The following is a 56,462-nucleotide window of genomic DNA, read 5'->3' on the forward strand; positions in this document are numbered from 1 at the left end:
GTTGGTAAGTTTCTCTAAAATGAACCATCTCACATTAAACTACTATGAAAGATTTTGTTTGCATCTCAACAAATGAATTCTACAGAAATTTTGAAAAATCAGTGAAATTTCCTTTAATACTTCCAGTGAATCATTTGTGAGAGCCATGTGCAAATTTCCTAAAAGCCTCTTCAGTTTCTTTAAAAATCTCTTCATGATAAAAACATTGTCTATGTGTTTCACTAAGAGTGCAATTTAATCTCAATGTCTATGAAATCCCTTAATTTAACAAGTTCCAACCTACTGATGACCATAATGGAGACGACAATTTAGAGAACAATGGAATTCATTCATTTCTCATCACTTTTCTGACAACCTTCAAGCCGGTGCTACCCCACTGTTGAAAGCTAGAAGTGGTCCAATGACAAGCTGTGGTCCGTGGATTTTTAGATGGAGGACGGGGCTCTGGGACGGTGTTTACTCAGGTTAATAAAGCCTCCCTATAAATGCAAGCTCTGAAGTCAATGGAGTGAGCATTCCTGCACACAAACCTAACTTGAGGGCTTGGCTACACACCCACATCAGGTTCACACACACAGCCAGGGAAAGATTGACACTAGCACTGTTAGTCAGTAGTGAGGTTAGTAATGTGGTGGCGTGTGCCTGGAGCCGGTCGTACTGCCTGCTATCCCGACATCACCCACAGCCTCCAGCTTCATATTCTTCAAGCAGCCAGAGAACATCCTGCATCTCTGTAGAGCTTCCAGAAGATACAGGGGGGCCCAAACTGAATGCCCATCACCTGGCGATCTAAGACTGGACAGGAAACGAGAGGAGGCTGTTCGTCGACCGCTTCAACAGGCTTTGACGCAAGAGACAGAAGAACCCCTTCTGGTGCTTTCTAGGACAGAAGTTGCACCTGCACAGGTGAGGACAAGTAACCACAGATTTCACAGAGATGTGAGCAACATCAGGAGACAGTGCTTAACAACCTTAGCATCCATAGACCTGTTGATGGGTCCAGACTTCTATTTCTTACTTCTGCAATTTAATAATAACATTTCATATTGTTTTCTATGTAGTTACTGTATGAAAGCAAACAAGCCCCATGTGATAAAAATAACTTCCATTGTTAACTTCATGATAATTTTCAATCATTAAAGAGGACAATTGCCATGGGCCTAATAAATGCGGTCTAAAGATTTTACTTAAGTTTAAATATGGTACAAGGAAAATAAACACAGTAGAAATGCCTGGAGTTTAATGGGTAAAAGAGCACTAAGCCAGCCTCTTATCTTTACCAAGCTTTTGTGTTTTCTTTTGATGATTAATAAGTACTGATATGGCATTCAGATCAAGCATTCCTAACACAGGGAGTGCACCTGTTGTGTGACACTTTGGCTCTTTTCCGTGAATTACTAACGCTAGGATCCCAGTGAGTCATTTAAACTTTGTAAAGGTTCTATCTGTTATTTTGTCCTGGCAGCATGCCACATCTCCACCAGTGCAGACCACAACTGTTCCGATCGAGGAAAGCCCAAGTGACTTTGCTTGGCTGCTGTACAGCACTGGCAGATGAACTGAAATTCAAACAGCTGAATTCCCAAAGGAGCGTATAAATTTCAATATCTCAGGCTGAAAAAAGGCTTCAGGCAGGGTTTTTCAGCTCAGGTGAATTCAGGTGAAGTGACTGATGTCCATGTCTGCTTGATGCTCCTGATAATCTGAATCACTTTTAATGTAAGTCAATGGAACCAGACTTTTTTCCAAGTAATTTTGGGTCATTTCTGTTGGTCCATTCATCATGAAATTTACAGACAATGTAAAGGCCAACAGGTATTTTCAAATTATGTAAAAAACTGAAAAACGACAAAAATGGAGATACAAGGTTTTGTCCCAACAGCAGCGATACATTAGAAAGAATTTCTGAATCATGTATAGTACATGGTGTATTTTTAACATATGTTTCATATGTTAAAGGCACCCAAGGAACAGATTTATATATGTTTTGGCCCCTTGAAGCTCATGATGCAGTTTTCAATCATCAGTCATTTATTCAATAACTTCTAGAAATTATTCAGTAACTTTAAATGTATTCATGTAGTTATAAGAATGAGGAATTGAAGTGTGGTCACTGAGTTCAAGAGGTTAAAATATTCACAGTGTAGTGGCAGAGAGCAGCTGCTTGATGCTCCTGATAAGCAGAATCACTTTATTGTGGCAAGTTTGTTACACTAATATTACACTAACAAGGAATTCGTCTTGGTGAGTGCACACATGTATGACAGCTAATATACTAAACTGACCAGACAAGCAGACAGACTCTTAACAAATATTTAGAGGAAATTTAAATAGAAGTGCATTAAATAGAATATAATCATACGGAATAAACAAAAATAAAAAGCTGTGGGTAGAAGCTGAAGCTAATGATCTGTCTATACTTACAAAGGCGCAGTGATGAAGAGCTAAGGACTGACCTAGGGGTATTTGCCTAGATTTCGAATACAAACCAAGGCCCACCCTATTGCTTTAGCACACAAAGTCATACACACTAAATTGTGTGTGAGCCTCACCTAGCTAGCTGCATAACTGTTCAATATTTAACATAATGCTTTACATTGAAAAACACTGGCAGCTGATTTTGCTCAGTTGTTTCGAAATGCTTTCAACATTTTTTATTTTATATTACTATTTGAGCAGACAACAGTTTTTACAAACTCTATTTAGAGGTTCATTTTTAATCATACATTCATTTAAAAAAAAAAAAACTGGACCCTGTTTTAAAATGACTGGACCTGGAGGAAATCAGTTCCACGATCTATAAAGAGATCTTCCTGAAATATAACCTGCTACAGTGTTTTCACACCTGGCGTAGAAGTTGAGCCAAGAACATAAAGAAACGCCAAAAGGTAAACAGAAAGACAAGCAAATGTAAGTTGGAAATACTGTCGTAATTGAACCTGGTGACTGAGCCAATGATTCTTATCAAGGTCATGTCATAAACTGGATGACTTGGTGGGAATGCAAAAATTTGCATGTTAGCATACCATGCAAGTTTTTACGGAAATATTTGGACAGTTTTGTTTGTGATGAAATCATCCGTGAATTGAAAAGCATGTTAACCACTACCAGGAAGAGTATGGTTGTAAAAAGCCATTCACACTTACAAAAAGCCTCAGAGAGAATTGTTCTAGCATTTTTTGATCAGATTTCAGAGTCTTGTTTGAATATTTTTTTTAAGGGGAATTCCACTGAACGTTTCTGCATAATTCAATCATTAAGATGTCAACAAAGTCAATCAGAGTGGTTTAAGGTGAAATGCTCCGTTAGAGAAATGTACAGGGTCCGAATTGTTCACAGTGGTGGTGATAGGAACCAGGTGTCTGAAGAGTTTAATGCCTCTAAAAGCTCCCTTCACAGAAAGGTATTACATGAAATGGTTGCAAATACAGGCCTGATGCCTGAGACATTGTTTTACTACTCCATTCATGCAGAGGTTTGTAAAATACATTACATATTAAACTAACTCTGTACATTTCTCTAGAAAGGAGCATTTGACATCAAACACTCTGAATGATTTTGTTTACATCTCAATGATGCAGAAATTGTGGAAAACCAATGGAATTACCCTTTTAACTATCTGGCTGACGTGCTGAGAGAATTGTCTGCCTAATGAGATACATAGAGTTTTAACTAGGTTTGAAAACAAGTTTGCTAAACTTGCCAAATCTGACAAATTTTCTTTTAGTTGTAATGTAGAAGCTCAGGGGGAATACGGTGTTATCCGGTGTGCTTAGAAAGCACTGTCTTCCAGCACGAGTGACAAACAAGGCATATATGCAAATATATAATTTTGCTGTAATGATATCTTGAAAAGAGGACCAACAGGTTCTATTGGTTATATTGCTAAAGTCTGGCCTTTTATATCCCAGAGTGATGCAGAGAAACGTGTTCATGCATTTCTTATGAGCAGAACTGATTACAATAATGCTCTTTTTACAATCCATCCTCTACAATTGTCCAAAATTCAGCAGCACAGACTCTAACAAAAACAAAACAGAGATCATATCACTCCCACTTAGAAACTGCACCGGCTGCCTGTGTCTTTCAGGATAGTTTTTAAAGTTCTTCTCCTAGTTTTTAAGGCTCTAAATGACCTTAAAGCACCTGCTTACATCACAGACTGTCTGTCTGTTTTGTGATCTTAGATCTGCAGAGTCTGACCTTCTGCAAACACCTTCTGTAAAATACAGAAAACATGGAGAGACTCTATCAGTTATTCTGCTTCTAGACTGTGGAGCTCAGTGCTCACTTTTAAGAAACATTTCAAAACATGTCTCTTTAGTTAATACTGTACGTCTCTTTGGTGTTTAGCGTTTTAATTAGATTATTGTTATTGCATTATTTTATATAACTTAATACTCACAACTTCTATTACTGTTAAGCTTCATCACCTGTCTGTAAAGCACTTTGGCATGAAAAGGGCTCTATAAATAAAGATTATTATTATTATTATTATTATTATTATTATTATTATTATTATTATTAATTACGAATCATTTCGTCCTGGAGTTTTATGAGTATATCCTGACAACAATGAATAAAATATCACTCCATAAATGTTTAAGGAATGGGTTTTATCTTGCCCTCTAGAATTTGTAACTGTTGCTTTAATGATGTAACACTTAAGGCTACAGCATTTAAATGTCCATCAACAAAGAGAAGTTAAAGGGTCCATCTCCTGCGTTTTTATTATATTTTATTTTTTTTTCTTATCCCTGAGATCCAGTTATAATGTTTGTGTGGTTTTATGTATGAAAAGCAATCATATTCATTTTAACATGACCGTTTTCCAACCTCTCTTCATGCCTTATAATTAAACAGGCTGTTTTGTTACTGTGCCTTATATATATATATATATATATATATTATATATATATATATATATGTATATAATTTTAAATCTTTAACTTTAAACTCTTTTAGTTTAAAAAGAAAGGAAAACAGGGTTCCTTTTGGGCCCCTTAAAGAGCAAAGTTCCTCTCTTGGTGTGGGAAATAAGGTGTATATTATTTAATTACCTGCCGGTTAGAAAGGAAAAGCTGCACACTGATAGGTTTGTGGTACACGACTAGAGCAATAAGAGCATCATTAGTTAGGCCACTATAATATTAATTGCTGCAATATTTCTTTGACAGCTCTCACAGCTGACCTTCTCTCAGAAAAAGGTCCTCCTGAATTGTAGTGTTGAACCTTTGTGAGATACAGTCAGATGGCACAAAAGCTCTAATCTTGGGCCTATTGTGTGTAATCATTACAGCGTTTTATGTCCTGCCGATGTGAACAGCTCTCATACTGAACAGCTGTCAGAGGAAACACCGGGTCAGTTCTTCCTGCCTCCTTGAAATGACGTCTTGACGCACAATAAATGTTCAATATGCTTCTCTCAGCAGGGAACACTTATTCAGGGTTAATCTTTACCTATGATAGACATGTCGCTACTTTTACTGCAATGACGTTTAAATGAGCACTACAGACCTGGCCAGTGGAGCACTCTGTGTTGTCGCTGCTTGGTGAATATGAGCTTGCATGCCAATGGGGAAATGTAAAAACTTTAAAGGGGAATTCCATCTGTTTTTCAAAAATGTATGCATGTTGTGGATGTGAACAGTCATTTAGAGCGGTTTGATGTGAAATGTGCTATTGTGGAGAATGCAAGCAAGCAAAGTTTATTTATATAGTGCTTTTTACAACAGGTGTTGTCACAAAGCAGCTTTACAGAAAAAGCAGCTTTACAGAAAAATCAGCATTACAGAAAAAAAAATCCGGGTCCAAGCCCCCATGAGCATCGCCAGTGGCGACAGTGCCAAGGAAAAACTCCCTAAGAGCAGGAGGAAGAAACCTTGAGAAGAACCAAGACTCAGAAGGGGAACCCATCCTCCTCTGGTCGACACCGGATAGCAAACATTGTTAGTGTAAAGTATTACAAAACCGGGAAAACAGGTGAAGCAATGGTTAATTTGATTAGTTTTACTTTATGCAGCAGCAGCATCATCGGGAGGGTCAGTTCATGAGGGTGAGGTTTGCAGTATTGTTTCTAGTGGTGATGATTGGAACCAGACGTCCAAAGTGTTTAATGTCTCTTAAAACTGCCTTGCAGAAAAATAGTACATGGAATGATGATGAAGGCACAGCCTGGTGCCTGAGACATTGCGTTCTGATAGTTTAGGCCTAAAAGGCACATGCAGGGCTTTGAAAGGCAGCATAGTACCCAAGGAAAATACCTTTTTCTGTTTTACCACCATCAACATTACATATAAAAACTCAAATATGGACCATTCTACCAATTAGTTCAATCTGCAGAATCTTGATTTTTGTTTTAAAAATGCTGATAAAGTGTTCACACCTTCTTATGTTCAGATTTATTTAAATCCAAAGCATTAATAGAGATTGTAATAAGCTAAATATAAAGAAAATCATAACTTATAGCATACTTTCTTTTGGGAGGTGGTTGTCCCAAGCCCTAACCCCTAAATTTACACTTGTGAAAATCATATTTAAAATTTTTTTGCATTTTTTAGCTGTTTTAAAAAGGCTCTTTTTGATTTTTTTAAGTGACGATTAAAGATTTTGATTTGTTATAAAATAGAATTTATTTATTTAATTTTATTATTGCTACCGAAACACGGTGAAAAGTTTCAGAGCTGATATTATTGTATTGGTAGTGACAAAATGGAATGTTCAATCGTTTGTGTTCCTGTCAACACAACTGTGAAGAAGTCTGATTCAGTAAGTTTCTACAGTGAACCATTTCACTTCAATCCACTCTGAATTACTTTGTTTCGTTTCAAAGATTTAACTATGCAGAAATTTTGAAAAACCAATGGAATTCCCCTTTGAGATTACAGGAGTCTACAGCCCTGCATGACTTCATATACTTTCTATGTCCAAAACCCAAACAATGAAGCGCTGTTTTAAAAAGAAAAGATAAGGAAGGGTGGACAGCAGTTCAGAAACACGTCTGTCTTTGTCCAGTTTCATCACTTTATGTTTCTAGTTAAAATCAATAGGTTAGCCATCAAGCACTGAACATTTCCTGGTCCGTGTATTGTGAGCAGATGTGGTTTTCATGTGGGATCTGAAATATGGTGCACCAAATTTAGGAATGCAAAAAATGAATGGACACAAGTTCCAAATGTTAATAAGTAAGAACGATGATGCAGCTTTACAGCTTTCAAAATCCAAACCCTCTGTCATTTCAAGGAAGCATCCCCCCACCAATAGATTGAGCAATCAGAGCAGCTCAGGCACTAAGAAAGGCCCTTGAAAGACTCTTGCGCTAAACCTATACTGTTAGCCGAATCTATAAACGTTCCTCAGCTCAGTGACAATGAGCACCACTGACCTGGCAAATGGAGCAACTCCTAATTCCCCTGAAATGAATTTTCGAGTCTTTAACCAAACTCATTTAAGGATCAGTCACGGGCTCTAATCCCTTGCCTAGGGAGTATGTTTGCATCTCCTTCTCTGCTGGGCTGAGTCAATACGGCCAAATGCACAAGGGTAATGGGCTTACTGCAAGCTGTTGCTACAGAGAGGGAACGCTAGGCCGCTCAGTGTGCCTAAGCTGCCCACAGATGAAGGAAAAGATGCACCTTCTTTTCCAGGGAGGAGAGAGGGATGAAAGGAGGGAATGTGGGGAGCAGCAGAAGGGAATGAGAGCCATAGCAGGGTTAAGAGATGAGAGGAGGGGTTATTTAAAGGAGGATAACTTCATTTCCTTTAGGGTTAACCAGAGGGCAGCTTCAAAGACACTAGCCAAGGCTTCCTTTTGTGTTCGCATAGAGACGCGCAAAGAGAGGCACTGAAGTGGCCTGAGCTGCTTCCATTCCTTCAATGTGTCTAATGTGACCAGAGCAGTACCTCTGAATAGTCATAAATACATTGACAGCCTGTGCTTAGTTTAATAGTACCTAATTTCCTCCGCTATCACTGGGTGTGGAGCTATCATCAGATTTTATGAATTTGGGTGTCACTATGTCCAAACAAACGAAAGTTGTATCAATGAGCATGTGGCATGCGACAGACCGTTCTGAAGACGTACGAGAACATTGACAGCAGATAATCTATGATAGCCACTCATTCTCCATCTGTGCCATTGGAAGACAACTTACACTTGGCTGTCAGAGCTAAAGATGTCTTCCAAATACCACTATCACTCATCTAAGATATGAGCAATGGACCTCATTCAGCAATATCTTCCTAAGTTTGCTCTTGAGAAAGGCCCTAAGAAAAGATTCTTCAGATTCATGATTTGTTCTTGAACTGCAGACATGCTTGCACCATGTTGTGCTCTTGAGTGTGTGTAGATTCTGTTCTTACCTAAGAACAGATACCAAATAAGAAAATATTAGTGAATGTTGGAATCTTTGTGAAAACTGTATATAGGGGTTTTATAAAGGAATATCTTCGTAAGAGCGGTTGGGGAATGAGGCCCAACGACACTAACCTAAGAGTACGAGGTTGCAACAATTTGTATTTTTCTTAGTGCAAATCATACATATAAAAATATAATAATAAAGTTGTGTAAAAGGGCTCTTTGGAGCAATTCCACAGAAGAATGACTTCAAAATGTTCCATATCCTATTTTAGATAATCATAATTAAACAAGACCACTTTCCACCTCTCTATATCTGTATAGATATATACATCTGATTGGCTGCTCTGTGTTGTGCCCCATTAAAAAAAAGTATGTTGCGGCTGAAACACTCCTTATAACTTTATGACAGGTTTTTATGACATCACAAAAGCAATTTATGCCATTTGGCAGTTTACTTTACAAATATATTCACTGTCGGGAAAAAAAATCTTGTATCTCCTAAATGGAAAAAATGCTCTTAACCTGTTACATGGCCAGGGCCCAGCAGCAGGCCCAATGTTTTATTATACACTTCTAGAACCCAAGAATAGCTCAGCCAGTTTGCATTAAAGTCCCTGTAGTTACTAAATAATAAACCTTAGTATGTAATAAGCCTGAGTTTTTGATGGGGTTAACTTAAAATGGAAGGGAATCTATTTTTTTGCCCAAGTTATTTTTTAACCATTTCTATCAGTCCATTTATCATGAAATTCTCAAACAGTATACAAAAAGTATAATGGTCATCTGGTGTTTACAAATTATGTAAAAAAAGACACAAATGAAGATACAAGTGACCACATGGACCGTATGGACTGGGAAGTAATTGGAACTTTTTAAAATTGGTTAACAAACAATGTTTAGTTACTACATCAAACTCTTTTATTTTAAAAAAGTGAAGAAGATGTGTTTTTCATGATATGGACCCTTTAAGTACCCTAAAGAACCTTCCAATTAATGTAAATGACACTGTGCCGGTATGAGGAACCATTCTGAAGTTCTGAAGAGCTTCCACATGATGTTAAGGTACAAGTTTAAAAACTATTTAGGAACCTTTGTAAGAGTGGAGAAAACTACCACATAGACTGGATGTTTGATAACAGCCCGTCTTTTAAATACTGCATGAATCAGCCTCATCTACTCATCGCTCTCCTAGTTTTCTGTAGATGGCTCCTCTGTCTCCAGTCTCTTACCATTCTGCAGTGTCAAGCTGTCTCCTACGCAGTTCCATTTCATTTCGCTTTCATTAAAAACTCATGCTGACAGTGGAGACAGGGAACTGCGGGAATGACACCTTGAAAGTGAGCAATGACTTCTGTTTTTTTACCCAGACGTCAACCGTCTTTCTGCAGTAGTGACCCGTGAGTAAGTCCTTCAGCCAAATCCGTTTTGGCCCTTGGCTTCCCATGCTGCACCGTGACTTGCTTTGGTCCCTCTTTCCCTGCCCCGCATGTCCTCCAACACTTAAAGAGACCAGGAGTCTCAATAGGGCTCAGAATCCTTTAAGGCAAGCTTGGATTCTGGCTTGGTTGAGCTATAGAACTGGACATCATGACACCAGTTAACGACTAGTACCCTGAGACCAGATTCTACTTGAATGGTATTGAATTGTTGTTGATGAGGATGTTTGTGTCTTTGTTGATGAACTTCCTCTCAAATTGATTGTATATTGTCACTGTTGGGAGAAAAGCTTTTATCTCCAAAAAGGCAAATTACGAAGAAGGAAAAAACATTCTTAACTTTTAAATGTGACAGTTAATGTGACAATATTTTTTAGGTCTTTTTTCTGTTAGTCTGTTTGTCATGAAATTTGGACATGGTGTAAACAGCAGCAGGCATTTTCAAATTTGTAATTTTTTGACCAAGAAATGGACCAATATGAGTTACTATGTCAGAGATTTTAAGGTTTTCTTACCACACACAAAACCAAAAAATGGCAATTTTTTTTTCTAATCTCTTCTCTTCCCTCACCTCAGGAGGCCATGGCCAGTCCAGTGCGGGTCCACCCAGACAGCGCCCTGCTCCAGCCGCCCCGCAGTGGCTCTGCTTTCTCCGAGAGTTCTCTGGCTCTTCTGAAAAGAGAAGAGGGGAGCGTCGAGACCCTGGAGCTGGTAGACAGTAAACCACGACTAGACGGCTCAGAGCGAGGGCTCTCAGGATTCTACCTGTCCTGCATTGACATGCTCTTCACTGAGGAAGCTGCCTGGCTAGTGAGGGTGGCGGACTCCTCGGCTTCGGCCGGTGTCGGACCTCGTCCAGAACCCTGTCCGGAACCAGAGCAGTGCCCTGTTATTGACAGTCCTGGGTTAGGAAGTGCACCACTGTCGCCTGGCCTGGAAGACCAGGTTGAGGAGAGGTCTCTGGAGCAAGTGCAGAGTTTGGTGGTGGGAGAAGTGTTGAAGGACATTGAGACAGCCTGCAAACTGCTGAACATCACACCAGGTTAGAGGCTGGATTACTCCACTTACAAAGCAGGCAACTGCAACACTTTTTTTTACTAGAGAGCATCACTTGGGTGATCTCCAGCAGTGGATTTTGGATGTTTTTATTGTGTTTCTCACAGAAATGTTTATTTCAAAGTTCTAGTCAGGGTGGAGTGAGACTGCTAAATAGGTACCTTTTACAGTTGTGTGTAAAAGTTTGGGAGCCCTTGGTCAAAAGACCTATTTAATTGGTTTTTTAAAGTGAAAATAAATACATGCTGAATAGAACACACTGGGGGAAAAAGAGCCCATAAAATGTGTCATATTTTATGTTTAATATTTTATGTTCAATTTTTTCCAGAACTCAAATAAATAAGAAGATACATAGATAGATAGATAGATAGATAGATAGATAGATAGATATTGTGCACTAAAATTTGCCATACTTAAGTGTTCTCTCTGTAGAGGTTATATTAACTTATTTTCACTTAAAAAATCAACAAAAAGTCATTTGATTGGGGATATTTACACTTTTGCCTACGTGAGATTTTGTTAACTCGGAAGATGATGATGCTTGATAAGCTTTATACAGTTGGAAAATTCTTAATCCGCTAGGTTGGAATTATAAATCATGATTCTGGTCAAGGTCTATAAATCACGCATCCGGTACATTAATTAATAGAGAAACAGTCAAAGGTCTTTGACGCAGACTGCACCTGACGTCAAGCTTAGCTTTACACTCCAGGATGTACTTAATCCTCAGTCTTGCATGTGGAGAACTTTGTTGGAGCAGCTTTGCATAAAGTCTTTTGGTGTTTACTTAGAAGTAGATGTTTACATTGTCCAACCAAGCCCTTCCCCTACACTGGTAAAAAAAAACCTGCCTAAAGGAGTACTTATTAACAGTCGTCCCCTGTCTATGGGCTATTTTAAGAAGCTCTGTATTTTGCCTCACACCACTGAAAAGAGTCAAAATTTCTGACAGTTTAAATATATTCCACATAATGTCTTTGTACTGCATTGCTAAAACCTCCTGAATTACCTGAACCTCACTGACACTGGCTATTGATTTTATTGGTGTGTCCTCTTTGGCCTGCAAGAGCTTCTAACTGTCATTTGTCATGCCAAATTTCACTCCTTGAAAACAATTGCAGTGCACCTCCTTTGGTAAATACCCGTTTCCCCCGTTCACACTTTTCTCTCTCGTTCTCGTTGAATGGCTCTCAAAAAGGTGCATCAAAACACACAAAGCCCTATGCAAACACTTACTAATCCACATGCTATAGAGCTTGACTGATGTCTCAAAGGATTGGGGTAGCTGCTTCAAGGTAATGAGTAAGACAGAGTGAGTCACGCTCATCTCGGATCTTTCAGACCCGGTGGAGTGGAGCTGTGGGAATGTTCAGAAGTGGTTGCTGTGGACGGAGCATCTGTATCGGCTCCCTCAGGTGGGCAAAGCCTTCCAGGACCTGGATGGGAAAGACCTGTGCGCCATGACGGAGGAAGACTTCCGCCAGCGTTCACCACAATGCGGCGACACACTGCACGCGCATCTAGACATCTGGAAATCAGGTGCGGTTTGGCTGGCATGAGCAAAAAACTTGCACATGCACAAACATATGTTTATGTTTTCTGGGATTTTCATAACTTGCCTTTCTTTGTACGCTCAGGTGCCTGGATGAAGGAGAGGTGTTCGGTAGGAGAGAGTAGGGTCACAGGTGGGTCACTATGTCATACCTGCATGCCAACAAACTAGATATGTTTGCATTTTTGTGAATTCAAACTTCAATGGCACGTTCAGGTTTGGTGTTTATTACATAGAGAATAGAAAGAAAACAAAACAAAATTAATGTGGCTCCAGACTGTTATGTTTCCAATTCTTTGCTATCAATTTCAGATTTCATTCCATATTAAAGCTGTGATATGTAAGATATTTTTGTTCAACTTGAAATTAGTAGCATTGCTGAGTCAGGAGAAAAAAACAAGCTAAAATATGGTGTGTGCGCGCTGCTACGAGTCACCTTATGAAGATTAAAATAGTAATTTAAAAGTCAGAGGGGTCAAGATGGATTGGGGAGTTTTTCAGACTACGCCAAACATTTTACTTAACAATGTCACATGCACAGGCTGAAAAAGAAGGTCTAGCTTGATATTTAGGTCTCAAATGCAAAATCACCTTGAAGATATGATGACAATAGTAGATAATTCACTCACAACCTTCACCAAGTTTTGAGTTCTTTTTGAATGCTCTGCGCTAACGATCATCTGATTCATCCACTCGAGGAAAAGGTCCAAAGCACAGCTAGTTACAAAAAATGCTTCCACATGTTGCGTGCTATTACACATTTCCACCAGAGAGGTCACCAAATCCCCAAATATTACATAGTGCAGCTTTAATATTCTATATTATTACACATTTGAAAGAAATTTCTCTATGTAAGGTTTACAGCATGGAAGGATCAGACTAAGAGTGGGAGATATGGCAAAAAATAACATTACGATACTTCAAGGCATTTTCACAATGCACAATATGCATCACAATATTTAGTTTTTTAATGATGTTGGATAAGCTGGAACATACAAAAACGTGTTACCACAGTTTGTTTATTTGTTCTGTCGCAGTTGCCATCCGAAAAGCTCACTTAGGATCAACAAGAGGTTCAGAATTTCATGCAGGCCTGTGGTCACACATGCTGCAGGTTAAAGATTATCTTATAGATGTTATCTATGGTATCCATTTTCAGTTTTTGTGTGTGGTAAAGTGCTGTTATCAAAAATAACAGCATGGATAGAAACATTCTCAGCCAAACAGACTGTGCTGTCGGACCTAACTGTGTAATGTGATCTATCACAATAATCGCAAATACTGCCCACCCCTAGGTCAGTTGTTTGAATAGCCTAGCTATTGATGAATCATGTGAAATTTTTCAAAAAAACACTAATTCAGAAGTCATTTTGCTGTACATTGATTAACTATGATTTGGGCTAATGATCATGTTTGTGTTGTTATCCTACAGGGGGAGAGGAGCTGTGGTCAGAAGCGGACTCCTCCTGCTCCGGTCAGCCTATCCACTTATGGCAGTTCCTCAGGGAGCTGCTACTCAAGCCTCACAGCTATGGACGCTGCATTCGCTGGCTCAACAAAGAGAAAGGTACAGAACCCTAAAGGAACAGATGCCCCCAATAGTGCTAGTGTGGCTAACAGGATATGAAAGTAGCCAGTTAGCTCTGTCAAGCCTTGTTTAAATCTCTAATCCCTCTTATTTATTTATTTTTTTTACTAAGGCATCTTTAAAATTGAAGACTCTGCTCATGTGGCACGACTCTGGGGCCTGAGGAAGAACCGACCCGCTATGAACTATGACAAGCTTAGCCGCTCAATCCGACAGTACTACAAGAAGGGCATCATCCGCAAACCAGACGTGTCTCAGAGACTGGTCTATCAGTTCGTCCACCCTGTATGAGGCCAGCTATCATACTAGAAGAGGCAAGAGGACAGACTGATATCTATGCACTGACACTGACAAGCACCACTAAGCCTACGCTTCTACACTTTACAGGCTAGTAAAACATGCTAGCACAACAGGAATTCATGAGGTGTCCCATCTTTACAATACTTTTCCTAATGCTTTGTACAATACTTGCCTTGAACTGGAAATTTGATTTCAAAACTGAACAAAAAAATGGCTTACTAGTTCCATAAGGATCGTTTTTTTCCTCACAGCTTATGTTTTATTTTTTCCATTCAGATATTCACAGTGGCCCTTATTTATTCATCAACGTTACATACGGTCAAATCTGATAAAATGAGCTCACCCAAATTTCACAGACAATTTTATTATTCGTTAATGTCATCTTTGGTATATCTGCATATATGGAGGGAGTGCAATAGTTTGACAAGTTAAAAAACATCCTTAATTTGCAGTTAACTCACCAAAACTATTATCTATAACACCAAAAATGAGAATAAAAATAGAAAATAACTATTATGCTAATAATTCGCCTGCATGGTAATCCAGCACAAAAGCTGGATGTACTTATTTTACATTGACATTGGTGCTGCAACTATTGCATATGCCATTTAAACACATATTACACTGTGCTTTAGGTATATGCTACTGACGCTGCTCACAAAATAAACAATGCAAAACTAGCTAGCTATTATTGTAGAAGCATCTGCAATAATACAGTGTTTAAATCTGTTATTTCAGGAGAATAATCACACTACACAATCGCTTCATTCTACTGTCTTTAAAAAAAACAAGACACACGCCGCTCGACCTCAACCTCACCTACGAGCACAGCCACTGGCTCACAAGCCCATGAATGCTGTCCTTTTATTAGCTCCCTACCAAACATCTGCATGAATTAGGGCATGCTTCCTGCAAATGATATGTAAATGAGATACTTGAGTGGCTGACACTTGATTTCACACACTGAAGCTGATTCACTATTTGCGCTCAGATCTCTGCATGTCATATGAAGGTTTCATGAATCAGACGCAGAGTAGTTTCATGAAATTATCAGTCACAACTTTGATGAATAAAGGCCAGTGAACTTAAGTGTTGAGACAAGGGCTGAATCTCAAATTCGGGGCCCGCTTTTCCCTATGGTGGTGTACTTTGTGAGTTCTGAAAGTTTGGCCCCCTAAGTATTGCACTACATGTTCAGTAGGGAACTGCACATGTTCAACATGTCCATGTTTGACACATTAGGCATTCTTTGGATGCAGGAGCCATTATTTTAAGACGTACGTAGCGGACTACATAGAAAGCAGGGAGCCATTTGGGATTCAGCCAAGGTTCTTGCTCTAAGTGGTATATGTGTCTGGGTAGATAGTTCAAGACATTTTTCTCATCTCATCATATATTTATAGGAGAAACTAGGTTAGATATATGGGGTTCTACATGAACAGAAGTTACAAAAACATGTCCAGGTATGTTCGCATGGTCTGCCTGTCTTTCACTATCTCTCTAAGTTCTACTCAACACTCAAGCTTAAGGACCTGGGCCCAGTGGCAAACTTCTCAGAGTTAAAGTGTTGATCTAAAACCAGCTTTTGCCTTTTTATGCTTTAATCAATGCACATATCTGGGTAGAGAGGACCTGGTTGTAGTGAAGTTCTCTTAAACTCTTGATAAATATAGAACCTGGTTTGCAACAAGGAACTCACTGTTTCATTTTTGTAAACTCGTCCATTGTACATTGACATTTATCGAACATGCACTCCCCTTGGCCAGCTTTCACACTGCCATGTGAACGCTTGCAGCGTGTATTTGAGCAAGCCTCCACTCCCTGCCAGCTCAGGCACACGTTTGGGTTTGGCTCTGGCCTCCGTCCAACACGCTCTGGCCTCTTTTTTTTTTTAAGGCCTAATCACACAGCAAACTTATTAACTCTCCCCAAAGGCACTCACAAAGGAGAAAGTCTCCACTTTATTGAGCTCCCATGAATGATCTTCCTCCTTAAGACACTTGAACCTCACCTTGCGCTTTCTGCTTTTGGCAGCGAAAGGTGGGCTTCTTGGCTAATGGTTATTGTTATGACTAATATGTTCAGGGCTCATATGTATCGCAAAGGTAAGTTGCTGCTAGAGAGTCAGTTCTTGAGTTAAGAATTAGGCAAAAGGGTGGTGTATTAAAGAATAGCTTTGAGGGAGGCAGTTTCTTTTCCTCTTCAGTACTTGGCTTGTTTTCAGTCAGGTCATCAGTCACTGTCAGAACAAAGGCTTACCTGCAACTGGGGCCTTTTTCTTCTTTTTTTTCTGTGTGCTCATATTTTAATTTAGGCCCATTCCATTTATTTTGGTATCTTTCTAAAGGTGCATGTAAAGCTTTTCCCTGGATTTTTGCTGTGTCTGCCATTGTTGTGAATAATATGTTGAAGTTATTGTTAATACACTAATGAGTAAAATTTTCCTGAACTCTGTTTGTGTCTGCGTGATCACACTTTCACTTTTGGTCTGTAACAATCAAAACACATCATGTCAGTATAGATACTGTAATTTTAGGGCAATGATTAGCAGCTGTAATTTGGACAATAGAAACAAATATTGGTTCCTACATTTTAAGAGGAATTCCACCAATATTTCTCTTTCATTCAGTGTGGTTTGATGTAAAATGGTTAATTGTAGAGAAGCTTACCAATTATTTTTACAGAAGTGGTGACAGAAACCAGGGATTATGCAAAAACAGTCATTTAATTTACTATCCAAAACCACCAGTGAACCTGCAAGTGTTTTCTGAGTTTTTATATGAAATGATGATAAATTAATGGTAAATCTGACACAATAAGTTTTCAAGTGTTCAGATGCCTGGTTCCTATCCCCACCACAGTGTACAATTCTAACTCCTACGTTTCTCTAGAACAGAACTATTCATACCACTCTGAATGACTTTGTTTACATACATACATAACCATTTAATCATTCTGACGAAATTGCAACATTTTCAGAATTCTCCTTTAAGAGTTGGTTAGTTGGGTTATCCAGATGGTGACTAGTTGTGGAAGGATCTGTTGATCTTTTCAGTGACACTGAAACATTTTAAACATCCTACATTGAATTGAATTCTCATACTTTTAGTTCAGTTCAGCAGAATTGGCCCACGTTGTCATTCTTTATACTGGTTGTTACATATTTTGTTTTATATTAAATTGTGTATTATAATTTTCTTAGGCCATTTTATCCTCTGCTTAGAAGTTGAGATCATTATGACAGCATTTATTAGGCTGGAGCAGCTGTTCCTGTTCATGAAAGGTATGCATATCAGGTCACTTCTGGTAAAAGAGAACTTCTACTCAGTGACCTTTTCACAGTTGACACTAGAGGGCGCTAATGACAGAGTCCAGAATGATAAGGGACCTACAGAGCTTTTGTGCAAATTTAATTCTACTTAATGGTTAAGCCTAAGTCATTTCTCAGCATAAAACACCTTAAAATGTGTAAAATGTTATATTCTTTAGTGCTTTCCAGCTCAGTGCCTTATTCATATTAATGACATCACTGAGTGCAAAAAACACTGTACTCTGCCAAAGTCAGCCAACCAGTCCGCACTCAGTAGCTGTAAATGCTAGTGTCCAAACTTGTTTTCTGTAGAAGATCCATCCTTCTATTTCACCAAATTTAAAGGAAGTCACAGCTTCAATATCTACAAATATATTTAGTTAACATTTTTAGCCATTTAGTTTCACTCCAGCTCATTGAGGACTCTCTGCTGGACTCCTGCAATCATGTTTGTGTTATGAGAGGAATATGAAGTGGCAACCTCCCCCATAAACCAGCACTATACACTATCAATGTGAGCACTGTGGCAACGATGAAAAGGCCTTTGCCATCTAGTGGCCACATTGTGCACTGCGGTTTGCAGTCTGTGACCTGCTCGGCCAGCCAAGGTGGACACACTGAACAGAGTGAGTGTCAGGTTGATGTGTTTTATTTTATAGTTGAACAGTCACTACACCAGCATTAAGAGTAGATTACATCACATGAGCTTTAACGTACAGATGTGATCCTGCTGTATTCATTCTCATGCCCTCAGCACACATGGAACAGAAATAAGAGAATTCTGAAGGAACATTTCACCGCTAACAATGAATAAAAGCTTGGAGGGATCAGTTAGTATGTATGTGACATTATGATAATTGGTCCCCACTAGGGTTTTGCTTCGTCATTACTCTGTAGAAGGAATCCTTTAATATGCAATGTCCTTTAAGTTTATGGGTCAAGTTCCCAGACGGGGATTAAACCTAGTCCTAGACTACACAGTATTCTGAATGGAAATTCACCAGTGAAAGGAGAATATGGACTAGATTTATAGGACTAGGCTAAGGTAAGACATGTTTTTCTATGTTTAAGTGGGCCAAAAATAGCTCAGGATTTCCACGGAGATGACTGTTATTAATTTAAATTGTGAAACAAAATATGATCACATTCTTGTTGAAATATATAAATAAATATTTTCTGTAGTCAAAAGGGGATGTCAATGTGACACTTTTTCATGACACTTAATACTAAATCTGTCTGAGGTGGATTGAACAAAGACAGGCTCGTGGTTATGGGGCAAACTAAATATCAGGACATCATGACAGCACCTGAGAAAAACAAGCCAATTTACCTGAACTGAATTTCTAAATGCCAGTGCATTTAGAATCACAGTCCAGTTGCAATAAGGCGGCTAAAACCAGCGCAAGCAGCATTCCGAGTGGAATTAACTGAGTAAACACTGTAGCACATGCCGAAACGTATGTCGCTTCATATACAGGGAGGTAAAAACCATACACACCTTTGACAGGGATGTCATCAAATCAATAAATAAAATGTAAGAAAGGAATGTAATTGTCTTAACCCAGATGCAACGCATGAAGCAGGGCCATATCAGGTACTGAGACTGTCGCTGCCACTCGCAAAAGTCATCAAATATACACAGTGCATAGTCATTCTTGCTATGCTAGGCTTCATGGACTACATTATATCGATGTCAATGTTTTTTTGTTGTTTTTTACAGGAGAACATACTTGTACACATATGCCAGCTGCACATAAATTCATAACGGATACACAGGGATACAAAACCTCTCCCTGCACTGACATGTTAGATATGTACTGCTTCAAAGGCTTCATTTAAGATCACCCAAACCTCTTGGATGGACACAGTAGATACAGTATACTTTGGGTACGTGTTGTGGTTTGTTTTGTGACGGTTTTCACTGACGACTAAGATACAGGAGGAATGTGCATGGTAGACGCTCAGCCAGTCTGTTGTTCAAGAAAGTATTGTGGAGTCTCTGGTTATGTGCAGTGGACAGTGCAGTCTTTCAGGCCATTCTAGAAAGAAGGCCGTCCTCCAAACAAGGCAACTAAATGGGCTCGACGTAATTAGCCGGGTACAAGCCAAGCTGACCACTGTCTAGCCGGCCTTTACACCAGCCTTGTTCGTCTTCGTCCTCTAGTTTGGTCAGCTCGTCACCTGTTAGAGAAGAGATATATTAGATTTTGTTAGATGTCACCTTCTCATGTCCTAGAGTTAATCATTTAGGCCTAGTGACTCACATTTGCCTATGAAATTTCACAGGTCAAATTACATGCATGTTAATGGAATTTGCTGCAAGCAGGGCAAATAAATTTATGTGCAAAACTTCACATTGTTTTCAATTGTTGTGAACTTTGACATGTTAATTCATGTAATAGACCTATAGCCCAACTGCTTTGACTATGTTGACCTCTGAAGGGGTGGCCCATCATACAGCAGCACTACAGATCTATAATGGAGGAAGCGCTAATTTTAGCAGTGGCTAAGCACAGACCTTTAACATTTCTTCCCCAGTGGCTATAAATAAACACATGAAAGAGAGTCTGCCTGGTACGCAGTCAGTCAAAAGACTGTATTATTATTATGTACTTTTGTGGTTTTGCTCTCTGTTTTAGATGAGTTAGCCAGCTTGCTAATTGTGATGTTAGCTCATTGGCTAACTGCAGCTAGCTGTGATGTTAGCTCATTGGCTAACTGCAGCTAGCTGTGATGTTAGCTCATTGGCTAACTGCACACTAGTCACCCTACTACTACACTTTATCCACTCTTTTTTACTACACATCGGTGTGCAGCACTGTGCTATGGCAAGTTCATAATTACCTTATAAAATCTGTATCACTTTTGTGCTTTTACTGTTGATGGTTAGTAAATTAACTATCTTACTATCTGCACCATGGACCATTTCACAAGGCGACACAAACCGCAAATGTCTACTGTGACTGCGGCTTTTTGCAGGACGAAACAACACTAATGTCAGCATTTGAGGGGCCCATATCCAAAATTTGTGTGGCGTTGTATTAAAAACTAAATATCAGGACATCATGACAGCACCTGAGAAAAACAAGCCAATTTACCTGAACTGAATTTCTAAATGCCAGTGCATTTAGAATCACAGTCCAGTTGCAATAAGGCGGCTAAAACCAGCGCAAGCAGCATTCCGAGTGGAATTAACTGAGTAAACACTGTAGCACATGCCGAAACGTATGTCGCTTCATATACAGGGAGGTAAAAACCATACACACCTTTGACAGGGATGTCATCAAATCAATAAATAAAATGTAAGAAAGGAATGTAATTGTCTTAACCCAGATGCAACGCATGAAGCAGGGCCATATCAGGTACTGAGACTGTCGCCGCCACTCGCAAAAGTCATCAAATATACACAGTGCATAGTCATTCTTGCTATGCTAGGCTTCATGGACTACATTATATCGATGTCAATGTTTTTTGTTGTTTTGCTCTTTTGTGCTTTTACTGTTGATGGTTTGTAAATTAACTATCTTACTATCTGCACCATGGACCATTTCACAAGGCGAGACAAACCGCAAACGTCTACTGTGACAGCAGCTTTTTGCAAAACTTTACGTATGTACCATCTTTATTTTTACATGACCATTTTGCAAACTTTCTTTACAAGATATTTTTGTTAAGAGCAAAAAGTGTAAATGAACCCTGTTCTTATTGGCTGCCCTGTATTGTGTCTTATTTAAAAAGCAGCCTGTGCTGAAAGACTCATAACTTTAGTGTGAGTGTGCAGGGCTACAGTGGTGTATGCTTAAATAAGCGGATATATGAAATTGTGTCAAATGTAAACTGATATGTGATTTTGTTTTTAACTACATCATTAAAACAATGAATTCAAAACCTGCTTATTTTTACAGCTTAGTTTCCATATATCACTGCTGTTGGAACAAAACCTCATATCTCCATTTTTGTCATTTTTTAATTTTTGACATAACATTGTGTGTAAATTTCATAATGAATGGACCAAAAGAAACAGCCCCAAAATACTTGGGAAAAAGTCTGGTTCCACTGACTTGCATTAAAAGTAAAGTATGTTTTTTCCTTCTCCTGTAAAGTTACCATTTTGGAGATATTAGGTTTTGTTCCAACAGCAGCGATATGGACTGCATAGACTGTTGAGTGAATAGTACATTTTGAAACTTTAAATATCAGTATCTTTTATTCCAACACAGGGAGAAAATTTTGATTTTACATTATGTGGATGCTTTAAACGAACAGTTTGGCCAAAAACCCAATTCATTAATTTTCCTTTTCATCAATATGTACTCCATCAGCTCAAATGTGCCTGGACTACTGAAGCTAACATGCTTATAACCACCAATTAGCATTGTGCCAACAATCATTACACACTCATCTCAAACCATGTCAAGTTGTTCAGCAATCTCTAATAGACTTGCTGATGTGGTTTCTGACACTGTAAGATATACTGTTACCTTAAAACATGACAAATAGCTAAAACACTAGTAGCACCAACAGGAAAGCAAAATAAAAAAACAACAGGATCAGATGAAAAAAACTGAGCAAAAGAGCCTAATAATCTCATGTTTCTTTTGAGTTTTAGTGGAGATCTAAAGAGAGCCAAGATAATAACACTCATCTTTATCTGCAATGAAAAGTGCTCATGTGTGCTTTTGGTCTAATGCTATTTCTCCTAATGACTTTTTGCAGTGTCACTATTAAGTCCCCTGAGTCACGACTAGCAACATTTGAGCAATATAACTTTCCTCTGGGCAGCCACTTTGAAGGCATGTTAAAGCCAGAAAGGGAAACAATGTATAAAGTCGATTTTTGGCCAAATCTTTAAGGACGAATTCTCCCATTCAGTCAGTGTTTCCTGAGCTCGGCCTCTCACCTGCTCTGAAGCTGAGCTCGTCCTGCTCTTGTCCTTCGTAGTCGTACAGCGCCCTCACCCGCACCCCTTTGCTCACGTCCTCCTCAAAAGGGTTGTTTCCGCCGTTTGTCTCAGCGGCCGGCTGGGCCGCAGTCTGCTCTTCATCTGACCATTCTGCTGAGTACGCCTGGTTCTTTTCATAACTGCTCACACTGCAAAATCAGTAAAATGAGTGAAATGGGAGTGTTTCATTAAAAGGCACAGTGTCAGAAGTTCTTGGGTTGCTTCCCTAAACATGGGCAGCAGTTAAATGAGCTTGTGGCAGGAAAAAATACACTAAATTTATCAACAAACATGTTCATGATACATCTGGACTGAGCCTCAAACTCTCACTCCAGGACCTAATGTGCCCTGTCCTTTAGTAGTTGGGTGCAGTTCATATTTAAGGTACATAGCTGTACTTTGTCCTCAACAGAGAGCATGTTCAATGTAGAAGGAATACTTTAAGTATAAAGAGAAAGATATTCCATTGGGATCTTCACACATCCTTCCTTAAAATCTAAACATGAGGTGAGGTCTCGCTGCTCCAATGTCCTGGTCCCTTGGTGGTGGAACGAACTTCCCTCTGAACTCAGCCCTTTGCAGTAACTCAGATCAACACCCAGGTTAACACCTTATTGCACTTAATTTGAATGAATGAAATGAAATGAACCTTTTAGCCAACTGTGTCTGAACACATTGGAATTAGACCTCCACATTTAACCCATCCATGCAGTGAAACACCACATACACACAAGTGAACACACACACACCAGGGGGCAGTGAGCACACTTGCCTGGAGTGGTGGGCAGCCCTATCCACGGCGCCCAGGGAGCAGTTGGGGGTTAGGTGCCTTGCTCAAGGGCACTTCAGACACGTACTGTCAGCTGAGGGGATTGAATCGGCGACTTTCTGGTCACAAGGCTGGTTCCCTAACCTCCAGCTGAATCACTTTGTCATTTCTCTTCAATCCTCTGCATTTTACCTTTGTTTTATTGTCCACTAACTTATAGAAAAGCAAGCTACACTAAATTTGTTCTCCTTTATGACTACATTTATTTATTTCACTAGATCAAGCTATGGTATGGCTATTGTCCCTTAGCTTACAGATTCTTACACTAAATACTCTGTATTGTTTGGCTTCCATTGCTTGCACATTGTATACGTTATGCTGGGTAACAGTGTCTGCTAAATGACTAAATGTAAAGATACAGTGCGCAAGAAAGATGTAGAACTCTACCTGCCCCGGTCTCCAGTGTGTGGTGTTGCATGATCCCCAGCAGGTGTGACGTGGGTGAGCGTGACTCCATCATGGTTCTTCTTCACCTTCTCTTTCTTGCTAATGGAGTGGCTCAGGTCTGGATTATATTCCTAATAAAAAGAGTTATTCAGTTATTTATTGATTTATTAACGTCTTCTGAATATCAGAAAAAAGCATATCGAATCGACTGTTACATGTCTATGACATTGTTCTGAGAACCATAGCATGTATTTATAGTATGTTTTCATAACAATATCCAGACTCCCACAACAGCATACAGCATATACTGCTATAATGCAGCCTTTAAGCTACAATAATTATTACCTCAAACTGTGGCCAGTTCATATGCATGCCTGGGCCGTGGTTGTTACTAAACCACTTGAGGTCTTCTTGGGCACTGGCGGACGTGATGGTTCGTTCAAGCTCCCGGTAGACTGTGGAATAGCTGCAGAAACAAAGAGGCAGGTTTTGACTTCAAGTCATCTTGATCTAATATTCCTGTTACCAGGTATGAAAATGTGTGCATCAATCTGAAGGTGTCGATTCGGCTGCATCAATTTTTGAATTTTAGAATTGATTATAATAATATTCAATAAAGTATGCACAAGTATGCATTTTTTGCCTACAATAAAATTTGAGGACAATTTTGAAATCTAGAAATCCAAAAAACAAACAAACAAAAAAGCTTAGTGTGTTATTTTAACTGTCCATCCCATTATTTGGTAGCAAGTTCCTCTGGTCACATATTTATACAGTATTTTCTATTTTTTTTTCTTCAAAATAATCAAACAAAATCAAGGTCAAATATGAGATTTCATGATCCATTGAAATATTTTTCTTAATGAATCGTAATCAAATCAGCTAATCAAGTGCCCTACACTTGGTAATTATGCCTGGCAGTATGTATGTAGTATGAAGTATGAAGTTTAAAGGAATACCACATGCAAGACTGCTAATATTGCTGAAAAAGACTGAAAAGCTATAGGAGCCAGTTAGCATTATGGAGATACAAGCTATGCTAATTGGGTCCCACTATCTTTCATTCACTGTTCGCCACCAGGGCATTAGTCTGAGAGCAGAGGACAAACAGAAGGTGATCTCCTGGCTGACCTTTGGTTCTCTGTGAGGTTTAGATGGCGCTTGATGTCCAGCAGCACCTCCCGTAGGAAGGCCAGTCTCTTCTCCTCAAACTGCTGGCACTGGTCAAATACCATCTCCATGTTTTCCATATACTGCGGTGTGCACTTGCTCAGCTCGTCCAAGGCCTTCTCATACTTCTCTTTGGCCTGCAACCCAGCACACAACACACTTATGAACACTCCACACAAGCTACATTACAACATATATGCTTAACCTTTACATGCATTGTTTATAATAGAACAGCATAAAAAGCATTAATTTCTAAATCAAAATATCAATTTAATTAAAAATGCATTGAACTGTTCATGTTTGTGTACACCAGGGGTTAAAAAAACGAAACAGGGGTAAAACTATTTACTTTCAGTGTATTTCTAAGCATCCCTGTCCTTTTCCCTATCCCTCTCTGTCTCACCTTGCCCCACACTGTCCCTCTCCTGACCCACTCTGTTCCATTTTGTTACACACTCAATATAGACGTATACAAACCAGCACATTTGTATGCAAAAGTCTGGGCGCTGATGAATGTACTGCTATGTCATATGCCTGTGTTGCTGTGTTATATGCTATTATAACATGTTTTGTTGAAAATAAAATAACACGTCCTCTGTGATCTACAGAGAACACACTTCGGCACATTTTAATGCACAATTAATTTATTTGCTGAATTTAACATACTAAAAAAAATTAGGCAATAATAGTTCAACATATTGCTGCTGTCAGAACAAAACCTTGTATCTCCAAAATTATAACTTTACAGGAGAGGGAAAAAACCTACTTTACTTTTAATGTAAGTCAATGGAACCAGACTGTTTTCCAAGTACATTTTGGCCATTTCTGTTGGTCCTTTCCTCATGAAATTCACAGACAATGTAAAGGGCAACAGGTAAATTCAAATTATGTCAAAAACTGAAAAACGACAAAAATTGAGATACGAGGTTTTGTTCCGACAGCAGCGATATTTTTATTTGTTTATTCTACACAGATTTGGTGATTTTATCCCTGAGATGTACAAGTGGTATTCTATGCAGTTTGGTCCATTGTTGCATTCCATCCACATATGTGGGCAGGAACTTTTCCTCAGCTATCAGCTGTCCACCTATGTGGACACCATGCATGACAGGGTTAATACCCACCCACACTTCTTAGACATGTAATATCAACCAGACATCTATACCTACCATATAACAAATTACTACAGTGTGTTCTGATCAGTTTATGGGCTCATGTTCTAATCAGCAAGCTAAGACAATCTGTACTCAAAATAATTGTACCACTGTCTGGTTTTGCCCTTGTATTTGTCTGTTTTTCTTCTTGTTTACCTTCCCTCATGTCTCTGGCCATGTGCTTCTGTTTTTCTTTTATTTTCCTGCTCCGCCCTTTTGCCATGCCCCTCACCTGTGTCTGATCTGTTGCCCCGCCCTGTAAGTGCTCATTTCCCCCTAGTATTTAGACCCCTTGTGTTTGCCCTGTTCCTTGTTTGGCATTGATTGTCGTGCGTTCTCAGATTCTGGCTTTGTGTGTTTATTTACTATTTATTATTTTGTATTTTGTCTTGTAGTTCCTGTAGTTTTCTTGTTTAGCTTCTCCTTTGTTTCTGTTTTTTCCCTGCCACCTTCATCATGGACACCAATAAAACTCCCAGCTCACACTTGCATCCTGCTTCCTTGTTTCCTTCGTCTTTCAACATGTTACAAATGTGCATTCAAAGCAAAGATCATAGTTCTAATCCCAAAAGGCATGTTTCTTTGCACTGCCATGCTTTGTAGATAATATCTAGGACTTATTGCTTTCACTACAAATGCTTTTGAGACGATAATGATCGCAGACATGTTTATGAATAGTTACTTTATTGTCACTAATTTAATTCATTACTCATATACACTGTGAGCCCACAGGTCAATCGAGAGTCATTTGAGTAGGAACAATTTCAGGCCTGGCATGGCTAACTCCACTAAAGAGCGGGGTTAAGTGGTTATGATTGATGTAAGGAGACTGATGTTAAAGGCTAATGAATTGACCCCATGGTGCATCCGAGGGCTCGTTATTGAGCGGAACTGTGCTCTTTCACGTTAGGTGGGCCAAGGGCAGGACAGTGATGTCATGGTGCTCTAAGCAGACTTAGATCTGCCATCTTGATAAATGGTGAAATAAATGGCTTGGAGGATTTGCTTTACAGCAGAGTGATCTGTCGCTGCCTAATTGTCCTGCTTATAGTGTGAACTGCCAAGTACTGTCTTGTCATTTTCTTAATCAACGCTTAGAGTGGAAGATATGTGGCCGCTTGATATGGGCAAAATAGTAGTATTGTGATTAGATTGCTACATATTGAAACTGTAATTTATGAAATATAATATGATTTCATGTGTTAAATGTGTTACGTGCGCTGGTGAATCACTAATATGACAAGGCTGGGTGCATTATTGAATTATTTAAATGATCTACTTTTGTTGGATTACAAGAACACCTTGAATCATCAAAACACTCAAACACTCATCTGAACTGTGATTGGTCATGATGCACACAGCACACAGTAAAAAGCACACTGTGATTGCTTAGAGGGCTCATTTGCATGTTTCTGCATTCCAGCAATATCAGTATTGCAAACATACTGCAAGAACAATTAACAAACAACTAACTCTGCAGCCTAATGGACACAGCACTGTGTAAGTCGACCCTTAGTTTGTTTATTTAACTTACAGCCTTGAACCACAAGTTTTTCATTTTTCATATTCAACAGAAAATGCTCACTGAAGCCTCAGAAACTAAATGTAATATCAAAACTTTCACATTTAGTGTGCACACTTTTTGCCTTCATTCCTTTCAAAGAAATTTGCAGGGATATTTTTCCATGGCTCCAAAGTTCAGTCTTAGAAGCTGGTTGCATTTTCTACTTTTCACAGTCCAAATACAAACACATTCAATAATGTTGAGGTCTAGACTCTGGGATGGTCAATACATTGTTCAAAGAAATAGCTACACCTGTATTTCACTTTCTAACAGCTTCTCGGCAGCTACACATCCTTTCAGACCCATAGCGCTGAGTTGTCTTCTATAGAAACACCTGTGGATGTTTTCAGATCTGAAACAGCTTTTAGTGTCATTTATCTGATGGGGCAGTTTTTGTGGTCCACTAGATGTTGCAGGCGGTCATTAGAATTTTTTCAAAAGTGTCATTTTTCAACAGTAGTTTTGCACCTATTTTCCCTTGAAATGCGTCCTGAAAAATGAACAACTTGTATTTAATTGCCATTTTGACTAGAGACTAAATACATTAGGGGTGGTCTCATATACTTTGTAAACGATACTATTTTCATCTTTATTCTGTTAGACTCACCTTCTGAACATCATTTTTGCACTTGTCCACCTTCTCCTGAAGCTTCTTCTGTTGTTCTGCAGTGGCAGATGTCTCTCCCTTGCTGTTAGCTTCTCGAGTGGAGGCCAGCTTCTCCTCCTTGCAGGCCATGTGGTATGCTTTCTTTGTTGTTTCCAACTACCAGGAAAAAGAGTGTGCAAGAGATCAGTGATTTAAAAATACAAGTTAACCAGTAACACCTTCAAACATATTAAACGTGGACTGCATTTGTGTAGGTCTCAATTTTAAGAACCCATCAGAAAGTGCTAAAGGACTGCATTCCTGAGGTTTCAGGGTAGGGTAAGCCTGTTTCAGGAAAAACAGCAGACATTGACATTATTGAAATAAGGCAATTAGGGCCCTGGCTGCCAGCAGTAATTGTGCAGTGGCCGTGTCAGATCCAATAAAGTATTGATTCAGATCTAGGAATCGTGCAAACATGGCCAAATTTAGGCCCAAGGATAATTAACAAGGGTACAAAAGTGTCAGAACAGGACGGTAAACACCCGTGAGAAAGTAGAGAAAAGGAAAAAAGTGGCCAATTTCAAGAACTAGACATGTTTGATGAGAGAAAATGTTACGTAGCCACGCAAATTAAAGGCCAAAATCTTTTCACTGTAAAGACAGCATGTTTCTGCTTTTATGAATCTGTGATAAAGAATATCAGTATATAATTGTATTTTCATCACCTCTTTGAGCTTTTTGGCCCATGGTTTCTGAGCCTTTCTGAAGCCTTCCTCTGCCTCTTTGGTCTCCTTAAAGCCTCCCATCATCTGTTTGTGGTAGGAGTCTTTCTGCCAGTTCTTCACCTTTTCCAAATCCTCATTCAACAGACTGCTCTTGATGTCCTGGTGGAGCTCGCTCACCTTCTCCGTCTCTGCCATCACCGCGATCCACGCTCGCTCCACTGTCCCATACTGAGGCCCTGAGTGAGAAAAGATACTGGATTTTATAGTACGAGTCTGATCCCAACAGTCCCAGTGAGTACTACCACAGGTAGAGAGGGGAAACCATTCAACTTAACAATTCAAACTACAGCGCAAAATGAAAAGGGGCATAAACTAGAATTGCTTCTAGAATGCATCACACCAAAGCTTTCAAACTGGATTGTGTTTCAACTTCAAATTCATATAAAGATTTAAATGTCAGAAATGTAGGGAAAATTACAGTTCAGTATTTATTAATTACCTTTTTCTACTAGCTGTCTCCATCTCTTGGACCAGTCTGTTAATTGCTGTGCATAGGCCTTCTCTATTTTGGCACGCTCCTGGATGCAGCTCATTAGGTCATTGCAGAGTCGGTGACCATCATCGATCCGCTTCACCGTACGCTTGTAGTTCCCTACCTGAAAGACAGAACAAAATAAGGAGTAAAACGTGATCATTAAGACAGGAATTCCTGCTTACGGTACAACAACAAACCAAGAAATACTCATACAAAATGGTCACTGAATTATAGTCACTATTTATGCCCATTAGGATCAATACTGCGTGTCCTTCATCCTGAATTTTGTCCGTAATATATTTTAGATAGATACCTGTATGATCCACAAATACAGCTTTAAGATTGCTGCTACAATTTTTTAGCTATGCTAATGTACTTTTGTCCAAGTTTATAGAAAACAGTATGTCATACAGTGTCAGAAACCACATTAACAAGTCCATTTGAGATCTCTTTTCATTTCCTATTTGAGATTAACAGCTTGATGCGATTTAAGGCAAGTATGATGATTCAATCATGCATAATTCAAATCAGAGGGGTTCATATATAATATATTGAACCTTCCATTACTTGTTAGCCATATTAGCTCAGTAGCACTGGTGTAAATATAAAGAAACAAACTTTAGAGACCAAACATGTTTTGACTGATTTGGTGAAAAGAGTAAACTGTGTAAATGAAGCCTTATTTTAAGCCTTAGTTATTAAATATTAAAATGCTGTTAAAATATCTGTGGTGAATAAGCAGCTGACCTCCCAGAAGCTGTCTGTGGCCTCATCAGGCCCTGCTGTCTCATCGTAGGCACCGGACATGCTGTGAGGTTTGGCAGAACAGGTTTGAGACTGGAGATGACTGCAGCACAGCGGATGTCACCATGTACTGCCAAAGACAGAAAAAAACAAAACAGCGTAAGTGTACTGTAGCTGATATACACCATACGTGTTCATACTTAAAGCTACAGAATGTTAGAATTGAGGATTTGGAGACCTCTTTGGTGGAAATGTGTAATCACCCACAACGTGTGGAAAAACATTTTGTAGCACAGGCTGTCCTTCGGACCCCTTCCCCGAGGGGATGAATTTGATGATTGTGGGTGTGTTGAAAGAGAATTCAAAGAGAACTCAGTTAAAACTTGGTGAAGGATGAGTCTTCCGAGGATGTGAGTGAATTATCTACTATTGTCATCATACAGTATCTTCATCAGTATAATGTTGTTTGTGCTTTTGAGAACTAAACATCAAGCCGGACCTTCTTTTTGAGTGCATGTGACATTAAAATGTAAAGATGTACAACGTAGCTCGAAAAACAGTCAGACACTTTTAAATTATTTCAGGTTTTACAGAGTGATTCAGCAGCACACGGACATCGTTTGTTAGCAAGTATTTTTCCTTCTACTTCTGTCAATTTTAACCAAAAAAAATTACATAGTGCTACTTTAAATAAACACCTTGAAAAGAAACTTTTGAAAACATTGCTGTCAGAACAAAACCTCAATTTTTATCATATTATTTGCTTTAAAATGAAAGCAGCCCTTTACTACACTGTGCGAAATTTTCATAATGAATGGCACAATAGAAATGCTCCAAAATCTGGAAAAAAATTGTACCATTAGAAGCTAAAGCATTATTTGTTTCTTCTTTTATAAAGACATTTTAGAGATGCGTGATTTTGTCAGTCACAACAATACTATAAAGATGATTTTACTGTAATGTATTGCATTGTGGGCCAGTGCCTATACACAGTACTTTTTGTACAGTTGTATGCAACACTTTGAACATCCTCAGTCAAATTACATGTTTTTTTTCTAATTGAAAATAAGTTCATCCTCTACAAGGAACAAACTAATATATAACATTTTTCTGCATTTTCCAATTTATTTGCTGAGTTTAACGTTGAAAAAAATAAAGAGTAATTGTGCATTAAAACGTGCAGAAACGTGTTCTCTGTAGAGGATGCGTTGACTAATTTCCAATCAGGGGCGGCCAAACTTTTGCATATGACTGTACAAATCTGCTGATGCCGATACACAAAAACTTGGCCTGGAATAACATTACAGAAAAAAAGTAACACTTATTTCTATAGGGTTACAAATGCAGTACAATGAACCCAGTAACCCAGTGTTGCCTAAACGTTATATATCGGCTTGAAACATCGGTCAACTCTAAACATCTGTCCGATGTGTATTTTATTAAGCAATTATCTGCCGATACTGATATAATTCCGATATCAGCGTTCATCCCTTTAGTATGCAATTTAACAAAACTGATGGCGAGCCAAGTTATTAATCTACAGCCTCCCATCACACACATTCCCTCCAAAATGATTATAGCAGCCATCACATTAATAGCCCTCTTTTGGCTGCTGGCATAACATGCCTGGGCTCTGCTGTTTAGTCCCCATAACTCTGATAATGGCTCATTGATTTGTCTTCCAGACCACTTTAGACAACAGAATGGATCAATGCACCTGTAAGCACAGGCTCCTGCATACAGAGGTGTTTCATTCACTGTTGAGTAAGAGTGGCTAGGATTATCTGACATGAGAGTAAGACCACTGACGCAAGTAAGACAATGCAGTAGATACACTCTGATGGAGCGACATTACGACACAAACTGAGAACTACTGATGAATCAGGTCTTACACTCTTAAAAGTAAAGGTTCCACACAGGTGCCATAAAAGAACCACCTTTGTTAAAGCAGAGATTCACAAAACTGGTCCTTAAGGACCCCCAAAAAATCCAAATTTTGCTTGATCCTAACTCCCAACACAAATAGATAGAGCAAAAACATTTGAGAACCACTGCTTTAGGGAACCAAAGGTAGTTCTTCTCCTCCATCTCTCCAAAGAACCCTTTATTTTTGAGAGTATATGCATTAATATGTCAGGAATAATTCCAAACAAGGCACATCCAGACTTCCTGACTTTTCACCAACAAGACTGGCCTTTTAAAAGAAATCTTGATCATCACTTAGGCCCAGGTGGCTGCTTCAGAGAATGAAAATGAAAGTGCATAATTAGATCAATGATGTAATTGAATTATCCAGAACTGACAAGACAATGGTTTGTGATTTAAGAGCACAGAGGAGGCGTGGCTCTTTCCAGTGACATGTGGGGGTGCAATGCTCTTGTTTAATAGTGGCCAGCGGGGGAGGAAGGAGGGGCAACACGAGTATTTGGGTCAGCTGAAGCCGATAGGGTAACACTCTTTCAAAAAGACAAAAGAACACGAGAGAAAAACAAAAGAACAAAATGAGCCATAAAGCCATCTGGAAAAAACGAAAATAAAGCTATGGGATTCATAAGTAGCTGATACAAAAACACAGAAGAGCCTCTGGCAGGTGTTGAAGTGTAGTGCCTTTCTTTTGCTTGGTTAATCCATTCCAGTGGCCCGGGGGGAGCTTTTGTTCAGTAACTACACGAGCCTCACTGATATGGAAGACAAAAGCGTTGTAAGCGTGGCTAAAACATCCCATCTATTATCTAGCTTAGCTCACAGCAAGTGTTCATCACGCAGCTACTACCAGCCTGAGGCAAAGAGAAATTAACATTATATCCGGAAAATAAACACTGGATTAAGTTTAAAGAATTCCAAATGGACCAAATGGACCTCAAAGACGGTGATCCAAACTGACTGTCCAGATCAAAACACTAAACAGAGACGGAAAACATATAAGAATCATTTCATAAACGTATTTGCAACAAAACTGGTTTTCTATTATTGAAAACAGAGATTTCAAATGACATTTTTTTATCTAATCATACTTTCCATATTGCTGTTGGCATTTGTTAAATGACAAAGTGACAAAATCCATTGCTTGCATGAAGGTAATTTCATGCCCAGATGCATAATAAAGTGGTCTTCATTAAAAAAAATGATTTCCATAAACACAAATCATAAGCACACGCACAGGATGAAATGCCTGCATGGTGCAGAGGAGCATGTGCCAGAGTGAGTCACGCGCCCCACAACTGCAGCTTTAGCTTTCACTTCATCACAGACAAAACACAACCCAGCACACCCAAACAAAGTGCCCCCCACCAACCTCTCATTCACTCTAAAAACACGTTCACGCTCTGCTCTCAGACAACAGCAGAGGAGACAAAGAAAAAAGACAAAGCTAAAACGTAGCCCCTCAAGAAAGCAGTGCCATGGTGACAATAGAAGCTTACCCGCTCTCCTCCATTAGATCAGGGCAGGAACTGCCTTAAGATCCAGGCACATGGGGCTTCCCTCCCAAAACCAATCAGAGCGACTCTCCTCTCAACACGCTTGTTATTGTTCTACTCCTCCTTTCCGAGTTATCATGCATTCATCCACCTCAACCCGTCCACTGTAAACCACTGGAGTGACCAAATCCACTCTGTATGGGGTATGATCGGAAAACGGGGAATTACTAAAGCGGGGTTTTGTGGGTGTTGCTGCAAGGTTGTGTGTGCGTGCACACAGCTGTGTGTGTGAATGGCAGAGGGGGAATCCAATCACCATCTGCTCAAGCAGTTCTGACAGCTTAGGGCGGTGGGCAAGTGAGGGGAGGGATGAGGAGGCAGTGAGAGTGTTTAAGGACAACTATGTTATGTATTGATGATAGTAATAATAAAATATATTAAGGATATAAATAAATTAAGGATACTGCAGAATCTACTTAATATTTTGATGATTAATAGAATAACCTGATTTCTTTCAAAAAAGGCCAAACAATACAAAATAGAGACGAAATTAGAGGGGGATACCATCGATTTTTCTAATTTTCTGCATATTTCACTAATTGAGCTGTAAACAAAGGCATTCACAGTGGTCTGATGTGAAATGGTACATTATAAAGACATTTAAGCTAAGTTGTTTACAGTGGTAGTGACAGGAACAACCAGAGGTCCCCATGTGTCCATCATCAATGTTGCCTATTCATTTGCTATCCAAAACAACCAGTTTTTGCTATTTAGAAAACAACCAGTGAACTCAGACATATCTTCTGAGTTTTTCTATGTAAAGGTTTTGATGGTACAATAATGTTAAATTGTAAATATAAGATTTTTAGGGACAATTGACCCTTACAACACTCTACCCCTTTGCCATGAATGTACTTACTGAAATACGTTTTAGGCCAAAACCTTCTCTCAACATGTCTCAGGCATCAGGCAGTGTATTCATAACCATTTCGTGTAATAACTTTCAGTGATGTAGCTTTTAGAGTCTTTAAACTTCTCAGATGTCTGGTTCCTACCACCACCACCATGAAACATTTTGCCTTGTTAAGATTCTCTACAACAGAGCTTTTTTAAATCAAACCACACTGGATTACTGTGTTTACATCTAAGTGAATTAATTATGCAGAAAATGTAAAAGATTGGTGGAATTCCCTTTAATAATAATTAATCATAGCCTAAAATGTAAAAACCTAAAACAGCGTTTCTCAACCCAGCCCTCCAACCTAACTCTCAACACACAGGGATAAAGGAAAAATATGGATCGTCTAGGGGACCCTGAGGACCAGGTTGGGAAACACTGACTCAAGATAGTTATCATCATAAAAACTGCCAACAAATCATTGCAGATTAATTTAGAAGGAAGATTTAATTTATTTTTATATGTTTAATCATATTTGTGACAGCCCCATATCTATATACCTATATCAATCGAAGAAAAACTGAATAAATGTGATTCCTATATTATCCTATATTAGGAAAAATATGCAAAAAGTACCACTGAAGTACTCATATTTGAGTACAGCTGCTGAGAATCACACTGAACTTTAAAACACTGTGTCTCCTATCAGTACATTAATGTATGCATATATGGGTCTAAGGGAGCTCTCCTTCATTTAACAGTCCTACAGGTTAAGTATGTATGTAGGGATGAATATGAAGCAATTATTGGGAAAACTGCATTATTTGGATAAAATACTGGAAATGTGTTAAATTTCTCAACACGTGAAATAAAGAAGCACAATGATTAAAAGTCATTTAGCTCAGCTATGCGCCACACCGCTTTCAGATAGCTTATCTGAAATTTCTCAGATGACGTTCAAAGTCTGAAAGCAAGAATGTAATGCCGCTCTTTATCCGCACCGCGCAGCATTAAAGCAATACCATATAAGGTCAGTGAAGTCTTCAGCAAAGACAGTGTCAGTGAGGTTGTGCAGTGCTGATTCAATAACATTTAAATGAGAGCTCAAATAATCTTCACAACACGGATCGACACATAAGTCATATCTTATCGCTGCATCGCTTCTATCAAGCAAGTCACATGCATGTATAGACATCTCTCTCTCTTCCATAGTATTTTCCTTTCAATTCCTTAATGAATGTGGGGAAATAATCATAAGAAGTATCTTTCAGTTATTAGTATAATAGTTGTGCCAAGCGATATATAATTAATATGGGTATAGCAGTTTTGGTGTCACATAGTGATTAGAGTCAGTTTTGATAGACATTTTGTGCACTTTAAACATGGTACCCAGTAACAGAGAGTCAATTAAAATATATGAAGTGAAAAAAACTATTTAAAATATGTAAGAACTGAAAGATAGCAAGTTTCTATTCTAGAAATCTGATTTATATCTGGTTTATGTGTAAATTACTGTTCTAAAATGTGAAAAAGTTAAAAAATGTTATGGATATAAAAACTCCAGCAGCACTGCTGTGTCTGATCCACTCGTACCAGCGCAACACACACTAACATACGACCACCACATCAGTGTTACTGCAGTGCTGAGAATGATCCACCACCCAAATAGTACCTGCTCTGTGAGGGTCCATGGGGGGCTCAACCACTAAAGAACAGGGTAAAAGTGGGCTACAGTCTGTAATTGTAGAACTACAAAGTGCACCTATATAGTAAGTGGAGCTGATAAAATGGACAATGAACGTAGAAACAAAAATAATGGTCATAATGTTATGCCTGATTGGTGTATATTTTTGCCAGTGGAGACTTTTGCATGATCAGCCAGAGAGAATGAATTTATTGGGAGGCGGGCTGAAGATAGGCAGATTAGGGGGTGGGGGGGTGGATAAGAGGAGAGCGAGAGTGCGTAGTGATTGATCACACTGCCAACATTAGGAAAGCGTAGGCAGTGAAAACAGACACACAGCCCAGAGGCAGCCAGGCCAGCCTCAGTAAAATTCCACTGCACCAGCACAGCAGCCTGAGCACGCCTGGAGCATCCACACCCCTCCACAAACACACAGCACTCGAAGTTTGAGCACATCCTCAAAGACAGCACGCCTCTCCACAAACACGCAGCACTTTAAGCAAGCACATCCCCAGAAAGAGCTGGCTCTGCCAACGCTTCTTCAACTTTTACAGAGGATTTCAATTCTACAAATGCTGCAAAAACGTTAGACAACTGATGAAGACATAGTAATTAAAATAACCTCTGAGGAAACTACATCTAAGAATGAAGGCCTGATGGATATGAACATTCTGTGGCCAATACTGATACAGTTCTGAAGTTTTTAAACTAATAATAATTGGCCGATATAATTTTATATTTATATTTTAGGTCTTAATTTTGCTAAACAGTGTAATTGACTGATATACTGCAATGCAATAAACCCAATTAAACAGGACTAATTATGCTCTCTTTGTAATGAAACATGCAGTTGGTTAGTGTTCACAGAGTATTGACAATATCCACAAAATGCACAAAAGTGTATTGTTTATCACAGTAACAAAATCTACCACGACAACAATACAATACTGTCATATTGCCCACCTCTAGTTGTTTTCATGCAAAATGTTAAAGGCTGGATACCTTTTAAATACGTTTTTGGCAGAACAATCTAAGGTTTTGCTCTATCATCGGGCGATCGCAAGTTCGAATCCCAGCTGCAATCAAAAAAAGTTGCTAATTATCTGCGCAACGTCACCAATATATATGGGTTATCAATATTGGTCAATATTATCAGTTAACCAATATATTAGTTAGATCCTACTAAGAATATTTAGAACTCTAAGATAACTCTCTGTTTATCTGGCGTCAACAGCTCCACTATACGTTCATAACAATGAGAACTATGACGAAATGTATCAGAAGGTGGTCGACTATCAAGAAAATTTGAAAATCTGACATGACCTCAGTGCCAAAAGACTGTTGTTGCCATTCCCTATTGGTTTCAATAAAATGGTCTGTTCATTTTCTATATGAACAAAAAAGGCACAGACAATATAAAACACTATAAATGGTTCTTTCACATAAGCCCAAGCAAGTCGCACAGAAAAGCAAAAGAAATCAATTCAGGGTGCATCATACTATGCACAGACCAACAATAAAGGAATTTTACTGCAGCATTTTACATGGAGTTATGGCATAACTGAAATCTGGGGACCAAATGTCTGAAACACGTCCTCCTCCTCCTTCTCCTCCTTCTAATGTCCTACAAATTCTTCCACCACACATGGCAGGCATACTCATAAAATGGTGGAAGCCAAAATTGTCAAACCAGTTAAACACACTATAAAACTAAATAGTATAATAAGTATAATAAATTATACTACATTAAAACGTAAGGTAAATCGTAAATGTATGAGAATGTCAATAATATGAACATATTCATAATTAAGTGATTTTACTGCATCATTTAAGTAATTGTGAATTGTTCTGTTTCATTCAGTACCAAATATCAGAAACTACAAAGTCAGTATCCGTGAGCCAATAGGCTTGCTCCAAAATCTAGGTTGCAGATTGGCTGTCTTAACTACATTCTGTGAGCACGCTATTAACGCAACTGCTTCTTAATTAGCCTGCAATTTGTTACAGTCAGTAAATACATCCATTTCCAGCACTTCACACGCGTTTGTGGTTTAAGCCAGGCTCACTTTTGGTTTGTAATTTAAAAAAGATACCATTTAGAAAACAAGGTGTTAATATTGGTATTGATATCAAACCAATTTTAATTATACCCAAATCTTAAACTGCACATTTTTTCAATGTATCCAAGTGAACAGAACTAAAACGTTCTGGTCAAACAGGAAGATCCAGGAAGTCACACCTAATATATATGACTTGACACTCAATAATCTATAATGACCCAATCCATATCATAACCTCTGTCACCCTAAAGTGCTGCATCACCGCAGCGCCCCCTCCACTGCAGCATTCATGTTGCTGCAGATCAATGCATCCAAGGTCACCAAAGCTGCTGCTCTATGCATCCACACTGACGGCAAAATGGGACCTGCTCCAACTAGCGGCTGCACAGCCACCTCATCTCTCTTTCTCGACAGGGTATCACATTCGTCATTACCTGGTGGGGCCAAGAGAGCCGCAAACACTCTAGCCGGTCCTGTTTCACAGCGAGACTGATGAAAACAAGAATCATGATCATTATCTCTTCACATGAATCAAGCTGCAGGTGCTAGGAGCTAAAGAGGGTTAAATGTGGGGTTCGGGTTTCAGTGAGTATTTCTGAACAACAAAGTCCATCGTCCTGGACCAAAGCTACAGAATTCCACTTAGTTCTAGAGAGTCTAGCACTGCAACCCATGTCATATCCACTCCTCTAAATATAGACCCGGCCAGTGATAAATTATTCAGGCCTTTCTGTTACCTGATAACTGTAGCAACCAACTCTGGACCGCCTAGAGGCACACAAGAGGTCAGGGTTCACTTCATTTGAGCTGTGGGAGCCATCTTTGCTTCCTTATTCTGAATATCTGATAATGTCCCAATTAAGTTCTCTAAAGTGCTCTAAGGCTTAATGAGATTTAGCCAATTGAATGATGCAGCTGGGCAGAGATTACAATCGCATTTATCAGACGACTCTATAGACGAGTCTACATTGTGCGGAATTGCTCTGAATGGATTGTATTAGTTTTCTTGCCAAACATGTTAAGCAGGTATAAAGCATGTGCATTCAGGAAAAGCTGCAAATCATACAGGAAGAAATCTTCCAATTTTTTTCTGAAAACAAAACCACAGACCTACTTGCCAGCTATTTTAACCATCCCGTTTTTTACAGTTCTTCCAACTGCTCAAAGAACATAACACTAAAGATTTAAAAGAGGCAAATAAATGAAAGGGGAAGTGCACTATTTTTTCTAAATTTCTGCATAATAAAATGGTTAATACGTAAACAAAATCATTCAGAGTGGCCTGATGTGAAATGCCCTGTTGTAGAAAAACGTACTGAGTCAGAACCACTCACAGTGGTGGTGACAGGAATCAGATGTCTGAAGCATTTCATGCCTCTAAAAGTTCACTCGCAGAAAGTTACAACAGGTAGTTATTATGAATAAAATCTATTTTTAGGTCTATTCATAGTGGACAGGTGCATGCAGGGTGATGTAAGGCAGAGTAGTTCCTAAAGAAAACTTGTAGTTTTTTTTTTCAGATTTATCACTATTTTTCCATTCATTGTTCATTTTGGATAGTAAATAAACTGTGTTGTAAAGTGACCTCTGGTTCCTGTCACCACCACTGTCAAGAAATGCATTAGGCAGCTCTACAATGGACCTCTTCAAATTAGACCACTCTGTTTACATCTCAGCGATAACATTATATAGATATTTTGAAAAATCAATGGAATTCCCCTTTGAGCAGGCATTTCTAACAATGCGTCTGCATTCTGTAACAGCTCCAGAGGCTTCATAGAGGTATTAATCTCCAAAAAGAAGCAATGTTTGTGACCAAATGTTAAGGTGGCTTGCCAAAGCTCTTCAAAAGAGCATGGAAACTAAAAATAGGGCTGTTGTCTAGCTTACAAAAATTCCCTCTGAATAATTGTGCTATCAGCATGAAATGCAAGTGTGTGCTTTGGACCAAAAGATGAGTCTTTCTACCAAATAATGGGGATTCCATGAGATAATGGAGAGATAAAGAAACAGCTGATTTAGACATGAGTGCAATCAATATGAAATGTGCTCTGGGTCAACAGCTCAATATTTCTATAGGGTTTGGTGAAAGCAGCGCGAGCCGGGAATTCTGAATTGTGAGCAGGTTTCAGCTGGACAAAGCAAGATTATAAGGAAGGATAGCAGGCTTACACAGATGAGCACTCTCAGTATGATAAACAGGATGTTGGGCCTGTGATTTCATGACTGTAGCTCACAAATTCAAGGAAGTGCAAAATCAGTGGAATAAAATCATGGATAGCAGAATTACTGAAGTGAAATGCAGTCATACACTGAGTTACATGAGTTACTTCATTCTATCAGGGTTGCTGGTTCGAGCTTAAAACTCAAGGAACAATGAAGTCAGAGGGTTTCTATGGGATGATGGATGGTGAAGTAAAGTAAAGCAGGTTTATCTAAATAAGCACTCAGTATGAAATGCTGTATTACTTTCAGTGAACTTCCAAATCTTTATACTAAGATCTGGCTTGAATTTGAAAATTCAAGAATGTAAATCAACATGTTTCTTCCCTCCAAGATGATTTAGGGGAAAAAAGGATGTAAGAGGAATGGAGAAAAGCAAATGTGAGTGTATTCTTACTAACTATGGAAGCAAGTGTTTAAATATGAACTAAATATGAACTAAAATTATGGGATGAAAAGAGAGGAATGAAAATGTAGGGATAAAAAAGGGATACAAGTCAGAAAAGCCAATGGGGGCTGTACTATCTTGATGTCAAAACAGGGCAATAAAAACGCTAAAAAACGAAAATGGACACAGATGAATGAGAAAGAAAGATGCAAATGAGCTATCATTCTAAAAACCACAGGAACATAAGTAGCTGCATAAGCCAAGTTAAAAAAGACAACTTAAAAATGATAAAAAGCCACATTAGAAGTTAATCATGTTCACTATAAAGATTCACTCCAACTGTTTAAGTCCCTCATTTATTATCATTACTGTCAGATGTGCATTCTGTTCATTTAAAGGTAATGTCAGCCTAGCAAAGACATCAGGTTTACCACAGAATAAACAGCTCAGTCTCAGTAAAGCTCACACAGAAGATGCTTGACCTTCTCTGACTCCCTTTGTCTGATCATGATGCAACATCCCTCTTCACCCTGATACCAAAAGCAGCTATAAATAAACAGTGTGCCACAAGACACTGAAACACAACACTTTAAACCCTTAACTCCCCAAATCTGCCCACAGCTCTACAAAATGCAGCACAACATATATTTTCAATGATCCCCAAGCAGAGTTATTACCACAGCTGCCTACTCAATCAATAAGGAATTGATTAAAGCAAACCAGAAAGGTGACAGCAGAGTAATAACCAAGGAACCAATTACGTGACCAGCAGAACTTCACCACACCCTCGTGAGAACTGCTCAAATGTCAGAGTAAAAGTTTCACATTTGAGGGCTGGATGAATAACAAGTGAAGAACATAAAAGCCCTGAATGAAACACAAACAACCAGGCTATTTGCATAATATGCAAAACACACAAAATATAGCAAACCACTATTTACATAGATGACATCTGAACATAGTTGTTGAAAATATCTCCATTCATCTAGGACTTCTGGGACTCCTGCTTCTGTTTGTTTGGCCTGAGTAACTAGGGAGAGGCAAAAATAGAATCTCGATACTTAAAGATATTTTCATCATATACAATACATACGATAATATTTTGGTTTTCTGAAGTTGGAAAAGACAAAACCGCACTACTAGTTTTAAACAGTGCAATCAAAAACAATGAGCACAATGATTTTTGATTCAACCATTTACATACTGAGCAGCACTTCTTTTAGTTTATTATTTGTCGTCATAAAAAGCTGCATCACTTTAGAGACTCTTTTAAATCTGTTTTCAATGAAATATGCGGTTGGTCAATGTTGTATAAGTAACAAAAGTTATAGATGGCACAATATCACTTTGTCTTTTCCGATACGATATTGAAACACTGATGCCGATACTAGGGATGCGCTGACATTTTGGCCACTGAAAATTAGGAAAATTACGTGGACATCAAGATACAATGTGATTGTAGGTTACAGGATATGATTGGATCAGATACATTCTTTTTTTTCCCTCCGATAACCCACCCAGCATTTTCTGCTGATATCGGCCTGATACTGATACCCGGTACCAGATCAGTAATTCCTTTTGACGGTATGCACAGAAAAGCTTACTGTGACATAAAACAATTTCATATCCTCATATCACCCACCCCTACTGACACCCCACAGCTCTCTTACATATACGTGTAAATGTACAAATATTATTTGCTTGGAATGATGTCTATTCATATCAAATCTAAATGTAATTGTTCATGGAGAAATGATGCCTCACCTGAGGTTTCCAGCCTAAAAGAAGATCAACAGTTCAGGCTGAGTGATACTCCTCATAGCGCAGATGTTTTAGCAGATACAGTAGTGTTTAATGCCACACCCTGCTGTCAATGCCACACACACACCTAAACACATATCCACACTGGACTTTGACAACCCTCTCAGCGACATGCCAGCCCATCAGTTATTAACAGACAGGCCCCTCCTAGCCATAAACTCTGAGTCTCTTATAAAGACAGGGCTAAACCAAAAAAAGAACACTGCTTTGTGCAACACGTCACCTCGTCTCTTCCAACCTGAGTGTGTACCATATAAGTCAACCGCAGCTCATCACCAGCTCCGACTGTTCAACAACAACATGACATCACCACTGAAATACAATGAATCACCTGTAAAAACGTCTGAATTATTCATGTAATGTATGTTAATGTAATGTAATGTACAGTAGAGTGTTAAACTGGGAATGGTCACTAAGCAGGGGGACCATCTACCCCTAAAAACCATAGAAACATAGGAATTAATGCATAACACTGATCATGAAAGACAACTAATGTTTCAAGCTAATACACACCTCCAGTAACTTCTTATTGCTGTGAGTCATAGTCCCCATATGTAAAAGCTTGATGTCTTACTGTTTTCACACTGGTGTATTTGAATATGCTTTTTGTGATACATAATGAGACAATAATAATATTTATATATTTATAATATAATATATAACATTTTCCTCTTGTGGTTTCTTGTATTCTAGATATCGACAAAATACATATACATACTGCAACTGAAATGCCTTTCAATAAACTAAAAACACAGACATTTAAAGTACTACAGTCGGTGACATGCTCATTAAAGGAACTCCGGGTCTAAGCCTGTGCAGTCTGCTGCTGTTGCTTCATCTGCCTAATCAAGTGCCCACTCCTCAACCACCTTCTGGACCAGTTTGACCACCATGGAGCTTCCTTTTGTACTATGCTGTGCAAACCTCACCTGCATGAATTGACCCTCCTGATGATGCTGCTGCTGCACAAACTCTATTTAATCATAGTCAATGCTTCATTGCTTCACCTCTTTTACCTCATTTTTTACTTCTGTTATTGTTTTGCTATCCAGTGTTGACCAGAGGAGGATGGGTTCTCCTTTTGAGTCCTGGTTCTTCTCAAGGTTTCAGACTCTACACTAAATAAATAAACTTTGACTTGACGTTTTTCTCTATGGGAAAAATGAATAGAGCTCTCAAAAATCTGTGCTACTGCACCCAATGGTAAACAAAAGTTGATATGTTTTGTCCTATGCACATTTTTCTCTGGAATGTCACCAGATCCTCTGAAATACGAGGTTGTTAAATAGTCTAACTACAAACACTGCTACATGCAAGCTAACACTACTGCGCAAAGATTGGCAACTTATCAAAATTCTCCATGCAAACCAGCAAGCTTTGCTAACACCCTCCAGTTTTGACTGTTTTAACAGTGCTGACGTTTAACTTTCAGGCAACATCATGTCATCATTCCAATGAGCAGGACAGTTAGCTACATGTAGCATGCATAGACCAATTTTTGTATTTTGACTGCTTAACAACCTTGTAATTTTGAGGATTCAGTGACTTTTGGGGCAAAACAATGTATGTGGGACAAAACATATCAGGTTTGGAACATTTTCGGGCACGATAGCTGCAGTTTTCAAAAAACGTCATTCATTTTTCTCATAGAGAAAACCAGCTTTGACCTGGAGTTCCTTACATGGTCATGACGCCAGCTATACAGTGATGCACGACCTCAGGGGTCTATAATGTAACATATAAGGTTAACGACTGGTCTGTATTGTTTTCACCAAAATGATTTACCAGTGTTGGATCAACTGAATCCCTTGATTCATTAAAACACCCACATAAGCTCATCTGGAACATCTGATGTTGTTCAGGAAGCAAAAAGGCTCACAGCAATTTTACTGTGCTGTATTAAAGGGCTCGTTTGCATACTGAAGCCGTCTGCACTTCATACCAGTATCACAAAAGCCATTACTGTGATAAAGCTTAACAAATGCTATGCTGTGCACCCCTAATGTGCAACCATACATATGCCATATTTAGCCTAATTGAAATGATACAACTCTTCAGAAATAGCCAGTGCCTGGAGGTAGCCCACAGTGGTATCAAATTGAGTTACAGCTTCTAAGATCCACTTTGACGGCAAACTCGTCTTCGATTGCAGAAGGGTTCAGACTCAGTTCATGTTGACAACAGCTTTTTCCTCACCCCTCTGCTGTGTAATATCTTCTCCACAGCCCAGAGGGACATGCAGAGAATGCCTTGCTCCCAGTATTTTAATAACCATTCCACAATAGGGTGCTTCAAAAATTCAGTCTGAAGCAACTCCACTGGTCTGTATCCTACACTGGAATGCAATTTCTTTTTTTATTGTCGAAATGACAAAAGAAGTATTCTGACCAAAAGCAAGTGTTTTGGTGTTTCTAGAACCCAGCACTTCTATGAGTAATAGCGTATGTAATACAAGTTCTAATGAAGTTTTGAAGCAGAAATGAACTATTATGAAAGATTTTCCAGCACAAAGAAGTACCCAACATACACTATTACGCCAATCGGCTGCAAGGCGACAGAGCAAGTACTAGCTGGATAGACTATATACACATGGATGCAGGAGGTGGGTGCGCTGTGCAGCACTATCAGATTCACTATCAGACTGTTTAACTGTTGTAATTGATGAAGATAATAATAAAAGAGAACTGAGCTTTTACACGAAGCCTGTAGGTGTAGGCCTGTGTGTTTTAGGATGGAGCTTTTTTTATTTGTATATTTTTTAAAAATCTGTTAATGGTGCATTCCTATTACAGCAGGCAGAGTCGCTTCCCTCTCCAACTGTTGGATGCTTTGGGGGCGTACTGCTAAAACACAAGCAAGTTTAATGCATGTTCCATGTTTTGAACACATTAGTTGTGTTTTCCTCCATTACATCTCCTACTGGGTGCTTGTTTTGAGTACTGAATTTCATAAAGTAGGCTGAGTGGGCGTGACAATCGGTTAAACCCACCACTCTCTGATCGGTCCCACTCAGCTCATTTGTATGAAGTTCATCCAAAACTAGAGAGAGCAGAGTGAGTAGTGTCAGCTGGTTAACGCGTCGCACACAATTATATGTGCATATCAGTGTTTCTCGTCACTTTATACCACTTTATGACACATTCTGTTTGAGGTAAACTGTCTAAAATGTTCAAAAGAAGATAAAAAAAAGTTTCCTTAACCCTACAGCTAATGCTGTCACTATTATAATACAACCAACTAATCACGATTTATTTTACCTGGCTGCAATTATTTTCCACAGTCGTTAGGTTTCACAGTCATATTATGCTGCAACAAACAAAATTCGGGTAAAACGAGAATTGGGTCTGTTGGGTTAATGCAAATAAATGTAAATAAAAGAAAGCCATAAATGCATTCCAAGAGGATTATAAAACCAGAAAAGTGCTCTAGCTTTTAACATTTAGAGGGCAGTGATGAGTAATATGTGTTATTTTTGTTAGCTTTGCAGCTTATTGGACCCAAAGGACCCACATTTGCGTGAGTGTGTGTGCAGTATTGATTCATTTGGACACTGTGAAGATAAATATAATGTGTTCATCTCAATTATTTATTGGATAATTAATCATCATCTAAAATTTAATGATCATGAGAGTCCTACCATTAGCGCATATCATGGCTGCAAGGCGACAGAGCAAGCACCAGCTGCACCTTATATACATGGACACGGGAGGTGGGTGCGAGTTGCGAGGTGGAGCCAGTGCAGATCGGACTTATTGTTCCAGCATATCCCATAGATGCCTCCCATAGATTAAGATCTAGGGAATCTGGAGTCCAGGACAACACCTTGAACTCATGTTCCTCAAACCATTCCTGAACACTGTGTGCAGAGTGAAGGGGTGCATTATCCTGCTGAAATAGGTCACTGCCATTGTGAATTACCACTGCCATGAAGGGGTGTACCTGGTCTGCAGCAACGTTTAGTTAGGTGACACGTGTCAAATTGACGTCGACAAGAATGGGACTCAGTGGACCAGACGACCTTCTTCCATTGCTCCATGGTCCAGTTCCGATGCTCATTTGCCCACTGTAGGCGCTTTTGACGGTGAACAGGGCTTTGTATGGGCACTCTGACCAGTCTGCAACTACACAGCCCCATATGTAGGCTGGTACAATGCACTGTGTGTTGTGACACATTCCTCCCATACCCATCATCACAGCAGCCCTTCTACTGGTTTAGAGCAGATGGGACAGCCTTTTGTGCCCTTGTGCATCGATGAGTGCCCAACACCACTTAGCATCTGCTACATATGTAAATGTAAGGATGTTGATTTGTCTACTTCACAAATCTGTTTTGCTTCAATAAAAATAGTTGAGATTAAAAGAGTTTATGAGATAAAGCAACGTTTTCTTTTGTAGGAATAATTTTCAGTCAAAAGTAATAAATTGAAATATATTACGTGTCAGATCACAATACCTAGGATGTCATTTTAAATATTATACCGTATTATGGCGTAATTATTGTGATAATATCATCACAAGGTAGCACTGTCCAAAGGAAAAAAAATCTGTTTTCACTGAGGAAAAAATTAGCTTGAGAAATCACATTTGGCAGCTCAGCTGACACCTTTCCTGTGATGTCCTTTAACAGTGTGAGTGTGAGACTGACCTGTAAATGGCAAAAGGGCTCTGAAAACAAGCAACAAACGACAACTGTTATTAATATCACTATGATACTCTCTTGGCATTAGAGCAAAGGCTATTTCAGTTATTTCAGGTGCACAGGTTCAGAAACCCACAAACAGACAGAGGAAACAAAAATTCCTTCGATCTCGCTCTAAAGCATCCGATTTTGATAATCCAAGATAGCAGCAGAAGCCCCCCTCCACCTGCTCTCAGCTCAATCACACTGAAGTCACAGCAGGGTCCTTTCAGTCATTAGAGCAGGAAGTGTTCGGATGTGATTTCACACACAGCGGGCTACGTGCTGACTACCACAGTACAAAAGCCTGCAATGCAGCCAGAAGGAATGCAGCAACAGCACATCATTTTAACAATACCAAACACATCATGAACACTGCTTATCTGTATCAACAGAAAAGACGTGCACAGAAAAACAGAAGCCTCTGAAATTGTTTGTATGTCAGCCCAATGACCTTTTTACTTTTGCTTCATCAGAAGTCCCTCTCTCATTTTTTAACATGCCCTCACAAATTTCATCTCACCACTCAGAAGCGCATCATTACTATGTTACACAAATGACCACTCACAGCACAAGGGGGGGGCACAGCAAAGAGCTTTTTTCAGTTGCCTTCAGTTAGGTTAGCCAGAGAACTTGTGGAGATGAGAATTCCCACTCTGCAATGTCTTCCAGTTCTCTCAAACACTAGAGGGCGCTCCCGAGTGAGCCCAAAATTAATGGATTGATATCGGGCATTTGAGCAAAATCATAGCTTATAAATGCTTAAACATTTTTAATGTAAAAGAATGCAATCATTTCCTGAACACTGAACAGCATAAAACATTTTAACACCGCTGTTATATTTTAAGAGCTTTTGAACTCGAGTTATAGGAGTTTAAAAAGGCGCCTCATGTACGTCCATGACATCAGTGAGCGCGAACAGCCAATGAGCTGCTCCGCTCGCCAATCAATCATCACACTCTAGCAGCAATGCCCGCCTTCTGCTGCCCAAAACCCGTTTGCTGTAGAAAAAAGGAAAAATATAGGTGAGATTTCTTTGTTTTTTTAGTGAAATACATCCTTCTACTTTCTAAAATTAAAGAAATGTTCTGGGTGAGTGATTAGAAACTATTTTAACTTTTTGTTTTTAGCCGTTGAGCTCCATTCACTCCCATTCATTGAGGACTCACTCGCGGGCGCCCTCTGCTGTTCAGCAGGGGAATAGGAAGTGCTAACTAGCAAGCTAGCAGAGAAAAGTGAATGAAGTTGTATCAGCAGTCAGGTGTAACAGACGGCGTATTCTGCAACCTAAAACCCAGTCTGAGCTAATCGAATGTTATGGTTTCAAAATATTAAGCATTTAAAAGTATTTTTTGCTATGGCTTATAAACAGCTTTTTCTGCCATTTTTGCAGATTTGAAAAAGGGAAATGCGTCAGGTTGCAATGAATTTGCTGCGGAGACACTTGTCTTCACTCACGGAAGGATATAATGAACTTTAACTGCTTACATGGTTAAGATAAAAAGAAAGTAATTCATATTGGTTTGGTGTGAAATGCATCATTCTGGTAAAACTGCAGAGTCAGCGTTGTTCACTGTCGTGGTGACAGTCACCAGACATCTGAAACATTAACAAATCTAAAAGATACCTCACAGAAAGCTGTTACATTAAAGGGTTTAAAATACATTGGTCAGAAAATACACAGGTCAGAAATTGCTTTGTGGTATTGGTCATAGGTATCGGTATCCCCATCACTGATATCAATACTGCGTTTAAGTGCCATTATCGGCGCTGATACCAATTTGGATCAGTATCAGTGCAGCTTTGCGTTTAGAGCACAGTTATAGAACAACAGCACAATTTTTTTCATTTTCCCAAAATTCTACATTATTCAACCATTGAGATGTAAACAAAGTCATTTAGAGTTTGATTTTGATGTGAAATGGTTCGTTGTAGTGAAATGAACAGAATCTGACTTCTTTACAGTGGTGGGGATAGGAAGCAGGGGTCATGACAACACAAATAAAACAAAAGCCATTTTGTTTGCTAACCAAAACGACTACTGAACTTTAGATATTTTAGATATAATGGTAAATTTGAAAAAAAAAGTTTTGAGTACTGTTTTGCCTTACACTGCCCTGAACGTACCTTTGACATGAATGTATTTAAACAATAAAATTTAGGCTAAAATATAGTCTTGATTTAGCTTTTAGCATATCAGCTAACCTTCCATAACAAACTAGCCTCGTCTGCAGTGCACCTACATCAGTCAGTTGCATCACACAGCAGCGGGGTCTCACGGCCTTTTGCTTCACCAAACCAAGAAATCCGTGGCTCAAACGCTGCTACAGTTAGTTTGAATGACTAATATTTAGAAAACTCTAGCAGAGCTTGACGCTCGGGGGTGTAAGCATGAGTGTACATGTACGGACTACAGGTTTATATATTGTTTTGTTCTATATTTAACTGTTTTGTGACAAGTTATTAGTGACAGGGAACATTGCTTTTACCAAAATAAAATATTTTAAAAGTGGAACTGTATAAATATGAGGCCTTATAAGCTAGTTAGGTTAAACAGTTAGTATCAGTATCAGCCGATACTCAAGGATCAGGCATCGGTATCTGAAGGAAAAGTCGTATTGGTGCATCCCTACTTAAAAGGGTCAGGGCACTGACATGCTCTTGGTTATGCCTACACTTTTAGAAATAAAGGTTCCTAAATCGTTCTTTGGTTGGGCATGCTGTTTTAGAACTTTAGTGTAGAACCTTTACATTATATGGAGGTTCGTTAAACTTTAAGAAGGTTCTTTCACATCTCATTTCCACATGGTTTAAAGAACCATTCATTGCAAGGTACTTTAGGAAACTGTGGAATCCCTCCAAAGACCTTTTTTGGTACATTTATTTTTAAGAGTGTAATATCCCTCACTGCAGTTCACACCTCAATTGCTCCATGTTTCACTTACATTCAGAACAAAGTGGGCTGGTAATAGCAAACGGGATTTCAGTGCCTGACACTGATACTGTACATTACTAGACATAGCTGCCCTGATTTATTCATGTTAAAACCTTGCTGAGTAACTGCCCCGCAGAGGGTGAGGGTTACTACCAAGAGAGTCTGACTCATGGATTAAATAAATAGTCTGGCAGGCAGTTCTGAAGCATATGAATCTCTCTCTCCCACTGAGGGCTCTTCTCCCTAAGGCGAACACGTTGTAGTAGTCGGTTACATAACCCCAGGCAGTGTTGATTACTGCTAAAAAAGGACACAAACTCTGCCTCTCACAAACAACAGCCAGCAAAACAATCTCCATAAATTCATAAGCTCTTTGCTTCTGCCTCTGAGACGATGCCCAATGCATAAATAACCCATCTGAATTTACTATGTATCTCTAGCTGTGTCTAAAGCTTCGCCAGAATCAATATGTCTGACCATCCTCTTTCAAGTGTCCCTTCTCCATCTCTGTTCACATCAACTAGCGTCTGGAGAGTTGATAAGCGCAGGCCCGCAGCAGCCAAAAATCGATGACAAATGCAAGATTGTCCTGAAGCTGGGTCACACACAGATGTAAATCTAAAAACGTTTGTCATGTTCAGTACTTTTGGTTCACATTATATAATATATGATACTTCAAGAGATGCTGAAGCTCAAATCTCATTGACTGAAATCTCATTTTATGGTGACTCACCAAAATCCATAATATATTCTGCGTGCACCTACTGCATGACAAACAAAGCACTTATACCCAATACGCCTGCGTCATTCGCTCTGAGCTCAGCTCAATCTGCTACCGGTCAGGAAAACAACAAGCTACTCATGATAAACAAATGCAACAGAATTAGACTGGCAGTTTACTAAAGATTGTACTCAAAAAGCTTAAAATGCCACAGTTTAAGAGAGCTGAGAAAACAGATGTCTAATAGAGACTGTTGCATACTTTTATGTTTATCAATAAATACTGGATTCAATATAAGCTAATTAAGATCATGTTTCTGTGAAGAAATAATGTTCTTCAAAAAGTGTTTCATTTTGCCAGCATTTTACTGAAGGTCAGTGGGGTCACTTGTTGCCCACAGTCCTGCAAGCCCAAAAGCCAATCAGATGAAGAGAAGTCATTAATGGTCTGCGCTCTAGAGACGAGCTAAGGGCATAAGTTACCTAACAGTTCTACAAACTCTGACTGTACAGGCTGCATCCTGAAGCTAAATTTGGGGATGAGGATCTTACAAGGTATCAGTCAGCTCCAAGCCTGAGTCCAAGGCTATGTTCAGACTGCCAGCCCAGATCCGATTTTTGATTACATTTTTGATTATTACAGATTGTATTCACATTGGTTTTTGATAGTCTGGACAGCTAAAAACCACATGAAATCTGATTTTTGCAAACCAAAAAACACATCTGGAGGTGGTTTGAAATGAGATTCCAATCTGATTTTTACAGATGTGTCTCAATCTGAATGCTCTGGCCACTCAAATCAAATTTCAAACATGTCTTTTGCGTCACTCGCAACGCAACAAACAACAATGTCAAATCCAGAGTGATGGAAGTGCTGGGATTCAAGAAGAGCACCAGAGATTCATGCTTACGCCACTTATGCCAGAGAATTTTGAAGAGTTTAGAGGGCGAGATGATGCACCTCCATTTCTCCTGCATCCGTGTCACCAGCATAGCTACTACGTACTGCTGCCTACGTTGTTACCACGGCAACCCACGCAGTCTGGTCTGTAATGTCTGGAAACACAAATCTGATCTGATCACTTGCAAATAATAGTGTGGACAGTCATCTCAAAAGATCTGATATGAGAAACAAATCCGATTTGCCTGCAGTCTGAACATAGCCTTAAAGACACTTTAGCCAAGTCCACGGTTTATGTTGGTGTAAGAAAGCAAGACTGATTAAACACATCAGCTAAACATCATCTGTTTTCATAAGTGCACTTAGACCCACAGATGGCTTACAGGCTTAGAGGTTCACTGAAGTGACTGGTAGGTTATTGGTTCAAGTCCCAAGGGTGAAATGAATTAGTAACCAGGGAGTCAAAACCTTGTTGAAGAGCACTACCGTGGTGCCCTTGAGCATGACACTTAACCCCAGTTCACATCTTCCAGAACAATGACATTCCTTCCTTCCCTAGGTCATTCTTGTTAATGAGCAAGGACTGCCAGCCTGTGACAGAAAAGAGTGCTTTGTATAAGCTACACTAGTCTAACTACTGCATTAGCTTAACTGTATGTAGGTGTGGCAATATGATGATATGTTATATGATATGTGGCAATATGATGATATGTTATACTTTTCTGAGTCACACAGTGTGCAAAATAGCCCTTGGTATTCGGGGGGTCCCATGTCGGCTAGCTACTTTGTGTTTCCTGGCTGCTAACTAACTCACCGTAGCGGTGCTGATGCTTGCTTCAATGCCAACAAAATGTTTGGTTTAATCATTCTTCATTTGGAAATGCTATCTTCTAGTTTGGTAATGTGGCCTTGTACATAATTGAGATCATACATATATTTTGCACCTTGATGTCATGGTTCTCGTCAATACTTCTAAAACTCTGAACAACTGCGTGTATCATAAAAACAACAGATCTGAACCTTTGTCATTAGTCGTTACAAAACAAAAGGGGTCAGTGACACACTGATAGGCCTGGTGAACTACTGATCCTACAGATATTACTGCTCCACTTCAATGACACTATGGTTACAATCCAAGCGTCACACTCAGCTGCTTTAACAGATGGCTTTTTCAGTTTAATTAAATAAGAAAAAGATGTCTAAAGCATGAGCAATGACTTTACTCTCATTCATTTTGTCCTGGTGACAACCCTATTTACAAGTCAATCAGAACTTTTTCCCTGAGTGCTACAAAATGAAAGAAATGAAGGGGGCCCTGAGCCAGCTGATGGACCTCAGCATAATGAAATTACAGATGTCAGTCCCTCTCCCCCTGTCAGTATCCATTTCATTAATGCATACAATGGTGAAGCATCAGGCAGGGTCAACCAGTAAACAAACTGGTCAGTCTAGCAGGTGGGCTAGACATGAAGATAAAGAGAAATTCAGGACCCTGGACAGTGCTCTGGACCATTTAGGACAGAAGACTGATGGAACTTAAAGGATTAGGCAAGAGATATGAAGGGACCAGCTGACCAGTATTTATGGAGAGACATGGTATCGCTCCTTGACTGTGTACATATATGAGGCTTCTTCAATTCCAGTCCTGGAGGATGGGTGTCCAGCACAATTCAGTGATTTCTCTGTTTTAACACTTTGACTAAACCTGAGAATCAACTGACCAGTTGTGAGAGCGGGGAAATCACCAATCTGTGCTGGAATACGGTCTTCCAGGACCAGAACTGATGATCCCTGCTTTACATGTTTAATCACAATCCAAGCAATGGAGAAAATCATATAATATCACACCAAGTCAAGAGTCCCAGCCCAAAGCTGAAAGTGATTTGACTCATACGAGACAACTGCACCAGAATGTTATACCATCCAACTAGGGCTATCACAATTAACTGATGAAACCCAATTACTCAATTAAAAAAGAAAACAGCCTGATGGACACTAATCTCTGAAATCTACACATGGTTTGTTGTACATTCTTAGCCTTTTTTACAAACTCTGATGACTCCATTAACCATCAAAATGATCTGTAGATTGCTCAGTTATTAGTATAATCGAATGTCAGTCCCACAGCCAACTAGCAAAAGGATCATACAACTGCAGTGGTCAAGCTAATTTAGTGGGCATCTCACAATCCATCTAATATCACCCATAATTGTATTGACTGCTCTTTTCACCAAGTGACCTGCCAGCGAGGTTATTAGACTGGACCTGAAAATGCACAACACCAGGACATTCTGTATTCAAAAGATCTCTCTGGAGAAGCAGCTGAGATTACTTTTACAGAAATGGTCTTTGTGAACCTCCACAGGGGACTGAGTGAGCAGAACTTCTAATTGCCTCATCCACCATGTCACAGTGTGCAATAAAAGAGTGTCCGAATTAGATTTCACTGGAAAACACGAGAAAAGAAGTAAATACCCAGCTGAAAAACCTCTTAAAAACCAAGAAGTGTTTCTGTTGTTTTCTAATGGTTTTGCAATGCGTTTTGGCTTTTTTAATGGGTTGATATCACAGTGTAAAGAATTTTAATGGTTTAACAGATGACCAATGGCTGATTCTAAATGCAAACTGATGGTCACCAAGGGAAACCATGGATGCTATGGATGGATGGATGGATGGATGGATAGATAGATAGATAGATAGATAGATTTCTAAGTTTTAATCCTAATGGTTTCTAACGGTCCTTTATCTTACATATGTGTGTTTATACTGCTGCTGTCAGAACAAAACCTCGTATCTCCAAAATGATAACTTTACAGGAGAAGGAGAAAACCTACTTCACTTTTAATGTAAGTCTATGGAACCAGATGTTTTTCCAAGTAATTTTTGGCCATTTCTATTTGTCCATTCATCATGAAATTTACAAACAATGTAAAGGACAACAGGCATTTCCAAATTATGTCAAAACTGAAAAATATGAGGTTTTGTTCCGACAGCAGCGATACATTCCATGCAATATATGTCACTGCTGTCGGAACAAAACCTTGTATCTCCCTTTTTAACAATTTTCAGTTTTTGACCTAATTGTAAAATACCTGTTGTCCTTTACATTGTGTGTAAATTTCATGACCAACCGACCAAAACAAATGGCCCAAATTTACTTGGAAAAAAGTCTGGTTCCATCGACTTACATTAAAAGCAAAGTAGATTTTTTCTTTGTCCTGTAAAGATTGTAATTGCATGCATTCCATGCCATATGTATGTATATATATATATATATATATATATATATATATATAAACATATACATATATATATACAATCATAATAAACATAAATTATTATAAAATATACATGATTCTAATTCTTCTATACATTCCCACATTTAATCAAATTTCAACAGCATTAAATCTTGTCTCCTAAATGGACACTGTGGCTCAAAGCTGTCAGTATTTTGGTGAAAGCCCATTACTAATGTATGACCAGGATCCGTTTACAGTCAGCCACATGCAACCGCTGCAACTCTGAGCACATTAGAGCGAATGAAAGGCAGAAAGCATGAAACGAACGAGTCTCCACACAGCGAGAGACCCTCATTTACATGCTCTGTGCACGAAGCATGTTCGGCTCTGGCCTGTTCTCCAAATACGCTGCTAACATACAGCCAGACCGAGCAGCCCGTTTGGACGGACTCTGCCGTCACATGCTCCGCCATGCAGCGCCTTCTGTGCCGCAGTAGTAAAACAGGCTAGTAGACATACCGAAGACAGAATGGCGAGAATCCAGCCTCCTCCTTACAGTGAGCCCGGTTTTCCCCCTAGCTGCTCCTTGGAAAAGCCCCAGGTCCTGGTGGAGAGCACATCGGCTGGAAGTGATGTGCTCAGGCTGGAGGCGCAGCGGCAGATGGGGGATGGTCCAGCACGAGGAGCTCTTACATATTCATGACTTTCACCCTGGAGACCATCTAAACTCCAAAATGGAGGAAACCATTAAACTGGTAAAGACGCTCTTATATTGTCTGCAGCTCCAATAAACAAGATAAACAAGATATGAGCAAGAAATGCTGGTGTTTGTTTTCAGTCCTGCCCATTGTCACCCTGTTTAGCGAACTACACTCATTTTCAGTAATACACTCTTAAAAAGAAGGTTCTTCATAGGTTCTTTAGTAAAGAAAATGGTTCTATATAGAACCATGAAGGCTCAAAGAACCATTTGCCTGATTAAAGGGTTCTTTGCGTCATGAAATGGTTCCTCAGACTGAGAATGTGCTGTAGATGGTCCTATATAGAACCTTTTTGGAAAGGGTTCTGCTATTGTAACTATGCCAAACTTGTAACAATAGAAGAACCCTCTGGGTGCTATATAGAACCCTTTCCAAAAAGGAGAATATGCTTTATTTTTGATGGAGAATATACTGTAGATGGTTCTATATAGAACCTTTTTGGAAAGGGTTCTATATAGCACCCAAAAGGGTTCTATTGCTATTGTAACGTTGCCA

The 56,462-nt window shown here is 39.1% G+C and overlaps 2 protein-coding genes across 4 annotated transcripts; one reads left to right on the plus strand and one right to left on the minus strand.

Moving 5' to 3' along the window:
• The first annotated feature begins 515 nt into the window (after nt 1-515).
• On the plus strand, nt 516-14,869 carry LOC118808543 (SAM pointed domain-containing Ets transcription factor). Its single transcript, XM_036571293.1, has 6 exons — nt 516-906; nt 10,372-10,837; nt 12,193-12,390; nt 12,489-12,536; nt 13,836-13,970; nt 14,104-14,869. Exons 2-6 carry the CDS (start codon nt 10,378-10,380, stop codon nt 14,280-14,282), a joined length of 1,020 nt encoding a protein of 339 aa, XP_036427186.1. The 5' UTR covers nt 516-906; nt 10,372-10,377; the 3' UTR covers nt 14,283-14,869.
• A 3,365-nt stretch (nt 14,870-18,234) lies between these two features.
• Nucleotides 18,235-55,835, minus strand: pacsin1b (protein kinase C and casein kinase substrate in neurons 1b). 3 transcript variants are annotated; one of them, XM_036571296.1, is made up of 10 exons: nt 55,726-55,835; nt 30,244-30,370; nt 29,461-29,617; nt 28,962-29,197; nt 28,255-28,410; nt 24,891-25,066; nt 24,105-24,225; nt 23,760-23,890; nt 22,502-22,692; nt 18,235-19,782 (listed from the first exon to the last, which is right to left on the minus strand). In XM_036571296.1, the coding sequence occupies exons 2-10, from the start codon at nt 30,301-30,303 to the stop codon at nt 19,673-19,675; spliced, it is 1,338 nt and encodes a 445-aa protein (XP_036427189.1). In that variant the 5' UTR covers nt 30,304-30,370; nt 55,726-55,835; the 3' UTR covers nt 18,235-19,672. The 3 variants fall into 3 exon arrangements, with proteins under 3 accessions (XP_036427189.1, XP_036427188.1, XP_036427190.1); XM_036571295.1 differs by lacking the exon at nt 55,726-55,835 and adding an exon at nt 42,677-42,792; XM_036571297.1 differs by lacking the exon at nt 55,726-55,835 and adding an exon at nt 33,663-33,856.
• Nucleotides 55,836-56,462: the final 627 nt, after the last annotated feature.

Source organism: Colossoma macropomum, unplaced genomic scaffold (assembly GCF_904425465.1).
Source record: "Colossoma macropomum unplaced genomic scaffold, Colossoma_macropomum, whole genome shotgun sequence".
In the NCBI taxonomy this organism is placed as follows: Eukaryota; Metazoa; Chordata; class Actinopteri; order Characiformes; family Serrasalmidae; genus Colossoma; species Colossoma macropomum.

What these genes read in the sequence shown, in the direction of transcription:
- LOC118808543 (XM_036571293.1), top strand. Translation starts at nt 10,378, where the DNA reads ATGGCCAGTCCAGTGCGGGTCCACCCAGACAGCGCCCTGCTCCAGCCG. An exon ending in TCTAGACATCTGGAAATCAG is followed by an intron (nt 12,391 to 12,488) that starts GTGCGGTTTGGC and finishes TTGTACGCTCAG; the next exon opens with GTGCCTGGATGAAGGAGAGG. An exon ending in AGGAGAGAGTAGGGTCACAG is followed by an intron (nt 12,537 to 13,835) that starts GTGGGTCACTAT and finishes GTTATCCTACAG; the next exon opens with GGGGAGAGGAGCTGTGGTCA.
- pacsin1b (XM_036571296.1), bottom strand. Translation starts at nt 30,303, where the DNA reads ATGTCCGGTGCCTACGATGAGACAGCAGGGCCTGATGAGGCCACAGAC. An exon ending in GGGCCAAAAAGCTCAAAGAG is followed by an intron (nt 28,411 to 28,961) that starts GTGATGAAAATA and finishes TTTTCCTGGTAG; the next exon opens with TTGGAAACAACAAAGAAAGC. An exon ending in CGAGCTCAGCTTCAGAGCAG is followed by an intron (nt 19,783 to 22,501) that starts GTGAGAGGCCGA and finishes CTTCTCTAACAG; the next exon opens with GTGACGAGCTGACCAAACTA.